This window comes from Schistocerca nitens, chromosome 6 (assembly GCF_023898315.1).
Source record: "Schistocerca nitens isolate TAMUIC-IGC-003100 chromosome 6, iqSchNite1.1, whole genome shotgun sequence".
Lineage (NCBI taxonomy): Eukaryota > Metazoa > Arthropoda > Insecta > Orthoptera > Acrididae > Schistocerca > Schistocerca nitens.
Window position 1 is genome coordinate 640,662,419 of NC_064619.1, and position 72,089 is coordinate 640,734,507.

Here is a 72,089-nt window from a genome sequence, read left to right on the forward strand (position 1 = left end):
GCTGATGACGACACAACACTACCCAGTCATCTCGAGGCAGGAAAAATCCCTGACCCCGCCGGGAATCGAACCCGCGACCCCGTGGGCGGGAAGCGAGAACGCTACCGCAAGACCACAAACTGCGGAAATATTTTTAACACAGACCCACAAATAGGAGTCGAATGTGTTCAGATCCGGAGAATATGACAGCCAGAATGCGGTCCCCAAAGTGTTCCTCCAGAACATCACTCTCTTGCTGCGATGGGGTCGAGCTCCGTCTTGGATACACCACATCTTCTCGACATCAGGGTGACTTTGGATAATGTGGATGAGATCATCTTCCAAAACCTTCACGTACCGTTCGGTAGTCACCGTACCATCAAGGAATATAGATCGGTTATTCCGTGACTGGACATTGCACATTATACGGTCACCTGTTGAGGGTGAAGAAACCTCGCGATTGCGAAATGCGGATTCTCAGTCCCACAAATGCATCAGTTTTGCTTATTTCGCCCATTTTCACCGGAAAATGTCCCACAATAATAAGGCGCGTGCGCATGGGCATACTAATTTCCATCATGCTCAGAGGCCGACCGTTGAATTAGAACGTCCTGACGCAAACCGTTCAGAAGTTATGACCGTTTTATTTCATATAGTTCAATAATTGTCACCTTGTACATGAGCGGTGTAGAGACGAGCGGCGATGTGAGCTGCAAATGCGGAAATCCGTTGACACTGGCGATTTTGACAAAGGGAGGATTGAAACTGTGTGCCGGACCGAGACTCGCCCGCGAAAGGCAAAGGTCCCGAGTTCAAGCGCTCTACCATTGAGCTACCCAAGCACGACTCACGCCTCGTCCTCACAGCTTTAATTCCACCAGTACCTTGTCTCCTACCTTTCAAAGTTCTCCTGCGAAACTTGCAGAACTAGCACTCGTGAATGGAAGGATATTGCGAAGACATGGCTTAGCCACAGCCTGGGGGTTGTTTCTAGAATGAAATTTTGACTCTACAGCGGAGTGTGCGCTGATATGAAGCTTCCTGGCAGATTAAAACTGTGTGCCAGACCGAGACTCGAACTCGGGACCTTTGCCTTTCGCGGGCAAGTGCTCTACCAACTGAGCTACCCAAGTGAGGGTTGTTACGACTTGCCGCCTGGTAAGGGCATCTCGGAAACGGTGTATCCGGTTGGCTGTTATCGTGACCGCGAATTCACGAGTAGGCGATCAGGTATCGGACACCCACGCCTCGTCACTGAACATGGATGAAGGCCTGCCCATTCTATAAAGCAGGATAGCCGGAGATCTGTGGCCGATGTCATTACAGAGCTGCGGAGACAGCTGTTTTGGAGTACAGCGTTTAGCAGACACAATGCCATAGATACTCTCCTCATCTCATATTACCTGTGCTAGTAAAAGATTTGCGTTGTAGAGTTTCCAGGAGGAGAGGCAGCCAGGCAAGCTCGGAATTACAACCCCAAGCACACTAGCGTGACAAAAGTAATGGGTTAGCGGTATGCACATAGATGACGGTAGGTATACGGTAGGTACACGGTATAAAAGGGCAGTGCCTTGGCCGAACTGTCATTTGTACGCAGGTGATTTACGTGAAAAGTTTCCGACGTGACTATGCTGGCACGACGGGAATTAACAGACTTCGAACTCAGAATAACGGTAGACGCATGGGGCATTCCATTTCGGATATCGTTAGTGAATTTAGTATTTCGAGATGGACAGTGACAAGACTGCGCCGACAGTACCAGATTTCAGGCGTTACTTCTCAATATGTACAAAGCAGTGACCAAGGGCCTTTGCTTAACGGCCAAGAGTAAGCGTTAGTGTCACTGCTAACAGGCAAGTAACACTACGTGAAAAAAAAAAAACCAAAAAAAAAAAAAAACAACGCAGAAATCAACGTGGAGAGTACGGCGAACATATACGTTAGGGCAGTGCGGCGAATTTGGCGTTAATGGACTATGGCAGCAGACGACCGACGCGAATGTCTTTGCTACGAGCAGTGACCTCTCGTTTGGTCCCTGAACGATTGTAAAACCGTATCCTGTCCGATGAGCCCAGATTTCAGACTGGAAGAGCTGATGGTGGGATTGGAGTGTGGCACAGACCTCACGAAGCCATGGACCGAAGTTGTCAACGAGGCATAGTGCAAGTTTATGGTGGCTGCATAGTGGTGCGTGCTGTGTTTACATCAACTGCGCCATATCCCTGAGCCATAATTGTTCGCGATTGGTTTGAAGAATATTCTGGACAATGATTTGGTCACCCAGGTCGGTCCACATGAATCCCATAGAACATTTACGGAACATAATCAAGTGGCCAGTTCGTGAGCGAAATCCTGCACTGACAACGCTTAGGCAGTTATGGATGGCTGTAGACCTATCACGGCACACTATTTCTGCAGAGGACTTCCAACGACTTATTGGATCCATGCCACGTCCTGCATTATGCCGGGAAAAAGGAGGTCCGATACGAATTAGGAGGTATCCCATGTCTTTTGTCGCCACATTGTACCGTGTCCGCACTTGTATAGACACAATGTGTTGAAAGAGCTCAACTTCAGGAAGCAAAATTTATTGTACACTGGACACGCTGTCTGGGAAGGTGAAGAATGATTCACTTTGTGTAGAAAGACACCGAAATGTGGTGCTACAGAAGAATGGTGAAGATTAGATGGGTAGATCACATAACTAATGAGGAAGTACTGAATAGGATTGGGGAGAAGAGAAGTTTGTGGTACAACTTGACAAGAAGACGGGATCGGTTGGTAGGACATGTTCTGAGGCATCAAGAGATCACCAATTTAGTATTGGAGGGCAGCGTGGACGGTAAAAATCGTAGAGGGAGACCAAGAGATGAATACACTAAGCAGATTCAGAAGGATGTAGGTAGCAGCAGGTACTGGGAGATGAAGAAGCTTGCACAGGATAAGCATGGAGAGCTGCATCAAACAAGTCTCAGGACTGAAGACCACAACAACAACAGCAAGACATGTAAACAAAAGTGGAACATAGTAAAAAATAAGCATTGAGGCTGGAAATCACCTGATGCAACAACACTTTTGATACAAACGACAAAGTTGACAGTAGTAATGGCACAGTGTAGTGAATACAAATGATACCGGTTGTCGGGGGTTAAGGCTTAGCTAACCGATGTTCTTGTGCACTGTCTGACGGGAAATGGTCCATAGCCGGATTATTATTATTTTAGATCCATAGAAACGAGCGACCAGTTGTGAATTCAGAGCCATAAGTATGCTAGATCACGTCCCTTTGGTGTATCCGGTTTATGAGTCCGGCATGGTACAATGGAGACAGAACCTTTATGGTACTTCTGTCTACGAAGCATTGCCTAGTAAATTCGCATTTTCAACGAAGTAGCCTCAATCTTCTTTCATAAATCCAAAAGAGAGCCATGCTGACGAACTAATCCCTGGGTAGGGCAGGAAGATCTGACGTGTCGTAGCAGCACTCATAATTTTTTTTAGTATACTTTACAGAAGTGGCCTGTAGTGTCCTCTGCCTGTTGATGTATAACTAGATTCGTTTCACGTCGCTGAAGGTTTTTCTTCATGTCATTAATGGAAGAGGGTGTGTAAATGAAAGAATGATGTAAGGAATTAGTAGAGAGCTGTCTGATAAATGCTATTAGATTTGTAGTGGTACTTTCAGATTTTTCCTAGAGTGCTACATCCTGGCACTAAATCATATATTACACTTTCTCAGTCAAACACTCGCTAATGCCAGCAGTGGTCACGATACGATTATAATTAAATACACAGTCAGTTATCTTTCTCCAGCGCAAGTTACTGTTGCAGCTCTCGGAAAGATGAAAATCCTCCAGTTACCGGATGCACTACTTTTATTGACGTCGTTTTTCTCTCCCCCTGTGAAAAATTCAGCCGCTCACTAGCGAAATGAAAGACCGGACAGGGGGCGTCCTTTTCAGTCCGAGGCGCCGGAAGGCGAGCTCTCGGTTATTTCACATGCGCAGTTTCCCGCACCTAGATGAATGAGAAGTGAGCGGCGAAATAAATTCCTCCATCAGGTCCGCCATGGAGTGGTGCGAATGAAAGCGGCTGTTCGCCTAGTCTCCCACCCCCTCCCCCTCCCCCTCCGCTCTCTTGAGTCGTGAATCACTGTGCTCGCCGAGCCCTGGCACCCACTCGTGCAGCGTCAGTCGCACGCCCCCATTACTGTGCGCCTCTTTGCAGGCGGTCATTTTCATTCCTCGTTTCGGAGGCAATGCGTTCACCTAACGCATTTTCTTTCCTCCTTTTACCGAGGATCGCACTTCCCGTAATGACTTGGCTATTTCTTCGGAAGTGGAGGCCAAATATATGCAAATAGTACCGGGTTAAAAAAAGGGATGCAAAACCGAGGGTCTCTGCGACATTGTTATTCTCTCGACAAGTGCCGGAACTAGGAAAGTCTGAAGCAGCAATCTCCTACCTGTAAGTGCTATTACCAGTTCTGATTTGAAAGTTAACTCTCGTCAGCTACGAAGTGAGAAATTTTCTCCTATCGTAATTCTAGGTTATGACAGAACACTAGTTGATGGTGAAAAATCCTGCCATTTTTCTAGATGTAAATTGACACTAGGCAATGATTCTGTAAGCTTCCTGATTTATAGAGATTCTTTCAGATCACTTGTTTATCTCTGTAGCTTACAAAAAATGATTAAGATTTAAATCGGTAATCCTATAAACATTGCTCTTCTACGAAGTTATGAGTTTAGTTTATTTAGCTATTTTCCAGAGACTTTCAGTTACGAGTTGTATTTATTTAAACAGAGAATTAAATTAATTAGTTACGTAGTATAAAATCAACTGACTTGTACACAATCAGTTGTTATACAGTCTCTACCAGTGTTACATAGGAAGCTGCAAACGTTGGGAATTTTACAGGTGGATGCAATATGTTGTACGTAACGCTGCTGTTGTCATGGAACGACAAATTTACTCGGTGAGATGTATGGAGTCATGTTCAGATAGACTGTATAATCCATCCCTACACTGCCGTATACAAGACAGGTCGGAATGCATGGGCAAACGTGGTTCGCTGTTCTACAGATACTCGCACAAACTGTGAGAAATGTAATAATAGTACTTTTATTTATTGCTACCAGTTTCGAGCAAGGCTCATTTTCAAACGATACCTAAATATAATCAAATGTCTGTGTGTGTGTGTGTGTGTGTGTGTGTGTGTGTGTGTGTGTGTGTGTCTGTGTGTGCGCGCGCGCGCTTTTTGTATATAAATAAATCATCTGCTACCACTCACGATTTTCTTTATGTTATTTTACGCACGACGCTTTTCGGGAAATGATTCCCATTTTCAAGTGCGTTTTTTGTGCTTGTTATGTCATTCCTATGTGATGTTGTCGATGTGTGAGATTCTGCTTCATTTCGTTGCCTTTACTGAAATATATAAGAAAACAGGCGATTTTTAGTTATTTGTCGATCTTTTTGTGAAGTTAGTGGCGAAATTTAGAAGAATTTGTTCTTACAATTTCTTTTGGTCCATTTGTGTAGTCTCACACACGCTAAACATTACACACAACGTGTTGTACACTTTTAAACATCGGAAAACATTTTATATAAACAAAACAGTGACACAGATGTTCTTACAAGTAGTCAACAGAAATGATATTGTTGGTTCAAATGACTCTGAGCACTATGGGGGGCCGGCCGCGGTGGTCTCGCGGTTCTAGTCGCTCAGTCCGGAACCGCGCGACTGCTACGGTCGCAGGTTCGAATCCTGCCTCGGGCATGGATGTGTGTGATGTCCTTAGGTTAGTTAGGTTTAAGTAGCTCTAAGGACATCACACACATCCATGCCCAAGGCAGGATTCGAACCTGCGATTGTAGCAGTCGCGTGGTTCCGGACTGAAGCGCCTAGAACCGCTCGGCCACCGCAGCCGGTTACAATGGACCAACTGAGATTAAAAATAAAAGGGTCTTTACCTAAAAACTACGGACATTTTTAATGAAACAGTAAATGGTACAAAATATAAGGCAAAATTCAGGGATAGTTTTCTGAACGTTTTTAAATTAAAATGAGAGTGAGACAAGGTGGTCGACTCCTTCGGACGGTAGTGCATGCTCTGCAATGTTGTTTTATGCTGACCACGCGGTTGGAAGGGAGTTCTTGTGGTAGAGCGTTTTATTCCTACACCAATGCGACTGAACACTGCTGGCTGGACGTGCTACAATACGTCTCACCAAAGCATGCCACATATGGTCGGTGGGATTTAAATTTGGGGGACGGGCAGACCATTCCATTCGCCATTCCAAAAGCTGATCCACCTGCACTCTCCAGTGCAGTCTCGCGTTGTAATCCATTTAATACCGTAAAACCTTTAGGAACAAAAAGATCTTGATCGAAAATATTACAGGTTGGGTAAAGTGTTGCCTCTTCTCACCATATGAGGGTACCTCCAGCATTGTCGAACATGACCGTTCCGTGATCCAGGTGCTATGGTGTGGGGAAGCACACTTTCGCATGGGCGTACTGGCCACCAAACCTTTGAACACATTGCTCCTACCGTCGCTGTTGTTGTGATACTGTAGCCCGTCCCATGTGCGTCTTTATTTTTATGGATGACAGTGCGCGACAGCATCGAACAGCGCAGATAGAAGGGCTCCTGGAGTGAGAGGATATTCGTCGAGTGGACTGGCATGCCCTTGCCGCGCGGGGAAGCCGCGCGGTCTTGGGCATCTTGTCACGGTCCGTGTGGAGTTTCGAGTCCTCCCTCGGGCATGGGTATGTGTGGTCCATAGCGTAAGTTAGTTTAAGTTTTATTAAGTAGTGTGTTAGCTTAGGAACCTATGACCTAAGCTGTCAGGTGCCATTAGATCTTACCACTTACTTACTTCAGGCATGCCCCTTCCCCACTTAAATTCCATCGAGCATGGGCAGGATGCATTGGTTAGCTGTATTGCAACACGTACACCAACGACAAACGAGCAGCTTTCAACCGCACTGGTGGAGGAATAGAAACACCAACCATAACAAATCATTACCAACTTTGCGACCAATATGTGAGCACGTTGCAGAGAATGCATTCCCATCTGTGGTGATTAGACACACTAATAAGGACGATTTCGCGCTTTCTCTTATATCCAGAGGACCATCATGAGTCGCACTGACTTCAGTGTAACTACTGTCTTTGGATAAAACTGTTATTTCTGCATGACCGCCTGGTTAGTAGTGCATCGGTCCATCTTCGAAACGCAATGCAACGCGATTCTGCGTGGTACTCATTCATAAAGACCTTGGTAGGTTTCCGGATGTATGTGGCACTACATTTGTTTTGCACGTGCCACACAACTCCCGTATATTACGTAGCTGTGGATTGTGAGCGCGGTGCTTTTGTCCTTGAGCGTCCCAGAAGTGTTCTTTGGGGTTTAGATCAGGTGAATTTGGTGGCCAAGACATCACTTTCCCTCAGTCTGTTCAAACTGGGTGTGCTACCCATATACATTTGAAGGATCAGGAATTCTTAAGTAGGAGTTTATGGGGTAATGGTGTTGTGTTCGTTGGGTACTGTGAATGTGTGTGTCTCATGTGTGTGCTCAATGTCGGAGTTATGTTTGAATAGTGCTTTGATTTATATATGTAGGTGTGATGTGTTGATCGAAAGTCGAAGCGCCTAGTGACTGTGTGCAACGGTCTCCTATAAGTAATTTTTCTGTTTATTTCCCCTAGTGCAGATACGAGTGCGTGTGGTGATAGAGATTTTTCGAAGAAGTCAGTGGCTCTGTCTTTGATGATGATAGTAATTTTGCGCGTGGTTAGATCGCTGTGTGTGTGTGTGTGTGTGTGTGTTTGTGTGTGTGTGTGTGTGTTTGCACAAACGGATCCTGAGGCTAATTACGGACGCAACTCAGTACCTGCCAAACGCTGGATATTTTTAGGGCATATGTCTGAGACCGTGCTGCAAACTTCCGACCCGTAGAGAACGACAGGGAAGGATGACTGTTTTGTATAAAAGGAGCTTGGCTCAGGTTATGAGGCCTTTAAGGAGGGGATAGAGCTGTAGGCCTCTGCCCCTACCTTCATTACGTGCATCTGTTATGTGTGTATTCCAGGTTAATTTATTGTCAGTTTCAAGGCTTAATATGTCATAGAGTTCATCGAAGGAACGTCCAACCCGTCGAGGTGTATCTGACGTTGTGGTGGAGGTCTTTTGGAAGTGCACATATCTGTCGATTGGTGTAAAATCGCGATGTAATTAATGTTTGGGCCATATCTGTCGATTACTGTTTATCAGCGTACAGTGCAGTCTCGTTGCCCTGGTGTTGAGGGATTTCATTTGTGTACTGCAGGTATAGAACCGGCCCAAGGACAGAGCCTTGAGGTACAAAGGCCTCTGCGGGTTTTCTGTTGCTGCTGGCTCCGTCGATGTGGGCATAAAAGGTTCTACCCAGGAGGAATGAGTGCAGGATCTTGATCAGATGTCCGGGCACCTCAAAATCGGCGAGTTTATGCAAGAAATCTCTATGTCAGACGCGGTCAAAAGCCTTCGTGATGTCTAGGAATACCGCGCCGGTTCTGTGACGTAACGAACGTGCACGACATACTTCGTCCACTAGCCGTATTGCCTGGTGTGAGTTCATTCTCGGTCGATTCTAGTCATGTGACGCGATCAGTCATCTGGCTGGAAGTTTCATCACAATAGTGGAAAAAGTCAAGCATGAATAAATGCAAGTGGTACGCCCTAATACTCACGCACTCTACAGATGTTCAAATGGTTCAAGTGGCTCTATACTTAGAATTACTTCAACCTAACTAACCTAAGGACATCACACACATCAATGCCCGAGGCAAGATTCGAACCTGCGACCGTAGCAGCAGCGCAGTTCCGGACTGAAGCGTCTAGAACCGCTCGGTCACAGCGGTCGGCTCCACAGTTGTCATGGTCCTTTCGATTACTACTGCAGATCTCATGGGTGCCAAGGTGAACGTTCCCGGTGGTACAAAACTGCCCCACCAGGCTGCATCCGTGGCGCAATACATGTATCAAGCAGCCGTTCACTTAGTGGCGTCTCCGGACAAACGTGATTCATCCGATCCACCGTACAGTCCCGGTGATTCCTTGCTAACTTCAGTCTTAACCGCCGATATCAGTGGGTCAACAGGAGAAACCGCAGTGTTGGTCTGGTGTTGAGCCGCTTTTTCAACAGCATCCGCTGAACAATTTATTCCGTAAGACTTACGACGACGGATTACAATGTTTGTGCAGACATATCAGTCACAGATCGGTTGCTATACTGTTGTATGGACTGGGCAAGCCTTCGGCCTCCACGCTTTGTGATGAGGCATGGACGTCCAGCATGTTGTTGCCTACATTTAGTTTCACAAGCCTTCAACAGCCTTCCTTAGATGCTCACGACAGCAGCACGCGGCCAACAGACTGTCTATGCCGTTTCAGATAAGCTTTGGCCCAGGCTCCGTGCCATAACAATCTGCCCTTTATGTCACTTATGTCGCTTATGTCAGTGGATTTCTCCTTTTTCCGCCGGTATCTTCGCTACAGTAGTTCTCAGTTCGTCTCTGTTCCTATTATATACACTCCTGGAAATGGAAAAAAGAACACATTGACACCGGTGTGTCAGACCCACCATACTTGCTCCGGACACTGCGAGAGGGCTGTACAAGCAATGATCACACGCACGGCACAGCGGACACACCAGGAACCGCGGTGTTGGCCGTCGAATGGCGCTAGCTGCGCAGCATTTGTGCACCGCCGCCGTCAGTGTCAGCCAGTTTGCCGTGGCATACGGAGCTCCATCGCAGTCTTTAACACTGGTATCATGCCACGACAGCGTGGACGTGAACCTTATGTGCAGTTGACGGACTTTGAGCGAGGGCGTATAGTGGGCATGCGGGAGGCCGGGTGGACGTACCGCCGAATTGCTCAACACATGGGGCGTGAGGTCTCCACTGTACATCGATGTTGTCGCCAGTGGTCGGCGGAAGGTGCACGTGCCCGTCGACCTGGGACCGGACCGCAGCGACGCACGGATGCACGCCAAGACCGTAGGATCCTACGCAGTGCCGTAGGGGACCGCACCGCCACTTCCCAGCAAATTAGGGACACTGTTGCTCCTGGGGTATCGGCGAGGACCATTCGCAACCGTCTCCATGAAGCTGGGCTACGGCCCCGCATACCGTTAGGCCGTCTTCCGCTCACGCCCCAACATGGTGCAGCCCGCCTCCAGTGGTGTCGCGACAGGCGTGAATGGAGGGACGAATGGAGACGTGTCGTCTTCAGCGATGAGAGTCGCTTCTGCCTTGGTGCCAATGATGGTCGTATGCGTGTTTGGCGCCGAGCAGGTGAGCGCCACAATCAGGACTGCATACGACCGAGGCACACAGGGCCAACACCCGGCATCATGGTGTGGGGAGCGATCGCCTACACTGGCCGTACACCACTGGTGATCGTCGAGGGGACACTGAATAGTGCACGGTACATCCAAACCGTCATCGAACCCATCGTTCTACCATTCCTAGACCGGCAAGGGAACTTGCTGTTCCAACAGGACAATGCACGTCCGCATGTATCCCGTGCCACCCAACGTGCTCTAGAAGGTGTAAGTCAACTACCCTGGCCAGCAAGATCTCCGGATCTGTCCCCCCATTGAGCATGTTTGGGACTGGATGAAGCGTCGTCTCACGCGGTCTGCACGTCCAGCACGATCGCTGGTCCAACTGAGGCGCCAGGTGGAAATGGCATGGCAAGCCGTTCCGCAGGACTACATCCAGCATCTCTACGATCGTCTCCATGGGAGAATAGCAGCCTGCATTGCTGCGAAAGGTGGATATACACTGTACTAGTGCCGACATTGTGCATGCTCTGTTGCCTGTGTCTATGTGCATGTGGTTCTGTCAGTGTGATCATGTGATGTATCTGACCCCAGGAATGTGTCAATAAAGTTTCCCCTTCCTGGGACAATGAATTCACGGTGTTCTTATTTCAATTTCCAGGAGTGTACTTCCTTTGGGTAGTGGCCATAATTGTTTCGGCAAATCAGTGATAAAATAATCACATTTACAGCGGAAACCGGCACGGTCAAAGTATACTGTAATAGATGCAGACTTTCAGGTAACTAAGTGTGCTTAAGTAAGTCGTTAGCTAGAAAATCGCGACTGTGTGGTTACGATGTACCTCTGACATCAGTCCCTGTGAATGACAGTGAGTGGTGGAAAAACACTTGAGGCAGGCGTTGTTAATACTGCCACTTCTTGCAGTAAAGTGGCTTCCTCCATATAATTAGAGTCGTTGATAATCGTGCCAGGAAGTTGCGTATGAGTGCACCAGCACAAAATTCGAAATTCGTTGCAGACGTCGACAATGCTCTGGAACTGCTGTACCGCTAATATTTCGTAAAGTCAGCTCCATCTCGGAGTTTCGGTTTCCCTACTACAGAATAAATTACATCCGATTTATTTGTAAATAATTCTTGTTTCCGCAACGTGAAATAGATATATCACATTGAATCTGAAGGCAACCGCAGTTATTGCTTACCACTACGCTAACCACAAAATATCTTCGTGCTGACCAAATATGATCGCGGGAAAGATTTCAGTTCTTCTTCTTTCTCTGTTGTTAAGTATCTTCCCAGTAATTATTCATATTCTCCTAATGATACCTTCTCCTTTTTTCTGCCCACGCTCTCCTCGATTTCTTATTTCTTATATACAGTGTCTAATATTGAGACTCGACTTACTATGTTAAAACTTTAACATAATATTATACCTCTTAATGAGTAGATTATACAGCAATTTAAACTATTGAAACTGGTTAATAATTGCGTGAAATAGTGGAAATCAAATTTTTGTTGCTCTTGGATGCCCAATTGGACCAGGTGATAGGCTGATCGTGTCATTTGTAATACAGATCTGAACTGGAGCTTCAGGTACGGCGTGCTCCACTTCGGAGGCGCTCCAGAACCCCTGGTACGGTGGTGCACAGGCACATTGCGTGTGTGGTCCTAGGGCCGTCCTTGAGGTTCGCTGTCGGCATCGAGAGCGAAGGCGGAGGTTTAACGCAACGCGCAGCGACACGTCACAACACGCCCGGCGACGCCCGGCCTCGGCACGGCACGGCACGATACGCCACGCAGGGCGGGCCGGAGTGCGTCGTACCGCTCGATACGCAGCCGTGCCTCGTTAGCCGCCAGGTCAGGCCGCGAACTACGGCCGTCCTGCGTTGTGTGCGCCGGCAGTGCGTGGCCGCAGTTCACAGATCGGCGTCGAGGCTGTTGATAACAGATGCGTACCACGGGACGCTTGTAAATTCTCAGCGTATTGACGTTGCAATGGGACCAGTAGGACAGGACTGTCTTTGGCAACGTAGTTTTGGCGGCGATATTCTCGGTTAGATTTTAAAATCTTACTTTTGTGGGGGTTCACAGTCCCAACGTTGTTTTTAGAATGAAAACATGGCCCAAATAGTGCGAATTCTTTTTATCATCCGAGCAACTGGCCAGTTTCAACAGTGTGTCACTTAGAGCTGGAAAATGTACTTGAAAATGATACACGAGTGAACTGTTCAGTTGCAAGGACAGTGAAACTAATGCAGCCTACTTGGACCATCGTTTCATTCTTGGTTAAATGTTTCACGAACAGTTTTATACGTAACCTCAGGTTCTCAATTACCTACGCTGTCATCATAGTCAGCAATTTTCTGTAGCAGAGATTGATAATACCGCTACAGTTGTAAGGTTTTTTTATGTAACACATGAACGGTTTCGGGCTCACAAGGGCCCATCTTCAGGTATCGTACTGTACATAACAAGAGACGGTGGATAATTTTTACACGTCCCATTAGACATAAAAACAAAAAAATCCATAAAGAAATTTAAAAACATTTAAAAACGGCCGGTCAGTTTACGTGCTGTGAATCCCAAGTCAATGCCAAAGTGACACCAGACAGTACTAAGGACGACCACCTGGGTAAAGAATATCAGGGCACTTGCTCTAGGTGCTGTGACCCTGAGCGCCGCGGTGGACAAGATGCGGTGCGCTACCAACGAGGGCAGAGCATGGAATAGCGGGCGCGAAGGAGGAGGCAGAGTGGCGAAAGTACTGCCATCTGTTGATGGGAAGAAGAACGTGAGGCCACTAGATCGGCCGTTCACAATTTGAATTAGTGGTTTACATTTAAGTAGAAGAATGAAAAATTAAAAAAAAAAAAGACATTACCTCGAAAGTTACATGAAAAACATTAAAAGTGCATTATGCGTGGTAAAGGAACATGCTGAGGCAGTACAGAACTGTAGTAAAGCAGAGTGGAAGTTGCAACGTAAAATTTTAAATGTAAATCACTAATTCAAATTGTGAACGGTCGGGCTAGTGGCCCGTGTTCTTCTTCCCATCAACAGATGGCAGTACTTTCGCCGCTCTGGCAAAGTGGTAACACTTTGCTTCCTCCTTCGCGTCCGCTACTCCGCGCTTTGCGCTCGTTGGTAGCACACCCCATCTTACACACTGGGTGCTATGACCCCAGGCGCTGCGGTGGTCGAGTGCAAGTCTCCTGGTATTCTTTGCATATTTCTTTACCCAGGCAGCCTTTCGTTGTACTGTCTGGCGTCACTTTGACATTGACTTAGTTTTCACAGCACGTAGCCCGACCGGCGGTTTTTAAATTTTTAATGGAATTTTTTTGTTTTCTGTGTGTATTGCTGCGTGTAAAAATTACTTCCCGTCTCTTGCTATTTTCAGTACGACACCTGAAGATGGGCGTACAAGAGACGAAGCCGGTCGTGTGCTAAATAAAAGGAACCTTACAACTACACCAGTATTTTCAACATCTGGTATAATGCTCAGTTGCGGATGTTTCTCCGACAGGATTGTTTGTAATTTTCTGTAGGTCGCGTGGTACTTTATTCAGGTTACCAACTGATTTGGCGAAACTACCATTCACTGCTAAGCGCAAAACGAAGCATACTACCGCGGTGGCAGAGCGGCCGTCCCACACCGTCTCACGCCCTTGGTAGGGAGTTACGGCAGGCTGGAGCAAGCGTGCCTACTAGAGCAGCTGCAGTAAAGACTACGCTAGAGCCAGTGGCCGAAACGAAATGAGTATCACGCCCATACGGCAATTTCCTGCAGATTCCCCGATGACAGTAAACAAACCCTTAGATCGCTGTGAAAGATTACTCCCAGGCACGACGGCATGCTGAACTGCAATGTCCTCTAAATTTTTATGTGAAAACTCTTAAAGGTTTTTAAATACAACGATCTTTATTAACATTCTACATCTTTATCCTTCATTTCCACATATTTTTCCGTTAATTTGCGAGTCGTCGTCTCTCAGACTGGGCGAAAATTTTCGAACTCGCTCTCCAAGGTCAGTTCTAGCATAATGCACCTTAAACTGCCATACCTATAACGTTCTGCTGTCGGTTGTCTTACCACTTTCAGTGCTTGCTGTTACTATCACGTGTTGGTGTCCCCTAGACCTCTACATGTTTGTCCAGTATAGTACAAAATACGTTCATAGGAGCGTCGTAGTTGTAACGATCCTAAGTGTGCTGACATTGTTCGTTGCTGGATGAAGGGAGATGACAGCAATACACATGAAGAAATATGGAAAGGAGACGGCCTTTTACAATATCCCACAAACCAACCTTACAATATCCAGTGTGAAGAATAACTTCAGGGCAGTTGTGATGGTGACCTTGCTGTTCTGAAATAATGTACTTAAAATATCAGTTAAAAACTAATCTGTTTTCTTTATCACCACTCAAAACACAAGACCCCAGCTTTGGATGCCTGTTTCGAAAACTTTTTTTTGTACCTATCGAGTGCAATTTTTGTGTGCAAAATTAATGGAAATTAGTTTTATGTGAACATTTTTCTGACATAGGTGCGCCATAATTTTTCAAATTGTGAGATTCAATTCTGCATAAGCTTTCTTTTTCAGTTTTAATATTTACAAAATCTCAGAAAAATATGTACTAAGATTAAAAGCAGCCGACCAGTTGCAAAGGATAAAGTTATCTTTACCTAGGTTTCGATACATTTAAATCTATCTTCTTCAGAAGACGGCAGTATTACATTAACATGGAGTGATATATCCTTGTCATTTTTACAAGCATCTGCATAGCTCCATTAGTCAAAATAAAATATAGCCCTGAGAACAGGGTTTGTCAGACAAATAAAAATAAGTACATGGAAGTTGGGCTATATTTTATTTTGACTAATGGAGCTATGCAGATGCTTGTAAAAATGACAAGGATATATCACTCCATGTTAATGTAATACTGCCGTCTTCTGAAGAAGATAGATTTAAATCTATCGAAACCTAGGTAAAGATTACTTTATCCTTTGCAACTGGTCGGCTGCTTTTAATCTTATTACGTGGAACCGTTGCTGTAGCGCAGCTATGTTTAAAATATGTACTTTTTATCACGGAAAATCAAAGTACTGTAGGCATTATTTAGGGCAATGAAATCATAAAGTAACGGTTAAAAACACTGAAATACCCTACTAGCCATTAAAATTGCTACACCACGAAGATGACGTGCAACAGACGCGAAACTTAACCGACAGGAAGAACATGCTGTGATATGCAAATGATTAGCTTTTCAGAGCATTCGCACAAGGTTGGCGCCGGTGGCGACACCTACAAAGTGCTGACATGAGGAAAGTTTCCAGTCGATTTCTCATACACAAACAGCAGTTGACCGGTGTTGCCTGGTGAAACGTTGTTGTGATGCCTCGTGTAAGGAGGAATGAACGGTACACATTGCTTGATGCTTAAAACGTGAATTATTTTAGTACCGTTTACACAAAACAAAACGCAATTACAAATCTCAGGGCCGATTTGACTGGGCGTGGACACGACTCAGTTATTGAGGGTAAGAAGGGGGACGATCGTCTCACCATTACTCGTGATAATTCGTCGTGTATGGCTGTCGGTACGGCGCGTCGCCCCGGAGCTGTGCAGCTCGAGTCTGCTACCGACATAAGCAACAGCGGTTTTGCAGCTCGGCCCGGATACGGTCACGGCCTTGTCTGCCCGTCGTCGGCTGTGTGGCCGAAGCTGTGATATCACGGTGTCCGAAGGCGGTCGTTGGCGATGGATGGAAGAGCGCCCATATCCTCTCGCTTCCGCGCTGTCTAACCTACTCCCTCTTCGCTCCTCATCCATCTCTCAGCTCGACTACTCAGCGAAACGTTCTTCCTTCAGGCGTTGTCATTGGCGGGCTAAACTTTTATGCAGCCCAATGACAGGTGCCGTTTTGTGGCCACGCCTCTCCGTGCAGGGTGAAAATTCCCATGGCATGAACTGGCGTGTGCCTCGGTAATTGGCATCATTCTCACGATTTCACATTCTTACGATGTTTTCCTGCATTCCGAAGCTGTTACAAGAGCAGATACACAACACTACTTTGTAACTGCTATCCCTGCGTGAGCCCTGGACAGACTCATGTTTGGGCTTCGTCTCAGAGTCTCCTGGAGTCCGTGATTTATAAGGAATGTCCTTTCGGTCGAGGAAAAGTCTTCTTAAGAACGCTCCTATCTGGACCCGTGTGGTTCTGGAATTGATCTCACATGCCTACTGTCTAAGGCGGGTAAAACGACTGCAGGCAAGTCAGAACAAATCAAATACTTTCACGCTTAGACTCTCGACGTTCCGTCCTAATGGCTGCAGGAGTCCATAAGTTCTCGCCAAGCTTGTAGTTGTCCGCCAGGCTCTTCGCAGTGTACATTTTTAAGCGAGACGACGACGTTCGCCGACTACCCCCTGTGTGCTCTGCAGAATGGCTGCAGTGTCTTCTTCTTGGGCACTCGCCTCATGGCTTTCACCTGGGCCGCTGGCGATGTGGGTACAGGTATCACAATAACTTAAAAATTTAAGTTGGTAAAAATAGGGGTCCCAAGGACATCCCCCCCGTAGTACACTAAAGTCACCTCGTGAGTTAAGGGATATTACTCAACAGAGTTACCCTCACGACGAATAGATTTCTCCCAACGAGAAACAAGTTTGATGATACCGACGCTGAAGAACGTTTGACCACTGCTTGCACCGTTTCAACTCTATCAAAGTGTAGTCCTCGAAGCCGTTCTGTAAATTCTGGCCGGCGGTTGTGGCCGAGTGGTTCTAGGCACTTCAGTCTCGGGCATGGATGTGTGTGATGTCCTTAGTTACGTTTAAGTAGTTCTAAGTCTAGGGGACTGATGACCTCTCATGTTAAGTCCCATTTTGCTTACAGCCATTTGAACCATTTTGATGTCGTTATCCTGAAGGAAGTCATTCACAAGATGTGCACGATGGGGGCGCGAATTGTCGTCCATGAAAACGAATGCCTAGCCAATAACTTGCCGATATCTTTGCACTTTCGGTCGGAGGATGGCATTCACGTATCGTACAGCCGTTACGGCGCCTCCCATGACCACCAGCGGCATACGTCGGCCCCACATAATGCCACCCGAAAACAGCAGGGAACCTCCACCTTGCTGCACTCGCTGGACAGTGTGTCTAGGGCGTTCAGCCTCACCGGGTTGCCTCCAGACACGTCTCCGACGAGTGTCTGGTTGAAGGCATATGCGACGCTCATCGGTGAAGAGAACATGGTGCCAATCCTGAGCGGTCCCTTCGGCATGTTGTTGGGCCCATCTGTACCGCGCTGCATGGTGTCGTGGTTTCAAAGATGGACCTCGCCATGGACGTCGGGAGTGAAGCTGTGCATCATGCAGCCTATTGCGCACAGTTTGAGTCATAACACGACGTCCTGTGGCTGCACGAAAGCATGATTCATCATGGTGGCGTTGATGTCAGTGTTCCTCCGTTACATAATCCGTAGGTAGCGGTCATCCACTACATTAGTAGCCCTTTGGCGGCCTGAGCGAGGCATGTCATCGACGGTTCCTGTCTCTCTATATCTCCTCCATGTCCGAACAACATCGCTTTGGTGCACTCAGAGACGCCTGGACATTTCCCTTGTTGAGAGCCCTTCCTGGCACAAAGTAACAATGCGGACGCGATCAGACCGCGGTATTGACCGTCTAGACATGTTTGAACTACAGACAACACGAGCCGTGTACCTCCTTCCTGCTGGAATGACTGGAACTGACCGTGACATCTCTGCACAGTCAAAGGTACTGTGTGTGTGATACAGTATCCACAGTCAACGTCAATCTTCAGGAGTTCTGGGAACCGGGGTGATGCAAAACTTTTTTTTTAGGTGTGTAGTATGGAACGTACATCCGAAAGGCGAAAAGACAGAGTCAAGCTCCTTGTTTTGCACCTTATATTTGGGGAAAAAACTTGTATGTAATGAAGTGAGTTCCTTTCTTCATTTGTGTTTTGTTGAACTCATACTAACTGTCTGAACCTACTTTCCCTTCTGTAACACAGTAATGTTCAAGTTTCTAATGAGCTCTAGGAACCTTCAGTAGACGAGCGTTGTGATATTAGTCTGCAATTATTTACAACCCACTCTTTGACGTGCGAACTGTCCGTCACAAGAGTCTACTCACCACGAGAACGGGGAAAAGTGAGAATTCCTCAACGCGTTCACTGCAAATCTCTAACGGGAGGTCAGCCTGGAGGTAGTGCCTTGATCTCATTATCACTAATCGTTCATCAGCATCTGGAGTCCTTGTTTCAAAAGCACATACTTCTGACTTTCAGCTGCTGTAAAACGAGACTTACAGGTGAGAGAATACACGAAAGATTCTATCCGTTTGTTGACTTCACATAGATCCATAACTTTCCTCTATTTACTGAAAGTTATTTTGCCGGGCAGTTACACTAACTGGATTTTGTTGCAGGCTTCATATATGAAGTTTCATACGGGTTGTCATTAAGTATTTTTGTTGCAGACTCAGTTTTTATCACACCTCTGATTTTCATTAGTTCTGCCCTAAACTTGTTGTTCCTGTAGACGCAACGAAGACGAGTTACGAAAGTACGTTCAGTGGAAAATTAGCAAGCGTTATTCACAGGCTCCACCTACGAACTGAATCGGTAAGCTCACTAATATATGGTAGAGGAGGAGGTACCCTCTGCCACAAACTTTATAAGAATTACTGTACTGTAGATACGGAAGTAAGTAGTTGTCTTCAAACAGCCGAATATTTCAGGAAAATAGGTCCAATATCTCTGTATTCCAGAATAAAATATTTGCTGCAAATAGGTAGTAAATTTCAATTCTTTTCTACGGTGACAAGCGTTCTGATTGGGAATATCCTTTCCCAACTACATTTTTTAAATTTTCATACAGAGTTGAGTTACTGTAATGAGATGCGTTTACCGGAAATTCGAAAGCATAGCAAAACATAAAACTGTGTGTTCAATTGCGTATTTACTGTATTTTGTGGTCTGCTAGGTTTGCGGAATTTACTCACGGCTGTGTCACAGTAAATTGTTACACTTATCTATGACAGAAAGAGTTTTCTCTGTTGTTTCACGTCAAGCGAAAGCATGTTTCCAAAACATATTTACGACGGGGTCATTTTAACTGCTCGCCTTGTGGGGTTTGTGGGTAGAAGATTCCCCTGCTAATGATGTGGTTGCTGGCGCCAGCGGCGCTTCAAACTCGGAACCGACCACAGATGAAATTGGCAAATGTGTACTGGCACGGCAGCGTTTGAGGCCTGGCTCTGACCGTTGCACGCTGGTCACCGCGGGTTGTGGCCGATGGACTAATTCTGCCTTGCAGACTCCCGGGTTGGACATTTGACGCATTAATCGCAACGAAATTCTCCTGCTGTTAAAAAACCTTTGTGTGTATGTTTCAGAGCAAGAAATGCTACGTTATATCAAAGTGGAAAACACTCTTTGTGTTTAACATTTTGTTCACATCAGCGCAGTATTAATCTTACAAACATGGCTCATCTAGGCTGGAACATGTAATAATGCTCCTTGGCTCACCAGTGTAAGCTCGCTCCCACACTACCCATCAAATGTTCAAATGTGTGTGAAATCTTACGGGACTTAACTGCTAAGGTCATCAGTCCCTAAGCTTACACTCTACTTAACCTAAATTATCCTAAGGACAGATACACACACCCATGCCCGAGGGAGGACTCGAACCTCCGCCGGGATCAGCCGCACGGTTCATGACTGCAGCGCCATGGACCGCTCGGCTAATCCCTGCGGCACACGGCACATCGTCAGAAATAATATTAACACAGCCCGGCGTCTTTGTAACTCCGCCGGAGAGCATGGAATTGGCTCTCACGAGGATAACACGGCACGCGCCATAGCCCAATTTCACAGAAACTTGGCTCATGTCAGTAGAAAAGGAGCTCGAGTCTAGGCTTATCCGCAGGTATTCGACCGTTTCTGAGAAGACGATGGTCAAAGTTTTCGACGTCATTAAGATGTCTCTTAGCGGTATTCTCTGCCGAAATCGCCTCTCACTTTGCTCTCCGCGTGTTTATTATACGTTTCCACTTATCTACCCACGTCCTTAGAAGGTTACTGCACGAATATGTCTTACGAAGTAAGGGGTACAAGGAGGTTACCTCAATTATACACTCCTGGAAATTGAAATAAGAACACCGTGAATTCATTGTCCGAGGAAGGGGAAACTTTATTGACACATTCCTGGGGTCAGATACATCACATGATCACACTGACAGAACCACAGGCACATAGACACAGGCAACAGAGCATGCACAATGTCGGCACTAGTACAGTGTATATCCACCTTTCGCAGCAATGCAGGCCGCTATTCTCCCATGGAGACGATCGTAGAGATGCTGGATGTAGTCCTGTGGAACGGCTTGCCATGCCATTTCCACCTGGCGCCTCAGTTGGACCAGCGTTCGTGCTGGACGTGCAGACCGCGTGAGACGACGCTTCATCCAGTCCCAAACATGCTCAATGGGGGACAGATCCGGAGATCTTGCTGGCCAGGGTAGTTGACTTACACCTTCTAGAGCACGTTGGGTGGCACGGGATACATGCGGACGTGCATTGTCCTGTCGGAACAGCAAGTTCCCTTGCCGGTCTAGGAATGGTCGAACGATGGGTTCGATGACGGTTTGGATGTACCGTGCACTATTCAGTGTCCCCTCGACGATCACCAGTGGTGTACGGCCAGTGTAGGAGATCGCTCCCCACACCATGATGCCGGGTGTTGGCCCTGTGTGCCTCGGTCGTATGCAGTCCTGATTGTGGCGCTCACCTGCACGGCGCCAAACACGCATACGACCATCATTGGCACCAAGGCAGAAGCGACTCTCATCGCTGAAGACGACACGTCTTCATTCGTCCCTCCATTCACGCCTGTCGCGACACCACTGGAGGCGGGCTGCACGATGTTGGGGCGTGAGCGGAAGACGGCCTAACGGTGTGCGGGACCGTAGCCCAGCTTCATGGAGACGGTTGCGAATGGTCCTCGCCGATACCCCAGGAGCAACAGTGTCCCTAATTTGCTGGAAAGTGGCGGTGCGGTCCCCTATGGCACTGCGTAGGGTCCTACGGTCTTGGCGTGCATCCGTGCGTCGCTGCGGTCCGGTCCCAGGTCGACGGGCACGTGCACCTTCCGCCGACCACTGGCGACAACATCGATGTACTGTGGAGACCTCACGCCCCACGTGTTGAGCAATTCGGCCGTACGTCCACCCGGCCTCCCGCATGCCCACTATACGCCCTCGCTCAAAGTCCGTCAACTGCACATACGGTTCACGTCCACACTGTCGCGGCATGCTACCAGTGTTAAAGACTGCGATGGAGCTCCGTATGCCACGGCAAACTGGCTGACACTGACGGCGGCGGTGCACAAATGCTGCGCAGCTAGCGCCATTCGACGGCCAACACCGCGGTTCCTGGTGTGTCCGCTGTGCCGTGCGTGTGATCATTGCTTGTACAGCCCTCTTGCAGTGTCCGGAGCAAGTATGGTGGGTCTGACACACCGGAGTCAATGTGTTCTTTTTTCCATTTCCAGGAGTGTAGAACGACAGTTGGGTTTGGCAATAAGTGTCGTCCATTTATTATGTAATATGTGTGTATGAAATTTTCAGGTGTTGGGATCTTCTTAAATTCTCATATTCTTATATTACTTGGGTTAATTCTTACTTTTTATTCCTATGTTTCTTCTTCAGGTATATTTGGTAGGTTTCGGTGAATGACGCCAATCGTAGAAACATTCCCAATATAGAAATTCCAAACACCATTTGCACCACTCGAAGGCAGACTTTCCGCAGTGACGTCTTATCGAACGAATCGCTGTTGGGGAAGCAAGATCGTTAGCGTTGCTGAAGATTTTATGCGTTGGCACGGATGACTAAGCCTTTATTGAGTTTATGGTGAAACTGACATAGTTCTCGATCTATACTTATACAAGAAGTAAGACACTGCAGTATCATATGTAGCACAACGACGGCAGTGTTGTTAAGATGAACGATGCGATGTTCCTTCGGAATGAAATCCGAGTGGGCAAAATATTGAGACACCTCAAGCTGTAAAAGGTTTGTTCCAGGTAGATTGTAGGACAGTTGACTGATGTACACAAACATTAAGCACAACCAGCCTACAGCTCTAATAAAGCACCGTGTCATTGTCACCTTTCGTTAACTGATAATTCCTTCACAGAATGAAATATTTGACGGTGACGATTCCCTAGTGAAGGCTGCTTGATAGTGACCCAAACATATGCGTTCTGACTTCCACCGCGTGCTTCTACAGCCCTCACGATAGTGTTAAGAAGAACCATGAATGCATGTCTGAAGGAACAGTGCATAGTTCTTCTTAATAACATAGGCAGCGCTACGTCGTATTTATCCACCGATGCCAGGCAGCGACTTTAATTCATATATAGGACATTTTAGCTGAAATACTGTATGAATGAGTACGGGTTGTGAGACAGCAACGACGACATATAGAAGTCTGGATCTAGCCATGAGTCGTGCACGCACAGCCAAAGTAGTTAAGGCACCTTCTAACGTAAAGCGAAAATCAGGATTCGAGTCACAGTCTGGCAAAGATTTTCACTATCATCATTCCCTTACACAGCTGAAGGTTGTTCTTATTTGTAACTATGACTACATTTCATGTATGTGCTACATATGTCAGATAGGGCAGAAGAACTTCTGTGATGTTTGGAATGTAGGAGACGAGGAACTGGCAGAATTGAAGCTGTGAGGACGGGTCGTGAGTCGTGCTTGGATAGCTCAGATGGTAGAGCACTTGCCCGCGAAAGACAAGCGTCCCGAGTTTGAGTCTGTGGCAAGCTACTCTTCTTTGTGACTGTAGTTTAATAATAAATGCCAATGAACATACATTAACACAGGGAACTTTATTTAATACTAGCTGTTACCTGAAGCTGCACTCGCATACCATTAGTTTTATGACGAGTGATGGTTGTAAGTAAGCTATAGTTGCAACCAAGGCTGTTTTCAGCCAATACTAATAAGCTATAGTTGAATGTGCAATAGCATCGGCTGCGCTCACGTGTCTGCCTATTCAGGTAAACACAGCTTATGATGTGTGCCCTCCACCCCTATCAAACTGCTCCAGCATACAGCGCTCCACAGCCAAGCTGTGCTTGGAGGGGTGTGTGGGCAGGAACTTGCATCTACGCATCGTGTTACTGAAGGAGCTACATGTTGTAGGACTTGTTAAATTTGTTGTATAATGCACCATTTTAACGTGGTTTATGCTCACTTACCCTACTTCACTCACTTAGTAAATGTATATCAGACTATAAGCCATATGAATCTGATGAACTTCATGTGGCAATGTCTGTATGCGATGGCAGTGGAGTAGGCGTTGGAATGCTGCTAACCACGGTCGAGCCTCTACTGCAATTGGATGTCATCTTCGTGGGCTCGATTACCCGCTCTGCGTGGACGAAATATGGGTGGATAGGAACTGCTGTGCGGAAAAGCGAGGTGGGGAACAAATGTGAGAGTTTGGGTTTGGAAGCATATTTTTCAAGTAAGTATTGCAAATATGTGGTGTGGAAGTCAGAAAATCTGAAAAGGGAAATGTGAAGGCTCAGTCTAGATACAGCGGGGGTCAGTGAAGTAAAATGGAAAGCAGGATTTCTCGTAAGATAATTATAGGGTAATATCAACTGATATAACGGGAGCAGGATTCGTTATGAATAGGAAGGTAGGATAGAGAGTGAGTTACTGTGAATAGTTCAGTGACAGGGATGTTCTCGCCAGAATAGACGGCAAATCAACGCCAACAACTAAATTTCAGGTATACAGGCCGACGTCGCAAGCCAAAGATAACGAGATAGAGAACTTCTCTGAGGATACTGAACGGGTAATTCAATACCTGGAAGGATATGGAAACCTAGAGGTCATTGTGGACTGGAATGTGGTTGTAGGGGAAGGAATAGAAGAAAGGATTGCGTGAGAATATGGGCTTGGTACTGGGAATAAGAGAAGAGACAGAGTAGCTGAGTTCTGCAATAAATTTCCGCTAGTAATAGAGACTACTATGTTCAAGAATAACAAGAGGAGGAGGTATACTTTAAAAATGGCGGGAGATAAAGGAAGATTTTATTTAGTTTAAATTATAGCCAGGCAGAGATTCCGAAATCAGAGATTGCAATTTAAGGTATACCCAGGAGCATTTATAAACACAGAGCACAGTTTGGTAGTGATGAAGTGTAGGTTGAAGTCTAAGACTAGTCAGAAAGAATCAATGTGCAAAGAAGTTCGTTACAGAATCAAAATGGAATGAAGAGGTACACTTGAAGTTCTCTTTCACTGTAGATAGTGTGACAAGCAATAGCACAGTAGGAAGTTTAGTTGAAGAGGATAGGACGTCTCTGAAAAGGGCAATCACAGAAGCTGAAAACAGAAACAGTCGGTACAAAGAAAATAACCCCCCAGGGGGCCTACAGTCCCTTTTGTGGGTACGTGTCACACGCACAGGGCCCCGAGATATTGCAGTCTCCTTTCTTTTTCCAGACTGCATTGCCGTCCCTGTTCCTCTCCTTCCCTGTCCTTGCTCTTTTCTCCCTGTTTCCTTCCGTCTTGGTGGACTTCTTTATGTCGACCTGGCGATCCTCCCGGATTTGTTTTGGTATGTACTGTTGTTTAATTTGCTGTTTCCATCTCCATTTCGGCGTTTCTGGCCCCCTTGGGGTTTGACGTCCATTTACAACGTTTTCCGTTCAGTGTGAGCCATTTGGGGATGAACTCCTTACCTAGTTTCCATGGTGCAGGCTCCTCTCCCCCTCCGCTCCCTTTTCCCCTTGCACCCTGGCCACCTTCCTGCTAGGTCACCAGCGTGGTAGCCAGTAATTATGGTGGGGCTGTTAAGTACCCACTTGGCTGAGCCCTCTGACAACACAGAGATCACACTGCTAGTATCTGAGCTGTTAACACCTTGTGTATGCCAAGAAGTCAGTGCTCATCACGTTGGGGGATCAGAACTCCCAGAAATGGCCGCTGTACCAGATGGCTCTTGCTGTGGCTGCTTGGCGCCGATGGGGCGAGCCCCTGGTTGGAGTGTGTGGTACTAGGGCGGACGTCTTGCACATGAAGAGACAAAAGCTTCAACATCCTGACCGTTCTGTGGCTAAGAGTGATAGAAGACATGACTACTTCTGATCCTTTGGCCTTCCCCTCCTTGGCCATCCCCTGGGAAGGGGGTCATGCTTGCCACCTTGGGTTGAAACCTTTCCCTCGGTACCTGGTTTGTACCAAGACAGATGGTGAAAGTTTTGTCACGACCAAGCCTTTCTTTTTCTTGGAGACGATTGAAGGTAAGTATGGCAAAGTGGAATCCATGAGTAAAATGCGGTCTGGTTCTTTGCTCATAAAGACATATTTTGCTGCCCAATCTGAAGCCCTTTGTGCTTGTGGTCATCTTGGTTACATCCCAGTCTCCGTCACACGCTACCAACCTTTGAACTCGGTACAGGGCATCATTTTCCACTGGGATCTTCTTCTCCAAACTGACGAGGAGCTCCGTGCAAACCTCGAGCGGCGAGGAGTCCGATTTATCCGCCATGTACAGTGAGGCCCTAAAAACAATCGGATACAGGCCTTTGAGGGGGATACCCTCCTAGAGAAGGTTAAGGTGATGGTGTATCAGTGTGATGTAAAACCTTACATTTCACCACTGACGAGATGCTTTAAATACTTAGTTTCTTGCTGCATCCATGATCTCCTCTGCGATGACTGTGGGCGCTCCCTCCATGAGGGGAGTGCCTGTGCTCCCCCACCAGTATGCGTAAATTGTAATGCGTAGCATCCTCCACGCTCGCCAACATGCCCGGTGTTTGTGAAAGAACGACGGATTCAAGAGTTCAAGACCGTGGATCAACTTACCATTCCCCCTCCTACCCCTCCTCTTCCCAGCCCCACACCATTCGCCCCACACCTTCCGCCTCACTCTCCCACCCTCCCCATCAGTACCCATACCAACCCTTTTGGGTGCTGCTCCCCTTCCCCCACTGGAGAAGTGTTCCCCTTCTGCAGCAGCCGCCGGTATTGGAGCTTCCTCCCGGGACTCCCCAGCACCCCCTGGAAGGCGATATGCAGCTCGACATTGGCTGCACGATCTGTAGCCAGTGGGCACCAAGATTGCCAGCTGTAATTCTGTGCTCGACCTCATTGCAGTCTGCCCTTCTCTTCCTTCACAAGAGAAGAAGCAGAAGAGCAAGAACAGGGGCAAGGCCCCTCCAGTACCCACTGAGGTGCGGCCTTCCCCTCTTCCAACCAATGAACCAATAGAGTCTGACCCCACCTATATGGACATTACCCCATCGTTATTGATGATGGATGGCGACTAAGCGGTGTGACCGGCTTCGGTCCGTTTACTTCCCATTTGGACTCCAGCTTCAGAATTCTGCAGTGGAATTGTAATGGCTGCCGGCCGTTGTGGCCAAGCGGTTCTAGGAACTTCAGTCTGGAACCGCGCGACCGCTGCTGTAGCAAGTTGGAATCCTGCCTCGGGCATTGTATGTGATGTCCTTAGGTTAGTTAGGTTTAAGTAGTTCTATGTTGTTGGGGACTGATGACCTCAGATGTTAAGTCCCATAGTGCTCAGAGCCATTTGAACCATTTGATTTGTAATGGCTATTTGCGTCACATCTCGGAATTGCAGGCCCTGCTTTCCTCCTACTCTGCGGCTTACATTGCTCTCCAGGAGACCCATTTTGTCAATTCATACTGACACACACGTCGAGGGTTCCACGCTTTTTGTCAAAACAGAATTGGACTTTTTTGGTCTTCTGGTGGTGTTTGCACCTTAGTCCGCAAGGAAATTGTTAGTACACGAGTTCCCGTCCATACCACTCTGTGATTGGAATGGCCAGATGGACCCTGACAGCAATTGCTTCCAATCTGTAATCTCTACCACCCGCCTGACAGGCTGCCCACATCCCTTGCCCCAAACATCCTTCTTCAACAACTCCCTCCTCCCTTCCTGCTTTTAAGGGACATTAATGCTCACAAGCCTCTTTTCGGGTAGTCACACGACTACTGCCCTGGGCAGGACAGTTGAAGCTGTTCTGGCAGGGCTTGACTTTTGTCTCCTAAACACCAGCGCTCCCAAACACTTTAGTGCGGCACACGTTGTAAGAGGCCCATGAATAATGAATTTATTGCTCGAGCAGATGTAACTTCGATTGAATGCTCACGCGCTGCCTGCGATATGTATGCTACAATAGAATCGCAGACCAGAGAGCAGTGTCGTCAGCAGCATGAGTAGTAGCAGTAGTAGTAGTAGTAGTAGTACTAGTAGTAATAGTAATAGTAGTAGCTCGCAGTCGGGCGGTAGGTTCAGGTCGCTCTTAGAGAGCAGTTGTCAAGTTGTATAGCTCACAGAGAGCACTTGTATCTTGTATCGAGTTGCGGGGGCTGGTCGTGGAGGGCGATAGCGGTGCCTGAGCTATGTAGTATAAGGTAAAACCAAAAATTACTATCCATAGCAGCGCGCATATGTAATTTGTAACAACTGATTTTGTACTGTTGTTATATCATGTCCCATGTAAATGTTAGCCGGCCGCGGTGGCCGTGCGGTTCTGGCGCTGCAGTCCGGAACCGCGGGGCTGCTTCGGTCGCAGGTTCGAATCCTGCCTCGGGCATGGGTGTGTGTGCTGTCCTAAGGTTAGTTAGGTTTAAGTAGTTCTAAGTTCTAGGGGACTTATGACCTAAGATGTTGAGTCCCATAGTGCTCAGAGCCATTTTTGTAAATGTTAAAAAAGCTTTTAATAATAATCTTTCTTATAAAGATAACTTTTGACAATCATTCATCTCAATTTAAAGATTTTACTAAATTCTCCTATCCTTGGTTATCCCGAATATCGAAAAGAAAAATCAGTTGTGGGTGTTGGGATTGCAGGCCGTCTTGCTCCCCACTTCGCCTCAATTGGACTGGCTTCGACTGGGCTTGGTGTTTCATCCCCGCCTTCTTCCTTCCGTCTCTGTAATAATTTGTAATTTTATGGCCATTGTAGTTACCTCTTATAGTGTGAGGCTTTATTGGTTTTAGTTATTCCAAGGTCGGAGGGACTGATGACCGCGCAGTTTGGTCCCTTCTCCAATCCAACCAACCACCAAAGAAAATATCTGTGAAGAAATCGTGCATAACTGAAGAAATTCATCAGTTGACCGATGAAAGAAGGAAGTACAAAAATGTTTAGGGAAATTGTAGAATACAGAAATGCGAGACACTTAGGAGTGAAATAAATAGAAAATGCAAGGAGGCCGAACCTGCAGCAACAGTGTGAAGAAATCGAAAAAGAAATGATTCTCAGACGGACTGACTCCGCATAAAAGTCAAAAAACGAAGAAATGTTAGTAACATTAAGAATGCAGCTGGTATTCCATTGTTGAATGCAGAGGAGAGAGCGGATAGGGGGAAGAAATACACTGAAGGCCTGTATGAGGGGGAAGACTTATCAGATGGCGTGATAGAAGAAGAATCTGAATTTGAAAGAGAGTTCGAAGGCTTAAGGTCCAGTAAGGCAGAAGAGATAGATAACATTCCATCAGGATGTCTAAAATCATTGGGGGGAAGTGGCAACAAAGAACCAGTTGAGGTTGTCGTGTAGAACGTATGAATGTGGCAATATACCGTCTGACTGTCGAAAAAACATCATCCACACCATTCCGGAGAATGAAAGAGCCGACAAGTGTGAAAATTATCGAACCGTCACCTTAACAGCTGATGACAAGAATAGTATATAGAAGAATGGAAAAAAATATTGAGGATATTACATAATGATCAGAGAGGCAATTCTGACGTTGTGGGTTGTAATAGAAGCAAAACTAAAGAAAAACCATGACAAAGTCATAGGATTTGTCAACATGCTAAAAATGTTCGATGATGTCAAATAGTGGAAGATGTTCGTAATAGGGCTAAGCTACAGGGAAACACGGGTAATATACAAAATGTACAAAAGCCAAGAGGTAAAAATAAGAGTGGAAGAACAAGAACGAAGTGCTCGGATTAAAAAGGGTGTAAGACAGGGATGTATTCTTTCGCCCCTACTGTTCAATCTATACATCGAAGTATAATGACGAAAATAAAAGGAAGGTGCAAGAGCGGAATTAAAATTCAAGGTGAAAGGATATCAATGATAAGTACTCAGAGAATGTAAAAAAGAATTAGACCATCTGCTGAATGGGATGAACAATGTAATGAGTACAGAATATGGATTGAGGGTGAATCGAAGAAAGACGAAAGTAATGAGAAGTAGTAGAAATCGGAGTAGTGAGAAACTTAACATCAGAATTTCTTATCATGAAGCAGATGAAGTTAAGGAATTCTGGTTATTAGGCAGCAAAATAACCCATTACAGAGGGAGCAAGGGGACATAAAAAGGAGACTAGCACTGGCAAAAAGGGCTCTCTTCTGGCCAAGAGAATTCTACTGGTATCAAACATAGAAATAAGGTTGAGGAAGAAATTTCTGAGAGTGTACATTTCGAACACAGCATTGTATGGTAGTGAAACGTGGACTGTGGGAAAACCAGAAAAGAAGAGGATCGAAGCATTCGAAGTGTGATGCTACAGAAAAGTGTTGAAAATTAGGTGGAATGATAGGGTAAGGAGTGAGAAGGTTCTCCAGAGAATCGCGGAGGAAAGCAATATGTGGAAAACACTGACAAGACGAAGGGATAGAATGGCAGGACATCTGGGAAGATGGTACCATATGGGGCAGTACAGAATAAAAACTGTAGAGGAAGTCAGAGAATATATCCAGCAAATAATTGAGGACATAGCTTGCAAGTGATACTTTCAGATGAAGTATTTGGCACAGGAAATACTGGCGGGCCGCATCAAACCAGTCAGAAGACTGATGACTCAAAACGAAAATGTGGGTATTGGCCAGTAGAATAGGATTTGGCTGTGCTCATGGTTGGAAGTGATTGTAATAGAACAAGGTGAAATGAGAGGGGGACTAAACAGGGGAAGGTGAAATGAGAGTGATTCTCGGAGTATTTGGCTGTAGCATTAAAAGTGAAATACAGAACGGGCAGCCAGTGTAATGTGTTGATGCACATGATTTCGCTCAAATGGACCGGCGTTTTCTAGAAATGTGGTCACGAAACGGATTATCTATTCGGTTTTAGGTGCGGAATGTGAGGAATTGTTAAAGTGTCATAGTATGTGGATAGTGTAGATAAAAGGTATTGAGATTTAATGAGAGTGGGCTTAGCTTCGCATTTTGCGGAAGTAATTTGGGTGGGATTGGTTTCAAATGTTATGCAGGAGTCGGGGTTATGGATTCGGTCATTGTTTCGGGAGAAAGCTGACTTCATAGTGAGGACACGTAGGGACACGTAGTAGGTTTTCCACAGTCTTGGTTGCGATGATGTTGCATTTAGACGTCTGAAACGTAAGACTGGTTCCTATTGTGACCCAGTGTCTTCTACGGTACATGAGGGCATCATTGATGAGTTGCCGGCCGTTGTGCCCGAGCGGTTCTAGGCGCTTCAGTCCGGAACCGCGCTGCTGCCACGGTCGCAGGTTCGAATTATTCCTCGGGCGTGCATGTGTGTGCTGTCCTTGGAACTAATTAAACCTAACTAACCCAAGTCTAGGGGACTGATGACCTCAGATGTTAAGTCCCAGAGCCATTTGGTGAGTTGGTGACCAATAGTTGAAGGAATTTCTGGGAATATTCCAAGTAGGAATGAGGGACCAGAGTTGTTGTCGGTGCAGGGAGCACAACGGATGAGGAAATGAAGATTGGTATTTAGTTCGCTCTCCACGTAATTTCCTGTTTTCTTAGGATGGACTGCCTGATTCATGGCAATGTGTGTAGATTCCCTCGGTAAGGTTGGGATTTGTGAGGGAGTGTATACTGACTGTAAGCAAGGCAGTACTAATAGCAAAGGTTACAGGACGGAGTTATAGGGAGATAATTATCTACTACATATGGCGTACCACAGCTTAGTATCTTATGGCTATTCGTTAGTGAAGTGGTCCTGAGGCTATTGATTTGCCAGACTGTTTGGATTTGCTGCAGTGTGATGTCTTACTAGGAATATGGTGTAGTTGTGAAGGCTGTATGAGATATTGCTGCAGCTGTGACTGTTACATATAGTGCTGTTGGGAGCTGCGTTTATACGATGCTGTTGCAGCAGTTACTTTCCACATTGATCTAGCGTGGTTGCAACTGTTGCAAATTATGTCTCAGCGAATGGTACTGCTGCGTATGATGGTGGTGCTACTACGACAGCTGCATAGGATGATGGTAAAGTTGGTAGTGGAAGTTCTGGATGGCCAGGAATGTCAGATGATGCAAACTATGTAGCTGGTGAACTTGATAAATGTGAAGATGTGAGACGGAAGTCAATAGGGACTGTCGTTTTGGTGGGACAACTAGGGGAGTTGTCAGGGAGAGGAGAGGATAATGAATAAGAGGTGAAAGTAAGTGAGATGGTGGTAGTGGAAAAAAGGTGAGTGTGTATCACAATTGAAGTAGCTGACACAGACAGTGGTTACGGTTACTACAAGCCACACCACAAGTTGGGAACGGGGCCAAATTTCTAGTAGTTTACTATCGAGTTGAGATTTTCACAAATGCTTTATTCGTATCTTAAAGAAGCTAGCAGTACGACAATATACAACCTTTTAAAACACGCCGCTAACGCCAATCAAAGTAATTTATAGCAATACAGCAATTTAAAAAAATTTAAAGAACATTAGTAAACAGGCTACTAAAGTAAATACAGAACTTTGTGATTAAGGTACGGTGAGGTAGTAAAGCTACCAACACCGCCATTAAAAAAATTAAACAGGTCTCAGCAAACACACGATTAACGACAATAAGAGGAATTTAAAAACTTGGAAGAATTAAAAAAATTTTAAACAAAAGTGTCCTGGAATATCATTAGAACATAACAGATATGACGGACCCGTGTAAGGCGGCCACAAATCATCCACTCAGAGATGCTCAGGCTAGACAGAATACTGACCAATTTAAATACGGCCGTAAACACAATTGCTACTCTCAGGCTGGTCACTGCACCGACTTTTAGCCAGCGAAAACTTGTTATAAGACGGCTTAACTTGCACACAGAATTAGAGCTAACCTCGTGCAAGGAAACACTACACCACACAGTCCTGAATGAGCGACCACGTAATCAACCAACAAGAAGCATGAATTTACTCATAACCCACGACAGAATAGCGAAACAATTAAACTGCCAAAACTACACCTCCCATCGGACAGTAACGAGAGGAGGAGGAAAGATCACTGTCTTCAATTACACCGGCCAGTGCCAGGGACAGAATACCCGGTCGCCGGAGGCCACAAGGCAGCAGAGACGCTGGCTCAAAAAATGGTTCAAATGGCTCTGAGCACTATGGGACTCAACATCTATGGTCATCAGTCCCCTAGAACTTAGAACTACTTAAACCTAACTAACCTAAGGACATCACACACATCCATGCCCGAGGCAGGATTCGAACCTGCGACCGTAGTGGTCGCGCGGTACCAGACTGTAGCGCCTAAAACCGCTCGGCCACCCCGGCCGGCAGAGACGCTGGTTACACGAAATTATTACTTAATGATTAAGCCTTCCACGAACTTAACTTGCAATTATGCTCGAACAGACAGTACACGACATCCGATGGCAGGGATCCACACATCCGACCACACACGCGTCACCAGCGTACCCAACACTCCACGGTCACGCGACAACACGCTCTGTCACCGGAGTTCACGTCTTTTCTGCAACGTTGACGGATAGTTTTGTGACGGCCTTCGTAGCGACAACACTTCGCTGTAGAAACGGCCTACGAAGTCACCGCCACACTTTTAATAGCGGGCCGACCGGTCCGCTGGAACAGTGAACAGAAAGATGAAAACCCAAACACTCGGATTCAATGAAAGTCGGTACTTATCTTTATTAACGACGATACAGAACACAGTGGTGAACATGGTCTACAGAAATCTGTCTAGTTCGAGTCGGAGCGGCTTGGTCAGCGTCGGCTGACGACAAACAACTACTCTGCTGCGATGAACACACAACTGACTAGCAGGTACACAATTCGGTGGCGAGTATACAACTGAGCGGCGAATCCAGAACTGTCCTAGCGCTCGCGACTCCAGCGCTTAAGAAGCCAGAAGCCAGCGGTGGCGCGCGCAGACTTGCGGCGATTTCCTGTATCGCTGGCGCTGCTTATGCGGACAGCGTCCGGAGTTTGATGCTGCCAACCTTTTTGGCAGCGGGCTCGGTTGGCATTACTGGCTAGGATATAACAGATAGTGACCGCTCCTTCATGTTAGGTGTCTCCTTTTGAATTCCGGTGTTGAAACGGAGTATTGAAAGAAGCTTGTTAACGTCCTAACAAGGCGAAATGAACAGCAACTACTCGTGGGGCGATTCTGTATACAACTAACACGCGGGGAGCTCTTCCGTCAACTCGACCCGCTCATTACACACAACCGACATACATCACGTGGCGACTCGGTGCAACCGACCACGACTGCTTCGCGCTGGAGAGCCACACTGCCCCCCCCCCCTTTCTACTACTGCGCCACCACACGAGGTTACAACCGGTCAAAGATTTCACTTCCTCCATAGCAGTTTCGCGGAAGCCAAAACGCAGATATCGATAGCAGAGGGAAAAGACAAACAAGCAACGACTTAATGACAGACAACATATCAAAACATGTCAGGGGAAGAAAGGAAAACCAATGGAATCCAAACACAAGGTGTAGCACGAGTCGATACACGGCTCAGTTGCGGTAGTAGGTAGATCCATTAGTCTTTATGGTTAGCAGTAAATAATGTGCAAAAATATCGTATGGTGACGCTAATCACGGTATTGACCAACTTCAGAATGGAGGTTAGAAAGATTTGATGCTATTGGGGACCAGAAAGATAAAGATGATGAGTACTATGTCGCAGATGACAGGTAAGAACAAGTGCAGCACGACGTAAGGGAGAGGCAGGCACGGAGAAGGCGCCAGCATGACATCAAGAGTACCCCAGGATAGTCACTTTGTGAGCGAATGAGAGACTCAAGCCTTGCATGAATTGAATTGTGAGGGATTGGAACGACCCTCTCACGCTTAGTTCACTAACGTGGGGATAATGCCATTCTAGCCACGACCGGATGCGTCCACGGTTCGATCCGTTGCAGAGAGGTCAAACCGCGTTTGCGAAGGCCGCCCGAAGCTGCATACGGGCGTGCACCTCATTCAAAGTGTCAGCACCCGTCGGCGACACGCGCGACCTCCCACGGGTCCGGTCGGTGGCGGAGACCAGTCGGCGGCAGTCGAGGGAGGCAGCTGCGGCGGTGAGCTCCGTGTCGCGGTCACCACCCCGGCGCGGCCCAAACTCTCGTGAATTATTCGCGAAGCGAGGCCAGGCGGGTGCAAGCAGGGGCGCGCGACGGCCGCCGTCCGGCGGTCGATAACAATGGAGCCGGCGCCGACGCCACTGGCCCGTCCTCTCCGGTCGAGTGGCCTCCACTGTGGGTCCAGACAGGCCAAGCTGGGGTCTGGCAGCCGTCGCCGCGGGGGCCGTGGGCTGCCGGACGAACTGGTCCGCGTCTGCGTGACGGCGGGACAGAGATCCATTTGTGTGGCGTAACGGGAGTAAGAGTACGCATGTCTTTCACCCGTTACGGCAATGCTGCTATCCTATACATGCAGGAGCTGCTCGCCAGCAACAAATTGTTGATGTACCGCGTGAAAGTGAAGCGCAATACAACACGGCCTCAAATTTCCACCTAACGACGCTCAGTTTGTTTAATCTACATCCACATCTACATTTATACTCCGCAAGCCACCAAATCAAATGTTCAAATGTGTATCAAACCTTATGGGACTTAACTGCCAAGGTCATCAGTCCCTAAGCTTACACACTACTTAACCTAAATTATCCTAAGGACAAACACACGCACCCATGCTCGAGGGAGGACTCGAACCTCCGCCGGGACCAGCCGCACATCCATGACTGCAGCACCTCAGACCGCAAGCCACCCAACGGTGTGTGGCGGAGGGCACTTTACGTGCCACTGTTATTACCCCGCTTTCCTGTTCCAGTCGCGTGTGGTTTGCGGGAAGAACGACTGCCGGAAAGCCTCCGTGCGCGCTCGAATCTCTCTAATTTTACATTCGTGATCTCCTCGATAGGTATAAGTAGGGGAAAGCAATATATTCGATACCTCATCCAGAAACGCACCCTCTCGAAACCTGGACAGCAAGCTACACCGGGATGCAGAGCGCCTCTCTTGCAGAGTCTGCCACTTGAGTTTGCTAAACATCTCCGTAACGCTACCACGCTTACCAAATAACCCCGTGACGAAACGCGCCGCTCTTCTTTGGATCTTCTCTATCTCCTCCGTCAACCCGATCTGGTACGGATCCCACACTGATGAGCAATACTCAAGTATAGGTCGAACGAGTGTTTTGTAAGCCACCTCCTTTGTTGATGGACTACATTTTCTAAGGACTCTCCCAACGAATCTCAACCTGCACCCGTCTTACCAACATTTAATTTTCCAAGTGGCAACTGACACCCAGGAAAGCATATCTGAAATTTTTCTTAATGTTCGGCTGGTATATAATGTCTTAGCGTTTGTCTTTTGCGTTCTGATATTCCGGTTGCTGTGGGTTTATTTATCGATTCTCATATTCTATTTCTAGGTCACTGTTGCTGTTTGAGTTTACATGTTGTCATATTGTCTTTTGGAGATAGTGACTGAAGCTGTGGACGCTAGAAAATGGAGTGCCTAATGCAGAAATCGGAACATTTCCAACATATCCTTCTGATTGAGTTCAGTAGAGGGGTGACAGCAGCGGAAGCATATAGAAACTTTTGCACCGTGTACGGGGACAAGGGACAGAGCACGGCAAGAAAACTATCTTCTCCTTTTAAGGAGGACCGTTTTTACATAGGGGGCTCTCCACGTTCAGGAAGATCTTCAAGATATGATTGATCGTGTGACTATGGCCTCCCGTCGGGTAGACCTTTCACCGCGTGCAAGTCTTTCGATTTGACGCCACTTCGGTGACTTGCACGTCGATGGGGATGAAACGATGATGATTAGGACAACACAACACCCAGTCTCTGAGCGGAGAAAATCTCCGACCCAGCCGGGTATCGTACCCGGGCCTTTAGGATTGACATTCTCTCGCGCTGACCACTCAGCTACCGGTGGCGGACCAAGATGTGATGGAGATCGTTACACGCATTAATCAACAATGATTGACGTCCGTGTAGACGAGAACTGGCAAATGTGGTGAAATGTGATCATTTCACCATCGCGTGGGGACTGTTAAAATGTGCGGTGTATGTGTACTGCATGCTTTAAGCCGAAATCACAAAAATCAGAGGGTGGCCATTTGTGCATCTTTGCTTGCTCGTCATCAATTCGCTCACGAACAACACCGACCATTCCTATCTTGTATCGTTACTGGTGACGAGAAATGGTGTGTTTACTCTAAGCTAAAGAAAAGGAAGGAAATGAGTCCAAGCAAAGAAGCACCTCCCCTTAGAGAGACGTACGCCCATTCACCGAAGATAATGTCATAAGTTTGGCGAAACAGTAACTGTGCGATGTACTACGAATTTCTTCCTCGAGGTGTAACCATTACATCTGACATGTTGCTGCAGACGCAATCCAAGTGAAAAGACCAGGAGACTGCGTGAAGTTATGCTGCTCTGCTACACTGACATGAAACTACACACGAGTTGGGTTGGGATGTCATTCCGCGTCGGCCGGAGTGGCCGAGCGGCTCTAGGCGTTGCAGTCTGGAACCACGCGACCGCTACGGTCGCAGGTTCGAATCCTGCCTCGGGAATGGATGTGTGTGATGTTCTTAGGTTAGTTAGGTTCAAGTAGTTCTACGTTCAAGGCGACTGATGACCTCAGAAGTTTAGTCCCATAGTGCTCAGAGCCCTTTGAATAATTTTTTGTCATTCCTCACCTTCCTTATTCACCTGATCTTGATGTCACAGATTTACACCTTTTTTCTCTCTGTCGAACAACCTTCAAGGAACCTCCTTTCCGAGTTAAAATGGACTCCAGACATGGCTCGACGAGTATTTCGTCTTAAAACCACGTGATTTCTACAGTCTCTGGACAGATATGTTATCCCAGCGTTTTCAGACTGTTGTATATAGTGAAGGAGAATACATTATTAATGACTAAAATCTCTGTCATGTATATCTGTTGTAGTAATGAAACGTATGGAAAAAGTGTTATGAACTTGTGCACCAGCACAATATAACAGGCATGTTTTTTTTCAGTCTTAGTATGTGACGGAAAAGGAAAAGTTTTGTAATGGGTAGCTGCTAATCTAGCTGTGGTCAATAACAGATATTTTCTGTATAAATAAAAATAATCGTAGTATACTCTGTTTATATTTCTACAGCTGGCACATTTATTCTACATACAAGGTGTTTCAAAAATTACCGGTATATTTGAAACGGCAATAAAAACTAAACGAGCAGCGATAGAAATACACCGTTTGTTGCAATATACTTGGGACAACAGTACATTTTCAGGCGGACAAACTTTCGAAATTACAGTAGTTACAATTTTCAACAACAGATGGCGCTGCAAGTGATGTGAAAGATATAGAAGACAACGCAGTCTGTGGGTGCGCCATTCTGTACGTCGTCTTTCTGCTGTAAGCGTGTGCTGTTCACAACGTGCAAGTGTGCTGTGGACAACATGGTTTATTCCTTAGAACAGAGGATTTTTCTGGTGCTGGAATTCCACCGCCTAGAACACAGTGTTGTTGCAACAAGACGAAGTTTTCAACGGAGGTTTAATGTAACCAAAGGACCGAAAAGCGATATAATAAAGGATCTGTTTGAAAAATTTCAACGGATTGGGAACGTGACGGATGAACGTGCTGGAAAGGTAGGGCGACCGCGTACGGCAACCACAGAGGGCAACGCGCAGCTAGTGCAGCAGGTGATCCAACAGCGGCCTCGGGTTTCCGTTCGCCGTGTTGCAGCTGCGGTCCAAATGTCGCCGACGTCCACGTATCGTCTCATGCGCCAGAGTTTACACCTCTATCCATACAAAATTCAAACGCGGCAACCCATCAGCGCCGCTACCATTGCTGCACGAGAGACATTCGCTAACGATATAGTGCAGAGGATTGATGACGGCGATATGCATGTGGGCAGCATTTGGTTTACTGACGAAGCTTATTTTTACCTGGACGGCTTCGTCAATAAACAGAACTGGCGCATATGGGGAACCGAAAAGCCCCATGTTGCAGTCCCATCGTCCCTGCATCCTCAAAAAGTACTGGTCTGGGCCGCCATTTCTTCCAAAGGAATCATTGGCCCGTTTTTCAGATCCGAAACGATTACTGCATCACGCTATCTGGACATTCTTCGTGAATTTGTGGCGGTACAAACTGCCTTAGACGACACTGCGAACACCTCGTGGTTTATGCAAGATGGTGCCCGGCCACATCGCACGGCCGACGTCTTTAATTTCCTGAATGAATATTTCGATGATCGTGTGATTGCTTTGGGCTATCCGAAACATACAGGAGGCGGCGTGGATTGCCCTCCCTATTCGCCAGACATGAACCCCTGTGACTTCTTTCTGTGGGGACACTTGAAAGACCAGGTGTACCGCCAGAATCCAGAAACAATTGAACAGCTGAAGCAGTAGTTCTCATCTGCATGTGAAGCCATTCCACCAGACACATTGTCAAAGGTTTCAGGTAATTTCATTCAGAGACTACGTCATATTATTGCTGCGCATGGTGGATATGTGGAAAATATCGTACTATAGAGTTTCCCAGACCGCAGCGCCTTCTGTTGTTGACAATTGTAACTACTGTAATTTCGAAAGTTTGTCTGCCTGAAAATGTACTGTTGTCCAAAGCATATTGCAACAAACGGTGTATTTCTATCGCTGCTCGTTTAGTTTGTATTGCCGTTTCAAATATACCGGTCATTTTTGAAACACCCTGTATATTACCAATGTATACACATTGCTGGAGCATGTGTGGATGTTGGGTGATATTTTAGATAATACGTTGAAGACAAAATAAAACATGCCCAAAAAAAAATGTTTCATGCTCCTTAAGGTAGGCAATCAAACTTACATCATCCACACCCAGATGCAGATGATGTAAGCTGGGTTGCCTATCTAAGTTGTATTTTTTCCATCCTGCATAAAAGATATTAACTTCATTTCGTGTAGTGATCCGTTGGAAGGATTATTTGGACCAATTATGTTGGTATCAGATATCCACTCTTCATGTCTTCCTAGCATCCTCGTCGTATGTCCGCACGTGTTACAACCCTCATCTCTAATCATTTTGTCTGTGTAGCTTAGTCATGGTCTTCCTTTCGATCGCTTTCGATTATAATAAGCCTCTATTACTGTCTTCAAGAGTTTCTCATGTTTCTTCTGGCAACCGAATCCCGCAGAATTCCCTGCTCACACATTCTTCTAAGGACCTCTTCGTTTGTAAACATTTCTGTCGACCTTATTTTAAGCATACGTCTGTATTACCAAGGCTGCAGCCCAAACTACTCACCCCTTACAATGAATCTCTTGCCTCATGAGATCTCACCCATTGCATTAGGAATTTCCTATCACTTTGACAACAACGCTGGTCGTCTCTCCCTCGGAACAAGCTCAACGGAGATTTAACCACTCCCTGCGGCGTGAGCGGGAACTGTATTTATTCGCGAGATGATTGAACGATAAGCTATTACTCAATAATTAGTCTCGCTCAATAGTAAATTGTTAAGTGGCCGGAGATTTAACCACTCCCTGCGGCGTGAGCGGGAACTGTATTTATTCGCGAGATGATTGAACGATAAGCTATTACTCAATAATTAGTCTCGCTCAATAGTAAATTGTTAAGTGGCGTCTCTGCACCACTTACCTCTCACAGTAACGGACCACTGACGGTGCGACACTTTCTAACCCAATGTCAGTTTTTAACCTCCTGACCGTCTAATCTATTGTTTGTCATGGGACCTATCCAAGGTTTCAACATATACACTACGGGCTATAGACAACGTTCTGTTGTAAGTATATGGCGAAGAAGATTTAATTTTCAACCATGGGGCCGGTTTGCCCTAGAAACTCTTCTCGTATGGTCTAATAAAATTGAGGATGTTTGTAATTGTTGCTTTCACATTTCCACTGTGTTTCTTGCATTTTTACAAGAGTTCCAGGTTCACTGTCATTACCCATAGTTTTACTCAATTATTAACACCGCTTAGGATCATTTGTCTAAATTAGCTTCAAGATTCATGCTGTGCCTCGAGATCGTCCCATTCTGAGTCGTGATTTGGGAGCTTATGAGCTCAGCTGTTTTACATTCTAGAGCCAGAGCAAAAAAGTAAAGCACCAAGAAGGAGACCAGGAAAGGGAGTGAAGCTTCACAGGTTGAAAGAGCATGTGCTGTTATTTCAGTGATTACAAAATGGAGTCAGATTCACAAAGAACTTTCCAGTATGAGTCCATATTGCCAGCATGACGTTGCATCCACTCTGGCCTTGGTGTGTGCACTGATTCTACTGGGAACGGTGCCATAAGGCCGTCGTATCCTGAGGCAGGCACTCCAACAACTGTTACAACTTGTCCTTGATATCCTGCATACTGACACTGGGAGAGAGTTGACCTTGGAGCAGGTCCCGCACATTTTATATTAGGGACGGGGTTTTGCTGCCCAGCAGTCCATAGAGACATGTGCCATAGGCGATCATTATCCTCTTGAAAAATGGCATCACGATGCTGTTGCACGAGAGAGAACGTGTGACGTAGCGCAGTACTTACTACTCACATATACACTCCTGGAAATTGAAATAAGAACACCTTGAAATCATTGTCCCAGGAAGGGGAAACTTTATTGACACATTCCTGGGGTCAGATACATCACATGATCACACTGACAGAACCACAGGCACATAGACACAGGCAACAGAGCATGCACAATGTCGGCACTAGTACAGTGTATATCCACCTTTCGCAGCAATGCAGGCTGCTATTCTCCCATTGAGACGATCGTAGAGATGCTGGATGTAGTCCTGTGGAACGGCTTGCCATGCCATTTCCACCTGGCGCCTCAGTTGGACCAGCGTTCGTGCTGGACGTGCAGACCGCGTGAGACGACGCTTCATCCAGTCCCAAACATGCTCAATGGGGGACAGATCCGGAGATCTTGCTGGCCAGGGTAGTTGACTTACACCTTCTAGAGCACGTTGGGTGGCACGGGATACATGCGGACGTGCATTGTCCTGTTGGAACAGCAAGTTCCCTTGCCGGTCTAGGAATGGTAGAACGATGGGTTCGATGACGGTTTGGATGTACCGTGCACTATTCAGTGTCCCCTCGACGATCACCAGTGGTGTACGGCCAGTGTAGGAGATCGCTCCCCTCACCATGATGCCGGGTGTTGGCCCTGTGTGCCTCGGTCGTATGCAGTCCTGATTGTGGCGCTCACCTGCACGGCGCCAAACACGCATACGACCATCATTGGCACCAAGGCAGAAGCGACTCTCATCGCTGAAGACGACACGTCTCCATTCGTCCCTCCATTCACGCCTGTCGCGACACCACTGGAGGCGGGCTGCACGATGTTGGGGCGTGAGCGGAAGACGGCCTAACGGTGTGCGGGACCGTAGCCCAGCTTCATGGAGACGGTTGCGAATGGTCCTCGCCGATACCCCATGAGCAACAGTGTCCCTAATTTGCTGGGAAGTGGCGGTGCGGTCCCCTACGGCACTGCGTAGGATCCTACGGTCTTGGCGTGCATCCGTGCGTCGCTGCGGTCCGGTCCCAGGTCGACGGGCACGTGCACCTTCCGCCGACCACTGGCGACAACATCGATGTACTGTGGAGACCTCACGCCCCACGTGTTGAGCAATTCGGCGGTACGTCCACCCGGCCTCCCGCATGCCCACTATACGCCCTCGCTCAAAGTCCGTCAACTGCACATACGGTTCACGTCAACGCTGTCGCGGCATGCTACCAGTGTTCAAGACTGCGATGGAGCTCCGTATGCCACGGCAAACTGGCTGACACTGACGGCGGCGGTGCACAAATGCTGCGCAGGTAGCGCCATTCGACGGCCAACACCGCGGTTCCTGGTGTGTCCGCTGTGCCGTGCGTGTGACATTGCTTGTACAGCCCTCTCGCAGTGTCCGGAGCAAGTATGGTGGGTCTGACACACCGGTGTCAATGTGTTCTTTTTTCCATTGCCAGGAGTGTATATTGAAAGAACAGGACTTCTTCCCTGGTCGCCAGAGACAGTGGTCATCACTAAGCACAATGGGACGCCATTCATTAGCAGCTCCCGATCACGTGCCCGAGCGGTTCAGAATTTCAGAACAGTGTTTTGTAAAAAATGGTTTTTCATTGCAAGTTTTATCACTAAGTGTTCAAAAATGGAAACTGGTGATTTTTATAGCTGGGTGGGGGAGGGGCGGGCTATGGAGGTTAAGAGGTGCGTTCCAACACCTAAAATTTTAGAAATGCAGTACTGCTTACCGTCATTTTTAGTGTCTCTGTGCTTACTTCCGTTAATTGGTAATAGCCACTGGCAGAGCAGATCATTTCACAACCACGGTTTCTCAATAGAATGCTCGCGCTAATTTCGATCACGATATCCAAGCGAAGCATCCGTTCTTATCGCGATCGACAGGCATAACAACGTAGATAAGACAGTTTGTGCTGTCTAGGCCTCGTTGACACGCATCTCCAAGGGCTACTTATTTTTGCTCTCCTGTTTAAAAGTCCTGAAGATTTCTTCGTGAATTTCTGATAGCGCACACTCTCAAAAGTGGAGAACAAGTTGTTCGTATTTCATTTCATATGTTTAGTGCCGTTTTACTAAAAGATGGCTCTGAGCACTATGGGACTTAACATCTGAGGTCATCAGTCCCCTAGAACTTAGAACTAATTAAACCCAACTAACCTGAGGACATCACACACATCCATGCCCGAGGCAGGATTCGAACCTGCGACTGTAGCGGTCGCGTGGTTCCAGACTGTAGCGCCTAGAACCGCTCAGCCACTTCGGCCGGCTGCAGTTTTACTGTTTCATCTTGAACTGCAGCAAGACGTTGCTTGTTATGCCAGGTCTTTTCTTTAATCGTGAGTCGATGGCTCTCTTGTAAAATGAAAAAGGGTTCCTCCAATTTCCTGTGTTTTATGCTAAATTTCTGTTTGCTGGTACTTGGCATTCCCCTGGCGCCCTGTATCAAAACGTTTTTTCTTCTATCGTAGCGACTTTATTGAGGTGCTAGACAAGAAGGGAAATGTAAAATGCCACCCTAAATAGTGAGATAAAGGAAGCACTTTAATTACCAGAGATGCTGAGTGAGAAAATTTTACAGTGTCGCAAGTTCTGAAAATAAATGGAATGTGGTAATAGTGAATTCTCAATCACACCATCGGTGCTACTTATTAATTTTGGCCTCCACCAGTACGAGGAGGAGTGAAACTAGACAATTTCAGTCACAGTTAATGAAAGTTCACATAGTAACTTAACTGCTCCACATGATGAGATACTCAACTTTGATATCCATGGGAGCTGTTGCTACAGAAAGTCCTGTATCCTTGCGGCACTGTAGTACATATTTTGAAATAAAACATGGAGTCTAATACTTTTCTTGTCGTCTATTATGACTGATTACCAAATATGTCGGTGGAATATACACCCTGGCCTTTGACAGCCTCCGAAAGACTCTCACATAAACAGCTTCTAAAACACAATAATGCAGACAGACGGACTTCGTGACTCATTCGCCACTTCCTTTTATACAAAACGAATAATCGAATACGTTATTGAATTTGAGATTTACAAAATAACAATTGAAGTCATGAAATAATTTTGGTAAAATGTATCAAAAAATGGGCCACATATTGCTCTTTGAGTTCTGATGTATAATTAGGGATAGATTATATAGTTCCACGCGTAAGTCCAAGGAATGTGAAGTAGAATAATATAAATTATTTTTTAGTTAATCATAACCCAGTTACTTCGAATAAAATATTACTAACAGTATTTCGGGTTGATCTCAAGTAGAGCTATCATTTTAGATTATCATGATGAATAAACATCGTAGGGGAGAGGTAAATTTCCAAGAATATGTGGTGCAGCATGACTGCACAGTTCATATCACGAAATTTCAAAAATTAGTTTATTAACGAACGGCTCATTCCCCTTAGTTGCTATTATTTATCGGGTAGGATATTAATGTGAAATTTGATCTTATATAATAAACTCACTTGTACTAATTTTTTAAAGAGCAGTTCGCTGCTGGGTATAGACATAAGAGTATAAAGTCTGGAAAGCTAAAAATTCGAACTAAAATGACCTCTTCAAAGGATGTTGACATGAGAAGGGAATTTCAGATGGGGATGGGAAGGTAGTTCCACTTTACATGTCAGGTTAATTTTCTAACTCTGCTGTCTCCGTCCGAGCAGGTCCCGGGAGGCTCAACGGTACAAACCGAAAGCCGTATCATCTTCAGCCTATAGGCGTCACTGGTTGCGGTTGTGGATGCATGTGGCCAGAACACCGATATCTCGGCCATTGTCAGCTTTCGTGACCGGAGCCTCTATTTCTGACTCAAGTACCTCCTCAATTGGTCTCATCACGGTATCACTCAAGTACCTCCTCAATCGGTCTCATCAGGGCCGAGAGAGTCTCCCGCTTGCCAATAACGCTCGGCAGACCCAGACGGTCATCTCTCGAAGTGTTAGCCGAGCCTGAGAGCTGTTAACTTCGGTGATCTGACGCGAACCGGTGTTACCACTGCGGGAAGGCCGTTGGCACGTTGTTCCTCTAGCTAATAGGGAATCAGCACCGGACTGTCCAGTAGCTCCGCTTCTCATCACGTTTCATCCAATTTCAATGAACATCAGTTACACTATTAAGCACCAATCAGTTAGTTATCACGCCTTATGGAGAAGTTCATCACATAACGGGCTCCAACTGACAATACTTTTATTGCATTTGCAAGTGACCGGTTCGCGTCAGATCACCGAAGTTAACAACTCTCAGGCTCGGCTAACACTTCGAGAGATGACCGTCTGGGTCTGCCGAGCGTTATTGGAAAGCGGGAGACTCTCGGCCCTGATGAGACCGATTGAGGAGGTACTTGAGTGACCCCAAACGATACACTCTTGCATTCATTGTGCGATAGAAGCAAGCGGCCTCCGAATGACATCGTGAGGAATATATACATGTCAGTCCACGAAGGTCAGTGGTTGGAGACTGCTGTGAAAATACATGGTCCAGTCACAGTAATGTGAGCAACGTCAGTGTTCGACGTCAGCGTGCTATAACCACTTGCGGACGACAGGTGGTAGCACTACCAGTGGAGGGTATATGAAGCTTCACACTGGGGGCGGGGGGGGGGGGGGGTGTAACAGTACAGCTGTTGTAGTGCGGAAACGGAGGGATTTATCTTTCGGCCCAAGGTGGAGGCATTTATGGAACAGCTAAGTATATGAATTCATCGTGCACCACCGTGGTCAAAGTATAACGCGCATGGCAAAATGGTGCTATTCAAAACCATCCTTGAGGCAAATGTGGTGCTTCACGGGCCGTAGATGACAGGGGTGAACGACGTCAGCTGAGATGTATGTGGGCGAATAAACGTGCAACTGCTGATCAACCGACCGCCCAGATTAACCAAGGGGCTATCAAGTGTCTCTTCAGCTACTATTCAGCGAACATTGCAGCACATGGGTCTCCACAGCTGGCGCCTTGTTCAAGTACACACGAAACTGCTGTTTATCAGCAACGAAGGCTGAAATTTGCATACCTATACAGCTACTGGCAGTCCGCTGAGTGACAACAGGTAGCCTTTTCGGGTAAACCACGTTGGACAAATGGCCGTTGGTGATTACAGCATAAAACGTCTGAAAGCAAAGGGAATCAGCCTGGATGAGGGACCGTTATGTTCTGGGGAATGTTTTCGTGGCATTCCCTGGGTGATCAACACAAGTTAGCGTCGATCTTTGAGGACCATGCCGTTTGTTTTTCCTCAGCACGCTGGCATCTACCAGCAGAAATATGCAACATGTCGCGCAGCTTTCAGTGTAACTGCGTGGTTCGCAGAGCCGATACCCTCAGTCGAATCTTTGGTGCTATCTGGATGGGACTGCACGCGTCATGGACTCTCAACCGACAAACCTAGTTCCAGTGGCCATAGCACCTGGTCGCCATGGGTCCATATCTCTGTTTGTACTTTGTAGACCCTCATTATTCTCTTCCTGCACGTCTCGCAGCCGTCCGCACTGCAACAGATGCTTATTCAAGCTTTTGACAAGTGGTCATAATACTGTAACTGGACCATGTACGTCTTCCTGTCGCATCCCAAATATTCAGCAGATCAGACACGCCGTTCAAGTATCACTGGATTCCTAAAGGCACTTATAGCGTTAACTGTAGTGTGGGGTCTTGCGTTATACTATGGAATATGCGTTTTGGTACCTTGATCATGAAATGTATGACGAAAATATTTACCATTCGTGTCATATAGTACTGAGCATTCAGTCTCCAGACACGGTGGAGTCGATCAGAAGCGAGACTTACAGCTGAAACTACAAATCCTATTCACTGTTCCAGTTGACTCTGTACATCAGTCAACTGAGACAAAAAACCTCGAATATTTGAAAAAAATCGTTGTTGGTAATTTATATTGCGTTGTAGGAAGGTATGTCATGGAAAAAACACTGACTGGGTGTTTTTCTTGGATAATTCGAAACCCGCAGTTTCTAGCCAAAATCTTTCCCAGAACACAAATAAACTTTCACAAAAGGTAGTATTTGTATCATAAATTCTTACGTCAACTATGGACTAGGTATATAAAAAATATTAGCTGACAAAAATGGCATTGCTCCGGTATTTATTTTGCATAAAAAACTAAACTTTGTTTGTAGTGTAAAGTTTTTGTAAGCTTGGCAAAGCTGCTTTGCGTGTCAAGAATGCGATTTTGTAAACGTCTCCATGGCAACGCCGCTTCATATGTCTATAAACAGCTGAAGCCGTTTTCGTTTCGCAGTTGAAAGCTGTCAAAAACGATGCCAGATGTCAGGGATTTTCTTAAGCTGACTCGCCTGTAGTGGTGTCGTAGTAGTAAGAATAAAAGTATTAAGAACTGATACATGATTCGGCAGTTTCTCGCACATCGTTGTTTATGACGTCATATCTCTTGAACTCCGCATCATACAGTGATATAATTTTGTTGTATTGTACGGATACTGTATGTAAAACGTATCGCGAATATCGTTAGTAGCACAGAAGTAAAAAATTTATAGGTCCTGCATGGTGTGACAGTTTTTCACGCTTTTTTAATTTATGATGTCGAATCTGCTGAACCATGATAGGTAGATGGTTCTAACGGCCACAGCGACTGTTGCCTGACAGCAAGCTATATGTGTACCAATTTTGTTTGGAACCGTTCCGGTAGTGAAGGAGGATATGTGGAACGTACACGCATACACTCAAACATTTTTCGAAAGAGTCTTTTATCATGTGACGATATGACCACTCACTGAGATGTTCAGTGCCTAACTACGGTATATTTTCTTATCTGTAGGAAATGTTTTTTGGATTAAGCACATCTTAAGATGGCAACTATTTGCCAAAGTAGGCAATGTGAATATTTTTTCTGTACTTAAGCGATCGTTTACGTAATAAATATTATACAAACCTTACTACTTCCACTTTAAAAAAAAAGGGTCGTATCTATTTTTTGCTCTCTAAGACTAGTTGCCTGCTCGCTCTTCATTTTGCAGACCTATGAAGGGGTGGGGGGGGGGGGGGGTGGGGGGAAGTGCATAAACACAATCCAGTGACTTACGTACCCTCACACTTCCAGCCTCGACCCCGCTCCCTGCCCCCTGTTACACACACAGAACACAATTTTTCCCCTAATACGGCTCCACTGGACACAGTATTTGTTCTTTTAACACTAGGCATTGAACGGTGAACTTTGATCATACACTATTAAAACGCTGTTTTTAATAGTACGCAATTTTTCCGTCCCCTGCAACGTGGGCCGCCCGGGATAGCCGCACGGTTTTGGGCATCTTGTCACAGTCCGCGCTGCTCTCCCCGTCGGAGGTTCGAGTCCTTCATCGGGCATGGGTTTGTGTGTTGTCCTTAGAGTAAGCTACTGTATGTCAGATTAAGTAGTACGTAAACTTAGGGACCGATGACCCCAGCAGTTTGGTCCCACCAGACCTTACCACAAATTTCCAATTTTCCTGCAACGTGAAAAATATTATTCCTAGAGAAAAATGAGTAGGAGATATTTCTTATCAAATTTAGCGCAGTTTAATTTTGAGCTGAGAAACGTTTTCACTGCACGCCGTGATTTGATAGAAAATAAGAACTTAAAAAAGTTTTCTTCGAACGCCACCCCTCCATCCCAAAGCTCACACCCTGCCGATGGGGTTCAAATGGCTCCGAGCACTATGGGACTTAACTGCTGAGGTCATCAGTCCCCTAGGACTTGGAACTACTTAAACCTAACCTAAGGACATCATACGCATCCATGCCCGAGGCAGGATTCGAACCTGCGACCGCAGCGGTCGCGCGATTCCAGGCTGTAGCGCCTAGAACCGCTCGGCCACTCCGGCCGGCCGCCGATGGGGATTTTTTAGTATGTTATTAGTGACACTCCCCCTTACCACCGTACAAAAATTTCCGTCTACACTTTTTTTCCGCTTATTTTAAGTCATTGACGGTCACTCACAGGAAACTACAGAGACCTGCGTGGTGTAGAACCAGTAGTTCAAACAATGCATGACAACCTGAGGTCTCAACCCAGCATTTCACAGCACGTGATGACACTCTGCCCGTAACCTCTACTCGGAGTTCGTTTGTTGTTATTCGTCAATTCGTCAGAGCCAATCGTATTTCGTAACCTTTTTTGTTTTGTAATAGTCTTTCCGGAAGAGCGCACGCCTCCTCTTGCGCCACACTGATGTCCTGGGTTCATCTCATCACTCGTTGTCTTTAGTCACTGCACTCCAGCTAACAATTATTTTGTGCGATATGTCAGTATGATACTTGTGTCTACCTCATTACTAGATATGGCGGTAAGCTTCACGTGTACGTCCTTAGTGCACGCTGTCCTGGCTTGCAATCTCCTCCTGAAGAATTTTAACATAAAGTTAACCTGCAACTGTAGGCTGTATACGAGGTGTGGCTAGAAAAAAAAAACCGGACTAGTACTGGTGAAACAATAAAACGAATGAAATAAGGATGAAAGTCGCGTGGCCTGTCACGTGACTCTCGCTGCGCCTACTGCTCGAGTTTCATCTGCCTCCTGCACTCAGTCTGCCCGTGGCGTCTGTTTTAAGTAGTTGACGTTTTGTCTGTGCGTCGGAAAATGTTGAGTGTACAGAAAGAACAGCGTGTTAACATCAACTTTTGTTTCAAACTAGGAAAATCTGCAAGTGAAACGTTTGTAATGTTACAACAAGTGTACGGCGATGATTGTTTATCGTGAACACAAGTGTTTGAGTGGTTTAAACGATTTAAAGATGGCCGCGAAGACACCAGTGATGACACTCGCACTGGCAGACCATTGTCAGCAAAAACTGATGCAAACATTGAAAAAATCGGTAAACTTGTTCGACAAGATCGCCGTTTAACAATCAGATCAGTGTCTGAGTTAACAGGTTTAAACCACTGAAACACTTGTGTTCGCGATAAACAATCATCGCCGTACACTTGTTGTAACATTACAAACGTTTCACTTGCAGATTTTCCTAGTTTGAAACAAAATTTGATGTTAACACGCTGTTCTTTCTGTACACTCAACATTTTTCGACGCACAGACAAAACGTCAACTACTTAAAACAGACGCCACGGGCAGACTGAGTGCAGGAGGCAGATGAAACACGAGCAGTAGGCGGAGCGAGAGTCACGTGACAGGCCACGCGACTTTCAGCCTTATTGCATTCGTTTTATTGTTTCACCAGTACTAGTCCGGTTTTTTTCTAGCCACACCTCGTATTCTTATATATCCACCTGAAGAGTTCCAGCAATGTTACACACACACACACACACACACACGTACATCTTAACACCTCTCTTTCCACCTCTCTTAAGAGGATGTCGTGTACCAGGCGGCGGAACTCTGTGGAGGCTGTGACGCCATTAAGTGCGGCTGCCATTTCCACGTGGCTCGTGGCCAGAACTTGCTCGTGGAAGCCATCGTACAACTTTTTCTATCACTAGCCTGTGAAAGCAAACTTTTCAGCCTACCGGTCAAGTTTTCTCACCAAATGTGTTCCCGTCGACTTACCACAGTGCTTGCTACAGATTTCTCAGAGCTGCAGGAGTACACAACGTAGGTCTCTGGAGAGAGACAGACCTTGTCTGTAAATTAACCACGAACTGTGAACGCGCCACTGCTATTTACGACCGCTATATTATGTATTCGCTTTTAAAAAGCTCCTTCAGCTTCACGGAGTTCGCGAATGGAAAACTATGCTGTTGAAAGAAGCATTTCCTCAACGTGCGAGATACAAAGGAGTTAAAGAAAATTGCTGGCAGTGGGCGCTGATTTATATTATTGGGGCAAGTTAAAAATTTGTATTAGCCCGGGATACGAACACGGGCCTCCTGTTTACTAGGGAGATCCACTGACCTCTACACCATCTGGACATCTGCTTTCTCTTGCGTAGCGAGCTACACGTTCATTGTGGCTATGGCGCCACAGTGAAGGTCTCCCGTATATTGATGGAATGTCCCCTTCCTTTGGCCTTCACACTACAAATATAGCCTTCCAGATTCCTTGTTTTCAATATTAGCAGATGATTCGCGGTTAACCTGGTCCTCAGTTTCCTACGTGAAAGTGGTTTTTATTTTCGGTTATAGTGTGTTGCCTTACTCTTGGAGCAGGGCAGGGTGATTGTGGTTGCGTCCTCTATTTGTGATTTCTAGTTCTGGGACCCAAGACTGCACTTTTATCCCTCTGTTTTTTTCCAGTTTTTGAGTTGGGCTACCATTTTTATGCCTTCTACCGTGTATCTTTTAACGCCATCACTTTGACCCCTCTGACTGGGTCCGCCCCCATTTTTCGGACCCTCTAACTTTCGGAGGTAATTTTTGAATTGCGGGACTGATGACCTCTCCGTTCATCCCCATTATCCCCCTCAATCAGTCAATCAATCAATCAGTCAAACACTCAGCCTGCTCTGGGTCTTTCAACTTCTCCAGGTCCCATGTCCTTAGCCTTTCCCAATTTCTTCAATCTGCTGTACATAACTAATAAATTGTGGCGAGAATCCAAATTTGTCCGTAGAAATGTCTTACAGTATCTCTGTATCACCACTATACAGGGTGTTACAAAAAGGTACGGCCAAACTGTCAGGAAACATTCCTCACACACAAATAAAGAAAAGTTGTTATGTGGACATGTGTCCGGAAACGCTTAATTTCCATGTTAGAGCTCAGTATGTACTGTAATTCCTCGATTCTCCGCCAGTTGGACCAATTGAAGGACTCATTGCTCTACAGTACTAGCATCAAGCACATCAGTACGTAGCATGAGCAGGTTAGTGTTCATCACGAACGTGGTTTTGCAGTCAGTGCAATGTTTACAAATGCGGAGTTGGCAGATGCCCATCTGATGTATGGATTAGCACGGGGCAATAGCCGTGGAGCGGTACGTTTGTATCGAGACAGATTTCCAGAACGAAGGTGTCCCGACACGAAGACGTTCGAAGCAATTGATCGGCGTCTTAGGGAGCACGGAACATTTCAGCCTATGACTCGCGACTGGGGAAGACCGAGAACGACGGGGACACCTGCAATGGACGAGGCAATTCTTCGTGCAGTTGACGATAACCCTAATGTCAGCGTCAGAGAAGTTGCTGCTGTACAAGGTAACGTTGACCACGTCACTGTTTGGAGAGTTCAACGGGAGAACCAGTTGTTTCCGTACCATGTACAGCATGTGCAGGCACTATCAGCAGCTGATTGGCCTCCACGGGTACACTTCTGCGAATGGTTCATCCAACAATGTGTCAATCCTCATTTCAGTGCAAATGTTCTCTTTACGGATGAGGCTTCATTCGAAAGTGATCAAATTGTAAATTTTCACAATCAACATGTGTGGGCTGACGAGAATCCGCACGCAATTGTGCAATCAAGTCATCAACACAGATTTTCTGTGAACTTTTGGGCAGGCATTGTTGGTGATGTCTTGATTGGGCCCGATGTTCTTCCACCTACGCTCAATGGAGCACGTTTTCATGATTTCATACGGGATACTCTACCTGTGCTGTTAGAACTTGTGCCTCTACAAGTACGACACTTAAATGTGCAGGAGCTCCATCGTGCATGAACCACATGTTGTCGAAGTGTTCCTACGCTCCTCAACAAGAGATTCGGTGCCCGATGGATTGGTAGAGGCGGACCAATTCCATGGCCTCCACGCTCCCCTGACCTCAACCCTCTTGACTTTCATTTGTGGGGGCATTTGAAAGCTCTTGTCTAAGCAACCCCGGTACCAAATGTAGAGACTCTTCGTGCTCGTATTGTGGACGGCTGTGATACAATACGCCATTCTCCAGGGCTGCATCAGCGCATCAGGCATTCCATGCGACGGAGGATGGATGCATGTATACTCACTCGCTAACGGAGGACATTGTGAACATTTCCTGTAACAAAGTGTTTGAAGTCACGCTGGTACGTCCTGTTGCTGTGTGTTTCCATTCCATGATTAATGTGATTTGAAGAGAAGTAATAAAATGAGCTGTAACATGGAAAGTAAGCGTTTCCGGACACATGTCGACATAACATATTTTCTTTCTTTGTGTGTGAGGAATGTTTCCTGAAAGTTTGGCCGTACCTTTTTGTAACACCCTGTATAATCAGTCTGAAACCTTCCGGTGTCTCCAGGTTTCTTGCACGTACACGACCTTCTTTTGTGATTCTTAAACCTAGCGTCAGCGATGGTTAAATTAAGCTCTGTGCAAAACTTTACTAGGCGGCCTCCTCTTTCCTTTTCTTACTATCGAATTCCAGTCCCCCATCACTATTAAATTTTCGTCTCCCTTAACTATCTGAGAATAATCTCAATCCCTTCATCACCTGCATATAGGTGGCATATATACTTGTAGGACTGTGTTTGAAGTGGTCTTCGACTCTATCTTGGTTTCAATAATGAGTCAGTATCATATTCACAGTAGCTTACCCTCATTTCCTATTTTCTTATTCATTATTAATGCCACTCTTGCATACCCCTATTTGAATTCGTATTTGTAACTCTGTATTCACCTTCGCAGAAGTCCACTGCCACTGAACTACACAAATTCCCACTATATCTGACTTCAAACGATCCATTTCCGTTATTAAATTTTCTAACCTACCTGCCCGATTAAGAGATCTGACATTCCACACTCCGATCATTAGAATGCCAGTTTTGTTTCTCCCTATAACTACCTCCTGCTGGGTAGTTCAAAATGGTTCAAATGGCTCTGAGCACTATGGGACTCAACATCTTAGGTCATAAGTCCCCTAGAACTTAGAACTACTTAATCCTAACTAACCTAAGGACATCACACACACCCATGCCCGAGGCAGGATTCGAACCTGCGACCGTAGCAGTCCCGCGGTTCCCGACTGCAGCGCCAGAACCGCACGGCCACCGCGGCCGGCTGCTGGGTAGTCTCCGCGCGGTGGTCCGAATGGGGGACTATTTTACCTGCGGAGTATTTTACACAAGAGGACGCCATTGTCATTTAATCATACAGCAGAGCCGCATGCCGCGGTAATAACTACGGCTGTTTTCAGCCGTTCGCAGTACCAACAGAGCAAGACAGTTTTGGTTGCTGTAGCAAGGACAGATCATTCAATCATTCAGACTGTTGCACCTGCAGCTACTGAAAAAGCTGCTGCGCCTCTTCAGTAAGCACACGTCTGGCCTCTCAATGTGTACCAAATTGTTCAAATGGCTCTGAGCACGATGGGACTTAACATCTCAGTTCATCAGTCCCCTAGACTTAGAACTACTTAAACCTAACTAACATAAGGACATCACATACATCCATGCCCGAGGCAGGATTCGAACGTGCTACCGTAGCAGCAGCGCGGTTCCAGACTGAAGCGCGTGGAACCGCTCGGCCCCAGCGGCCAGCCAATGTGTAGCTCTCCATTGTGATTGCACCCACGGTACCGCTATCCGTATCGCTGAGGCATGAAAGCCACGCCACCGACGGCAAGGTCCATTGTTCATGGGGTGACAACTACTTTACTATTCCAGTAATACATTTCATGGCAGAGTAATATTTTTTTGATCATAAATAAATTTTGTAAAGATTGTAGTGACTGTTAAGGAATGAGTTCCATAATTTGCAATACATTTTGTGAATGTTAGTCTCTTCTACATCGTTCAGTAAATACAGTTTCTATCACCGCCTCCTCACTAAAGTTCTGTTTTCTGATCGTGTGTTGCCACATTGCACTTAGTGGAACTCCGTTGCTCAGGCTTAATAATGATGTTGCAGTGTCGTCCGAATAAGACACAGCCAGGGCAGATGCAACACAGGCGCAAAGATGTGAGCTGGTGGCAGTGCCATAGAGACTCGCCACTTGCGCTAATTCCAACAGCGTCACAGGCGGCGCTGAGGATGAAGATATCGACTTCACCTCGGCCGAGTACAATCTGCCAATGACCGGACGACAACGGACAGAAGCCTACTCGGAAGATAAAAGAGCAACTCGCGCCCACGTTGTTGTAGATCACCGTCCAGGGCTGACTTAGACGGGGAACGTCGTCCAGCGAACTCTTAGAAGTGAACCGGCAGTTGTTGTAAAATGCATTTGCTATGTACTGTGAAATTTATCAACGAATATTTGCACTTAGCTACTGGGGGCATTTTCTGTGTTATATTGCATGGGGGCTTAATTATATATAATGCTAATAATTTTTATTTTTAGTCGCTGTTTGTCCGGTTACGAAGCCTCGTATCCGGTTGGCCCTGACCTGCAATCTGACTGCATACAATAACAACAAAGAATGAAACAAAATTTCCATTAACACAATTCAAATGGTTCAAATGGCTCTGAGCACTATGGGACTCAACTGCTGAGGTCATTAGTCCCCTAGAACTTAAACTAGTTAAACCGAACTAACCTAAGGACATCACAAACATCCATGCCCGAGGCAGGATTCGAACCTGCTACCGTAGCGGTATTGCGGTTCCAGACTGCAGCGCCTTTAACCGCACGGCCACTTCGGCCGGCCGTTAACACAATTAATTAACTAAGTCCCCAGCAACTATGAAAGCTACGAAACAACAAGGCACAAGTGTAGCTGTTCTGTGTGTGGAAGTGTGATTCAACGTACACATCTGGCACGGTTCTTCCTCAAAAAGGCAAGATATTTTAAATACCATTTACACTGACAAGGGGAGGCCGCCAATTGTGAAATTCAGATTCGATTCATACTGCGCATAATAAAAGCTCATGGCCAGAGGTTTAATGTGGCAAAGCACCAAGATGCACTTCTCAGCCGTTGTCGAGAAAATCGACAGTTAAAAGAAACCGTTGCCGTGAAATACTCTCTACGATTAATAATGTTCTACAACGTCGTGGCGCAGCGGTAAGCGCTCGGGTTCGTAATCCGGAGGTCGCCGGATCAAATCTCGCGCCATGCAATTTTTTTATTAGTTTTTTGTAATTCAAATATATATATATATATATATATATATATATATATATATATATATATATATATATTAATGAATTGCTTATGCATGTTGGTGAAGGCGGATCGCTCTCCAATTGTACCGCCTCCATTTTTCCGTTTTTTTAACAGGGTGTACCAAAGCTCTCCCGTCCGCACTGATTTTCGACGATGTTATAAGTTGCGCTAGGGACCGCATCTACCTTCTTTCGAAGTTAGCAGGCAACTACGCTGTTATGCGGCGGCTCGTTTCGGCCCATTCAACATCTGTCCTTCAAGTGTAACGAGCGAGTAACGGAGTTTATATTTCATACCTGCCACAGCGAATTTGTGTTCGTGGGGTCTCTATTCTAACTCGAAAGTTTGACTTACGCTATACGTATTCGTTTCGGAATATCGCTTCTACGTCTTCCGTTAACTATATGTGGTTAACATTATGAAGACAATTAATAACATTTGTGAAATACAACTTTGTTTGCGGAAAACATAATGATGTTCGAAGTCGCCAGTTTTTCCACGACAAACGACTTTCAACAACTTGTTATATGCATAATTGTTGCAACTGATTGCCGCGAATAATATATATATATATATATATATATATATATATATATATATATATGTGTGTGTGTGTGTGTGTGTGTGTGTGTGTGTGTGTGTGTGTGTGTGTGTGTGTGTGGGTGTGTGTACACACATTTGAATTAAAAAAAAAAACTAATACTAAAAAAAAAGTTGCATGGTGCGAGATTCGATCCGGCGACCTTCGGATTACAAACCCGACCGCTTACCGCTGCGCCACGACGCTGTGGAAAATTATTAATCGTAGAGAGTATTTCACCGCAACGGTTTCTTTTAACTGTCGATTTTCTCGACAACGGCTGAGAAGTGCATCTTGGTGCTTTGCCACATTACACCTCTGGCCATGAGCTTTTATTATGCGCAGTATGAATCGAATCTGAATTTCACAATTGGCGGCCTCCCCTTGTGAATTAATTAAATAAAACTGAAATACTATACTTGCACATAGAAACCAGAATTACACTCTAATACATGAACACAAGCCAAATGCTTTGTTGACAGAAGCTGTGACCAAGAGGCATTGTTATCTAGCACGTTTGAAATAAAAAATAAAAGATTTTCTTTACCTTCATATATATTGACGAAAAATACACTCTAATTTTACAACATCCGCAATCGAACAGCATCGGCTGTCTAGCCCATCAGATCAACTGCATACAACGTGCTCACAACTAGTCACGGCTACATCAGAACTCCTACTGCCCACTTCTCAATAAACACTCTCCTCTACGACTTCTCGACAAGCACCCTCCACCACCACATCTCAACAAGCACTGCCAGTGGAGGCGGCTGAATAATACTCTTTGGCGCAATCTCGGGCGCTGTGACTCAGTGTAGCCACCTTTCAATATCACTTGCATTGTTGCATTACTCGACAAGTCACAAACATAAGTAAACCTTTATCAAAACTAGACATGATTGTCTTATTGGGATTGCCACGATCGTTCTTTAAATAAAAATATGGCATTTCATTCTCTTATCGCTATTTTTTTTTATTTTCAATGATCGGTTTAAGGCTAGCTGTCCATCTTCAGATCAAGTATTGCAGTTACAGAGTTCTAACTGCAATACATGATCTGAAGATGGGCAGCTAGCCTCAAACCGGTCATTTAAAATAAAAAATTGCGATCAAAGACTGAAATCCCATATTTTTGTAAGTAAACCTTCTAACTCATTTGTATGACTTTGTCACTAATTTGTTGGATTGTCGTAGAACATTCGTTCTCCTATCCTATTACTGACCCTGGGGTATAGCAGTGTAATAGTGGCAGGGAGAAATTGTCTTAGCGATGTACTGCACCAAAACCCGTTTCACGAACTCGCTAACTCTGCCAACCGTAACAACCTTGGTAACTCTGCTTCCACAGCAGTTGCGACGAGGCCTTAACAAAACAAGCGACGAGGGTTTACAAAATATGTGGTTAATGTAGTTGCCGCTTCTTGCATCACACTTGGGCAACGTTTTCTTGTTTTAGCTGGTTTGCTGCTGCGCTGCATATTGACATTCGTCACTTTCCAGCAGTACCAAGATTCTATTATCACAAGGTCAGTGACAAAATTTGTTAGGATCAATTTAACAACACAGTCATGACATATTTAAGCATTGCATTACAAAGTTATTATCAGGATCAGTTTAGGTCAGTATATAGTGCTAGGTTTTCTAATTATCCCCGGTAACTGTTAACTGCAATAATTTTTCAGAGTTTGTGATGAATTTGGTGACTCTTTTTATCACATGCTCTTTACGTAAGCGCGTCACTTGCTTTTGTATCCCGCATGGAAGGCGGCGCGCGGGACTGCTCCTGAAAACTGCAAGGTTGGCCGAATGAAGGAAGCGAGTTGGAGCACGTGAGGTAAATTACGTCGGTACTGCGAGTGAGTAAAAGTAGTTTACTGGTGCTTGAATATTTACAGACGCAAAAATAACTGAGTACGTACGTGCGAAACTGAAGCGAAGTGTCCAGGCCGTCTGCTCTTGATCAAATGAGTAGAATCGGCGGCGGAGATCGTAGATTTCTCCCGCGCCGGCTAGAGTGCGCTGTCGTCGGTGTCTGTCGTAGTGCCAACCTAGCAGAGCGCACCTACCTTGTGGCATCGTAGCTAACGATACCACACTTGCATTGTTCAGGTTCACGTTACAGCATAGTCGTACACGTAAGCTTTAAAGCATAGGTAACAAGTTTTGGTGTACAAACGGACAACAGTAACAAAACGAAAGTGTTAGAACCAGTGCAGCACGATACCGGACTTGTGACATTGGCAGATTTCTTGATGGAAGATGCCACCACCGTTGGGAAAAAATAAAGCAGAAAGGAGTGTAGACGGCCCGCCATGACGATCACGTACTCCACAGCTGTCGTGGCTAGCATAGATACCATGGAAGCTTAGGTCAACGTCCTCCGTAGCGTGGTACTGCCCGCCGTGTCCGCAGTGGGGTGAATGTTAGGAACAGTCGTTTGGATGACGATGTAACGGGATAGGAGCATTTACCCAGTGTCTCAAGAAACGCAGTTAGTCCGAATAGGTGACACCGATCCATGGTCCAGTCTCCATGATCCCGAGCTCACGACATCGTTGGGGCTCCACAGCAGATGAGCCCTACGTGTTCCCATGTCACCCATGATTAACAATGTGTTCTGAACGGTCCGCTCTGAAACACTTACGGCTGCCCAACATTGACGCCTGTCGCCAGAAATGTCACAGATTGCCTCCTGCCCTACCTTACAGAGCAGGAAAGCCTCTGACCTGCATGCTCCGTGATGAGGCATGGGTGCCAAGCACCTCTTTGCCTACTCATCGTTCCACCGTACTTCAAAACTGTGATGTCACCGCCAGACACCACACTTGCTAGGTGGTAGCTTTAAATCGGCCGCGGTCCATTAGTACATGTCGGACCCACGTGTCTCCACTGGCAGTGATCGCAGACCGAGCGCCACCACACGGCAGGTCTCGAGAGACTTACTAGCACTCGCCCCAGTTGTACGACGACTTTGCTAGCGACTACACTGACGAAGCCTTTCTCTCATTTGCCGAGAGACAGTTAGAATAGCCTTCAGCTGAGTCCATGGCTACGACCTAGCAAGGCGCCATTAGTTACTTCATGAATCTAAAGAGTCTCACTTGTATCATCGAGAATGCTGTATACCAATGGATTAAAGTTTTATAGCAGCTACGTACTTTTCTTTATAGCATTCATTACGTCTCCTGTTTCAGACCTCACGCCATCCTTCGTGCGCTTATAGCGTGCATTTCGGCCCCCTCAAACACACTGTGTCGGCACCTCTGTCGACACATCAAGTGGATCCCATCCTCGTCGCCACTTCATGTGTCGACAGAGGTGCCGACACAGTGTGTTTGAGGGGGCCGAAATGCACGCTATAAGCGCACGAAGGATGGCGTGAGGTCTGAAACAGGATACGTAATGAATGCTATAAAGAAAAGTACGTAGCTGCTATAATACTTAACTTTAATCCATTTGTATACAGCATTCTTGATGATACAAGTGAGTATCTTGAAATGGTTAATGGCGCCTTGCTAGGTCGTAGCCATGGACTCAGCTGAAGGCTATTCTAACTGTCTCTCGGCAAATGAGAGAAAGGCTTCGTCAGTGTAGTCGCTAGCAAAGTCGTCGTACAACTGGGGCGAGTGCTAGTAAGTCTCTCGAGACCTGCCGTGTGGTGGCGCTCGGTCTGCGATCACTGCCAGTGGCGACACGCGGGTCCGACATGTACTAATGGACCGCGGCCGATTTAAAGCTACCACCTAGCAAGTGTGGTGTCTGGCGGTGACACCACACAAACATTCCACAGATGCTCCGAGAGTAGCATGCGATTTACCGACCAGCTTCGGTTTCTCCAAGATGTTTGTTACCAGGCGAAGGCCGCAACAGTCTACCCTTTGTCAGAGTCTCATATGTCAGTGGATATCCCTACTTGTGGCCGTATAATCACTATAATGTTTCCCCGTTCGTCTATGTTCCATTTATATACTTCCATTGCCACGGTCCTGTGCTAGCAACCCCACAAGACGGGACTAATTATCGCTATGGCCAGCCGTCATAATCTCTTGGACCATCAGAGTAACTGTCAGTGTGCTTCAGATCGATCTCGAAGAAGAGTTACGTCTCTTAGTAGTGGCTAGATATCAAACTGACCCTGTCCCACTCGCGTGATATTGGAATAAGTTTATGTCCACGTTGGAAGTTCTTCTGTTAGCATTTTCTTTTACTCAGCAAGGAGCGAGCTGCTCTATCACTCTCCAGCGGCAGTGACAGAATATCGAGAAATCTTTTCTTTTAAAGGCGGTAAAAACACAAATGAAATTCACTGACCTATGCACTCATGTAGTCCATTGCGAGATACAAACATCCAGCTTCTCCAGATAGCAGAGGACGAGTGAGAGAAGGACGCGAGATATGAACCTAGAAGTTGGTTTTACCGCAGATGGGGGTGGGAGTTCTGACATAAAGTAAGGCTGTCCTCAACCAGGAGGAGTTTTGAACTCTGCGCAGCTTTGCTAAATTGTACACCTGATATTCGTTGTATAGGATTATCTTGCTTCGACTTTCGAACTTGCTTATGAAGTAATTTTCAGCGGTCTTACACTTCAAAGTGGATCCAAAACCACGGGCCAGACCAGTATTTTTCACACAGACAAATCACTGTCAGTGGTGAAAGTTACGACAAGCAGAACAAACTGGTGGGACGATACCTAGTTGAATACATATTCTGGATCAGCGGGAGTTGGGTGAAGTCACCTTGGGACAGGATGTTGAGTTCGTGGAGGTGCAGAGAAGGAAGTTTGTGTTGTTAGAGGCGCGACAGTCGTTCATCGTTATTTAGAAGTGGCGACATAATGGGATTTTGCTGACCAAATTATCGGGATGCACGGGATTTCAGAAGCCTTTTTTTGTTACTGCGTAAAGTCAAGCGCCGGCACGCCAGTTGGCAGCGACGGGGAAGAGAAGGCTGTGAGACGGAGTCAGCCAGTCGCACGCTGACCGACCTCCTTTCCAGGACGACAATGCGACAGCAGCGGCCCCTACGTGAAAAGGAAATAAGCACCGCGCCCGACTCGTGACGCCTCAGTTCAATAGCAGCTTCAAGATTAGCCACTAGGACAGCTGCGTCAACGATAGCGACTTCGAGAGCAGTTCAGGTCAGACTTTCGTCAGAGATCAGCCGTCACTGCAAGGACTGATTATTTCGTATTTCGCCCTCTCCTTGCGATACATATGTGTAATGACTAAAGTTAAATATTGTAATTTTCTTATTGTAAAAAAATTAATACGAGTTGTTTGATGGTTTGTCTACCGTACCGAGTATGGAGGCTTCCTAGACACTACAATTTTAAACATTTAAGAAATAGGAGAGCATAATTAACAAGTGGTGTGTGCATGAGGAGGGAGTTCCTGTATATGAGGCACAGAGCATGATGCTCAAAGGAGGTACGCGATATAAAATGAGAAAATGAGAAATAAAAGTATGTGTGTGAGGTATCTCAGGACAGTTCGATGAGGACTTTTGTTTCCGTTAATGACGGCGGAAAAGTACAATCATTACGTTCTATCTGTTAGTTGTTTTTATCTGTTGTGGGCCCTTCTGTTGGGTAGTTTAATAAATGGAGAGTTCGCTTGAGAGTTAGCGTATTAAGTTGTGTGGGATTAGTTGTGTGTGACCAGGTGGAAATAGGCGGAAAATGCTAGGGCTTGTGGTATCGTTACAGCAAGGGTGTCGGCGGTACTGAATGGCTACATTCAGATGTTACATTAGGATGTTAAGGTGGAACTGATGGGATTGCTGGAAACATTGAACCCTCGAATGAAGGATCAATGAATGAGTCGTCGGCTTGCTGGAGATAAAGTGACAGGCAAACCCAGTGTTCCTCAACATAAAAGTAAGTGTACGGATTCGCAGTAGGTGACTTTGGCTTCTAGTCGCTTTAATTACCGTAAACAGTGGGTGACATCTCATTGTCTGTGTATCAGTCGACAAAGCGTAGTTGGTTACTGATATTCGCAAGGCCTAACAAGACAGGTGATGCAACAATATGCAGTCGCATTCAATACGAAAGTAGTCCGTCTTTCTTCACAGTATAAGCACAAAAATCGGCAAGCGAGATTCTCTTTCTGAACAGCTTTCTACTAACAATATTAACTTAATTAACTACTAGATAAATGAAAGAGTGTTAACAGAACGTTGACCGATCTTCCCAGATGTTAAATTACGAGATGACCTTGTTTTAGAAATGGAAGGAAGGGCTCGCATGGTTGCAGAATTGGAATATCCGTTTTCAGACCGGAAAGTACTCCAATATTCTGTTGAAAAACTACATAAAGGTATATTAACTGTTTCTCAAAAGTTACGAACAGTACATGCTAACTTCAACTTTGTCGTATATTCCCAATGTGAGGATAGTTGCGTAGTGAGGACACAGAGAGAGAGTGTGTGTGTGTGTGTGTGTGTGTGAGAGAGAGAGAGAGAGAGAGAGAGAGAAAATGGGTAATCGCCAACATAACCACAGCATTCCAGCTCAATTACATCGGATTTCTATAAACATTACCCTCGGCAGATTTACTAGCGGCTGATCTTAAACTAAAGCTGAGGTGTCTCAGTGTGATATTTTAGTGCTTGTGCAGTTTTCTGTTAGGTAAAGAGCATTTGTAACGTCTGTAATGTCTTCTTATTACCCACCTTCACTGCACAGTTTTTAGATATCGGACGGTCATCCGTTCATGACCATACGTTGCTGTCCATTATGAAACTTAAAAAAGTGTTTAATTACTTTTCTTTTTATTTGATGGGAACAGCACGCGCTTCTTGACCCTGTAGATGGAAAAACTGTAACTGTACCATCGGTCTATCGAATCTCGCCATAGAAATTACTGCGACTGAAAGTATGACAGATTCTTATTACAGAATGAGATGAAGGCTGCAACAACTAATCTGACAATAAGGAAGGCACCTAACGGAAGGAACCGAGGAAAACAAAGCGTAGGAAGAGAAGAGGACCAAATACAGCAGGGCTCATCGGCGTTTCAGTATCTCCCCCACCATACTACCCGTTCTCCAATGAAAGAGCGGTCCGTACAATGCCGTTCCTGTGTTTTAAAGAGCATCAGTACCCGAGTTTTTAATTACTGCATCGTCTGGGACTACGAAGCCCAGCTGTCCATTAGAGAATGCGTGGCCCTCCCTCTAATTCTCCATAGACTCAGAGTACACTGTTTTCACCGAGAGTCTCCCAGTTATCACAGTAGTATGTGCTAGGGTGCTTTAACAAGATGTGCTTGCGGTGGTATATCCTCTCGTTATCAACGGTAAAGTGCTTGAAGGTGAAGCTGTAGCTACTTTCTTTAATTGCTGTCAATAAACACAAATAGGTTTCATGCGCAGGAATCGATAGTTTGACGACAATCTATCTTCAGATCTGTCAGGAAAACTATAAATCATAAAATAATGAAAGTTACTAATTTCGTATTTATACAGAAAACACGAGCATAAAAATCTGGTGTAACATACCTGACAAAAAAAGAAGCACCCTGTATTATCCTGGTATGATTAAGCCAAATTGATATTGTCTTAAGATATAAAAAGTAGCTTTGCATCGTCACATAGTGAAAATGAGACCACAGTAGTGGGGGAATCATAACATGAACAGCCTTGCTGTTCGCAGCAAACTGGGGTGTATTTGTGAAACGAAAAACATCATTGTGACATAAACTCGTCAACTGTCGCTAGTGTTCACATATTTGACAAGTTTGCAAGAACAATTAAGTAAGAACGTGTACTTACATAAAAAAGAAACTATTCTCGAATTAATAGGTGTGCTACGTTGTTACAGTTATCAAATGGAGTACATTGAATTAGGTAAATGAAATTATTATTTTTTAATTAACAAATGTTAAATCAGTGAGTGACTTGTGATGCCGAGAGACTATGGTAGCAACTTTAGATTTCAGTAATGATGTAGCCATGTATTAAGTTTAAAAACCTGTCAAAATTAGGTAAATACACTCATATTAGGTTCTTCTGTTTTAATTAGGTGTTTTACAACGCTTTTTACCCCTGTGTTTCCTGTATGGATATGAAATAAATAACCTTTATTATTTTATGACTTACAGTTTTTGCCGGCCGAAGTGGCCGTGCGGTTAAAGGCGCTGCAGTCTGGAACCGCAAGACCGCTACGGTCGCAGGTTCGAATCCTGCCTCGGGCATGGATGTTTGTGATGTCCTTAGGTTAGTTAGGTTTAACTAGTTCTAAGTTCTAGGGGACTAATGACCTCAGCAGTTGAGTCCCATAGTGCTCAGAGCCATTTGAACCATTTTTGAACTTACAGTTTTTCTGGAAATTATGAAGAAATCTATAGTCTGATGACAGCATGTTTGTGAACATTGGCTGCAATTAAAGAATGAAAGCTTATTCTTTTAGACTTTTTCTCCTCTTAGCTGTGTTTGTTGTCTTAATTTACTTGTGGCGTCGTAGTTGCTTCTTAACTGATTACAAGCCGAAACACAGCAGCGAATAAAGATAAAGATCTAAGAAGCAAAAGTTTTGTTTACTATAACGAAAGATTTACGAAACAATTCTATCACTGATTTTGCGTCTGTAAGAACTTCTGTAGTCGATGCAAAAAAGGAAAACATTCACACTTGAATACAAAATACACTGCTCATCGCTTTATAAGAGGTTCCGATTATACGTGAATGTGTGTGTGTAAACCGACTATCTGCATTTTTTAAGAAGTCTGAAAGTGTTCGAGCTGGAACAGTTTGTACCCTCTCTCTGAAAATATCGTGATCACAGGGCCAATAAGCCGCTTAAATTTCGTATGGTGTTTCCTTATTGAGAACGGCACATTCAAGCACATACTTAGTCTGAAAAACGTTTGTTATTGTCGTGATTTTCAATCCGAAGACTGGTTTCATGCAGCTCTCGATCTTTGTCTGTACTGTGTAAATCTTTTCATCTCTGTATATGTATTCCACTCGACATGAACCAGCTTATTGATGACAAACAGTGGTCTCTCTCTTTAATTTTTTACCGTCACGGTTCCCTTACCAAGGAATTGTCAATTTGATGGTTGCTTCTGCTATGCCTTGCCAACCAATCCCTTTCTTTAGTCTCATAAAAGTTTTCCTCTCGGATGTAGTTCAGTACCTCATCATTAGTTACATGATCTACCCATCATATCTTCAGCATTCTTCTGTAGCAACACATTTCAAATGCCTCTATTCTCACCTTGTCTGTACCGTTTACTGTCCACTTTAAAAGTTCGTAGTATTACAACTCTGCATTTTATTCTCTCTCTAGTTCAGCCACCATCAGCTATTTTTGCTCCCCAAGTAGCGAAACTGGTCTATTACTTTTAGTGTGTCATTTCCCCTTCTAATTCCCTCCGCATCACCTGATTTTATTCAGTACATTCCATCACTGAAGTTTTCCTTTTACTGATGCTCGTCTTACAACCTCTCCTTAACGTTTCATTCGGTTTAGCTGATCTGCCAAGTCCTTTCTCAGATAGAATTGAAATGTGAGCGCTAAACTTAAAAGCTTTTGTTTCTCCTCATTGAATTTCTTTGTTTACGGTTTACTCTGCGTACAGGCTGAATAATATGGGAGGCAGGGTACAACCCCCCCCCCCCCTATTCTCATCCCAATTACTGTCTCTTTTTCATTCCCTCGCTACCTTCACAGTTTAAAAGGGTACATTCCGGTCAACATTGTTTGGCAGTGTGGTCTAGGGATCTATACTTCACAACCGAAAGTAGAACTTCTATCACGAAACAGTATGCTGAGGGCTCACTGTCTCTAAACAACTGTGTCGTGAAATTCCAAACGTGACTAGAATTCTTCCGTTGTACGCGAGGAAATGTTGGTAGCAGTGCTGGAAAGAGCGGCCGGCCTCGGATGGAACGAGGTAATGGCGGCCCGCCTCCATCATAGCAGGGATGTCCCGGGGGTGCGTTGATAGGGGGCGCCGTCACTTGCCTCCGAAACTCGATGAGGCGGCCGGGGATCCAATCTGGCTGCCGTGGCAACACTTTTCTCGCGGCGCAGCCGATGCGGGCCGTGGGGTCTGGCGGTTATGGGATGCCCTCTGTGGACTGGAGTTATGCGGGCGGCGGCGAATGACATTTTGTCTGGGAATGTTTGCAGATGTTCCCCTATACCGCAGATGGGTGCACTATTTCGCAGTATTGTGGCGTGTACATTACAGGAAATTTCCTGAATTTTCTCTCACTGCGAAGTATGCGCTCGTTTACTATCTGTATGGTAATCGAGAAAATAAATCGACTCGTAGAGAAGATGAGACAGGGGCAGTTGGAGTCCTTTCTCAGATAGAATTGCAATGTGAGCGCTAAACGTAAAAGCTTTTGTTTCTGCTCATTGAATTTCTTTCTTTACTGTTTACTCTGCGTACAGGCTGAATAATATGGGAGGCAGGGTACAACCCCCCCCCCCTCCTCCCCTTATTCTCATCCCAGCCGAATGTTATGAATGAAAAGAAAGTTTACCTATCGTGAGCTCCATATGTGCAGGAATTTAGTCTCAGATAGGGAAATTCTGTCAATTCTAAGTTTATTTTCTTCTGGCTGGTTTGATGCTGGCTGCTACGGCTTCCTCTTCTGTGCCAAATTTTTTTAGCTCAAAACAGTATTTATATACGTCCTATTATGTAATAGTTGGCAACGGCGTTGCCGTAGTGGATACACCGGTTCCCGTCAGATCACCGAAGCTAACCGCTGTCGGGCGTGGGCGACACTTGGATGGGTGACCATCCGGGCTGCCATTTTTCGGGGTGCACTCAGCCTCGTGATGCCAATTGAGGAGCCACTCGACCGTATAGTAGCGGCTCCAGTCAAAGATAACCATCGTAACGACCGGGAGAGCGGTGTGCTGACCACATGCCCCTCCTATCCGCGTCCTCAGCTGAGGGTGATACGGCCGTCGGATGGTCCCGATGGGCCACGTGTGGCCTGAAGACGGAGTCTTATTATGTAATAGTTGGTATTAACTGCAGTTGAACTGCTTAAGTATGATGTTGAGACACGTCATTATCCGCAAATAAATCGAGGATCCAGTTTAATTGTATGAAGGTTCCAGCTGGTTCACTGGTGACAGCTGTATTTCAACCTTTAAAATCATGAATCAGTGCACTTCTAAAACCGTAAGTATGTAATAGTCTTGTCTTGCACTTAAATGGAACATAAGTGGTATGTCATGTTTCTGTCTCAAGGAATACATAAGAAAGGTAATGAATCAGAAATGCGAAATACAACAACGACGAAGTCTCCTTCACGTTTACAGGAAGTGAAAGACTTCGCTAGATTGATGGGATACAGCCAGCAGGCTCTATATCAGCTAGGACACATACGTGACTTAGACAGAAATGGTCGGGTCTTTGGTATCACGTATCGTTAACACCCTACCAGCATATCATAGTTGGCGACAGAAATGCAAGTTTCCATCCAATGCTGACAACACTCGTATGGGATCCAATGAACACAATGGAGCATGCCCACTGAGCCACTCCTCCGGAGCTCTGGCAGTCGCTCAGGCCATTCACACTCGGAGCAACCTCGCTACGACGTCTTCGTTCATGCCCCATCCATGTGAACACTGTGGCAGCTGGACTCTTGTTTCATGGTGCATTATTTGTATTGAGTCATCGTTCGCTTGAAGAAATACAAATAAAGTAAATCTTCTGTTCGTTGTGTTGACTTATTCTCTAATCATTTCCTTTCTTGCAAAAACAGTTGCCACACCACTCTGTAGCCTGCCTCTCATTACGACTGTGTACACAAGACGATTAATTATGGGTTTTGATTAATTGAAGGTATCAAACATAGAGAAGAGTAAGATGTATAATTAGCAGTACGGAAATTCCGTGGAAATCCTTTCCCTTCGTTTTGTCAATTTTTTCACGTTTTCTCTTCCTCATCAATCCCTTTGAGAAACGCCTCATTTCTTATTTTATTAGTCCATATGATTTTCGAACATCGTTCTGTATCACTACGTCTCAAAATCGTCGATTGTATACTTGTCCAGTTTTCCGATAGTCCATGATTCGCTACAATAAAATTCGATGTAGGCCTACATTCTCAGAAATTTCTTCCTCCTTTCAATGCTAATATACCTTATTTCGCCAGAAATGCCTTATTCAGCTTGGCTAGTTCATGTACCCTCCCTGCGTCATGCGGCAAGCGTTATTTTGCTTCCAAGGCAGGAGAGTTGCTTTACTTCCTCTAGTTTCGTGGTCCCCATTTTTGATGTGAAGTTCATGGCTAATATCATTTCTGCTATTCCTCATTACTTCCATTTCCTCAGACCGGGGCTGTGTCCATAGTATGTGCTTAATTTACTATCCATTCCAAAAAAAAAATGGTTCAAATGGCTCTGAGCACTATGGGACTCAACTGCTGTGGTCGTCAGTCCCCTAGAACTTAGAACTACTTAAACCTAACTAACCTAAGGACATCACACACATCCATTCCCGAGGCAGGATTCGAACCTGCGACCGTAGCAGTCGCACGGTTCCGGACTGCGCGCCTAGAACCGCGAGACCACCGCGGCCGGCTATCCATTCCGTTCCACATGTCCTGCAGTCGTGCCTCAAATTGACTGCTGAAAGCGATGTTGTCAGAGAATCTTATCATTAATGAATTTTAATCCCGTTTCAGATTCTTTATTTTATTTCCGTATTTGCATCTTTGATGTGTAGACTGAACAGTAGGGACGAAAACCTGCATCCCTGTCTTATGTCCTGCCTACGCCAGCATTTAGTTTTTGGTTTTCCACTCTTAGTGTTTCCTTTTGGGTCTTGTATATATCATATTTACATTACCCATCTTTCCTATAGTCTTCACATAATTTACCGAGAATTTCGAACACCTTGATGCTTTCTACATCTCCTAAAACTTTTCTAGACAGACTAATCCTACGAATTTGTCTTGACTTTTCCGTGTGTTTTTCTTTCGTTATCAAGCGCACCATTCAGAACTGCTTTCTGGCGACTTTAAGTTTTCTAAAGCAGAATTCATCGTCATGTGACATTCTTTTGTTTTATTTTCCATTCTTTTGTGTATTATTCTTGGCAGCAATTTAAATGCACAGGATTTTAATCTGGTAGTTCTTTCATTTATCCGCCCTTACTATCTTCGGGATTGTGTGAATGATACTGCTACAAATGTCTGATTTTATGTCTCCAGATACATAGATTCTACAACGAAACTAGAATAGTCGTTTTGTCGGCATTGCTGTAAGATCAAGAGCGAAGCTGTTTTTTGTCAAACAGCAGTATGCCTGTTCCAGTATTCTTTTGCGTGTGTTTTATGTACTGTGCTGGGAAAGGATGAAAGATGAAACTACAGGACCTAAGGCTAATTTGCGTCTAACAATTTACCTATGTCAACGTTGGCTACATAAAACTTCACTCATAGGTAAATGCCCGTAACAGCATAAATCGTGTGCTATAAATGGATTTGTGGTCAGCTTTGTTTAGAGCGACTGGACAAATTTCAGACTTATTACACCTAAGATGTAGTACCAGGAGAAGTCCCTGCCAGGCACTTTATTGTGTACTGCTGAGTAATCATATACGATATGGTTATAACCAAACTTTCCCTATTTAACACGTTATAACATGGAAACTAATTACTGTACGAGGACCAGACTTGTTAGTATCAATGTTAAGGACATGCGGAAGGGAAATATTGCAGGGTTAGTTCAACTGCAGTACTTTGAAAGTGCTACTACGGTACAGCATACCGTTACATACCGGTATCATTACTGCTGCAAAAGGGGCTTAATATTGCGCCCATCGGTATGCAGAAGAGTCTGAAAGCAGAGGATTGAATTCTGAACAGCAGAACGAAGCGTGTCCGCAGGTTTACTGGTTACCTTTCTTCATATGCTGCGCTTCGGATCAGTACGTGTGTGGATTTTTCCCTGGTAAACACTGCCCTTCAGGTATCCCCATAACCAGGAAACCCAGGGAGTGAGATCGGGTGATCGTGCCAGCCAATCATTTGGAAACGATCGGTTGATAATTCGATCGTTTTCAAATTTGTTTCGGAGAATCAAGTAAACATCACGAGCAATGTGTGGTAGGACCCCATGAAAACTATTGAGTTTAATTTGTCTGTCTCGCCAGCATGTCATAGCCGCCCTACTGGAAGCATATCGCAGTAATGTTGGCCAGCCACACTGCACGTCTTTGTACTTGAGCGCCAACCTATTCAGAAAAGAACTGGCCAATGATGAACGTAGCCGTGAAGGCACACCATACAGAGGAACTTTATGCACACTGACTGGAGGTGAACATTGCCACACTCGACAATTCCGTGTGTTCACCTCACCTGTCAAAGATGAGCTTTGTCTTTCTATACGATGATCCAGGTCCGGTCAACGTCAACTTTGATCCTTGAGAGAAACTTAACACATAGTTGTGCGTCCTGCCGTGCAAGCTGCTGTACGAAATGGATCTTGTATGGATACCATTAGAGAATGTTTCGAAACACCTTCCTTACAGTGGACCAAGGGATGTTCAGCTGTCGTGACACAGCACACACACTGCCTGACGATCGGGAATGCGTGCATAGTTGTCTGCTATAGCAATAGCGATTTCATCAACTACCTGTGGTAAAACGTTCGTCACCTCTTCCCGCAGTGACACCCACTTATCCAGTTGATTCGAACTTGTTCATCCTGCCCGCACAGCAGGTGGAAAAGGATAACCCTTCCGTAATCTTTTCAGCCAGCGATATTCGCGAACTGCAGCTGCAAGATTACTGTTGTTTTGATGATAAATCTTTACTAATAATGCCCTGTTCCTTTTGCCCAGGCTCATTTTGACGGATCAGTAAGTGCAATGCGAATGGTCAGGTGTATGAAACTATGAATCACGATGACTGATGGCTCTGAGCACTATGGGACTCAACTGCTGAGGTCGTTAGTCCCCTAGAACTTAGAACTACTTAAACCTAACTAACCTAAGGACATCACAAACATCCATGCCCGAGGCAGGATTCGAACCTGCGACCGTAGCGGTCTTGCGGTTCCAGACTGCAGCGCCTTTAACCGCACGGCCACTTCGGCCGGCACGATGACTGATCATGGCACCTGATGGCCATAGTTGGAACTGGACGATGGCGCTGTGATGCATGGGAATTATGCACAACATACTCTGGATATTAATGCTACCAAGTTTGGCACTCGTACAGTTATTATTTTCCGTGTTATAACGTGTTAAATGGGGAAAGTTTAACTATAACCACAATGTGTATGTAGATCTTAGAGGTTAGACGTTTTTAACAGTCGTATTGGTGCGTTTGAGGGTGGGAAAGTGCTACTATGAAAGCTTAACTGAGGAAAGTGTTGATTATTTTCAACCACACTTGGTCCATGTATGCCAAACTACCTGCGAAAATACAATATTTGGGTAAGGC